Source organism: Thamnophis elegans, chromosome 2 (genome assembly GCF_009769535.1).
Source record: "Thamnophis elegans isolate rThaEle1 chromosome 2, rThaEle1.pri, whole genome shotgun sequence".
Lineage (NCBI taxonomy): Eukaryota > Metazoa > Chordata > Lepidosauria > Squamata > Colubridae > Thamnophis > Thamnophis elegans.
The window spans coordinates 1,860,751-1,932,839 of NC_045542.1; the positions used below are offsets into that span (position 1 = coordinate 1,860,751).

Here is a 72,089-nt window from a genome sequence, read left to right on the forward strand (position 1 = left end):
GGAGGCCACACCCACAGAGTAGGTTCCAAAGTTTTGAAACCCACCACTGCCCTAACCCATCTCACGGAGCTGTTGTTGGAAGAAGAAGGAGTATTAAGTATGTTTGCCACCTTTATTGAGTTACTTATCAAGTAATAAAGGTGGGAGAACCATCTTAATAATAAATAAAACACAAGACCCTCTTCATAGCCTCAGAGGTGCTATCCATGGCTGCAGATGGAGGCAGCTTATGTGGCAGAATATAGCGCCACAAAGGAAAACTGGGTTTAGGAGGCCTGGTGGCGGCCCGGACATGCTCGACTTTGCAGCCATGTGTGCTTATTGCTACAGAGTGTTACCTCACGTTAACACAGTGTTTCTCAACCTTGTCAACGTGAAGGTGTCTGGACTTCAACTCCCAGAATTCCCCAGCCAGCGAATGCTGGCTGGGGAATTCTGGGAGTTGAAATCCAGACACCTTCACGTTGACAAGATTGAGAAACACTGCATTAACATGTTAATCATGCCTGCTTGTCCATAAAGCCAGTGTTCACTTTTCTAAACTTTGCATCAACCACCTGGTTTATTTGCCTGCAAAATTTCCTGGAACTTATTTATTTATTGATTTTTGCAGCCATCCCCCCCCCCCATGTGCTGCTGTTTGTCATAGTGGGGTCTCCTTTCCCCCCCCATCCCTTCTGGATTAGCTGATTCAGGTTTGGGTTTTCGATGATCGCAAAGCCTCTGGCAAAGCCTTTGCTCCGGGAAAGTCAATTCCAGGACGGAGCAGGAAGCAATGAGCGCGAAACAACTCTATTGCTCTGTGTGAAGTGGCCTAATGGCTCTGAGTAATATTTTCCTGAGCAGTGGCTCCGGGAGAAGCAGGAAGTGAAGACATTTCCTGCCATTCAAAGCTGCCTCTCCCGCAGACCTAGCCCTCATCAGTCTTCCACATTAATGCGAATGTTCTTGGGTGCTCATTCCGCCCGCCTTCATCTGATTCCAGGTGTTTTCACAGACAGCCGTCCAGGCCTGGCTTCCTGTTCTGTACAACAGCTCCCCAGAATTCTGCCGTCAGAGTAAAACAGTGCTAAACGACTAATAGCAATAATAGCAATATCAGTTAGACTTCTATACCGCTTCATAGGGCTTTCAGCCCTCTCTAAGCGGTTTACAGAGTCAGCATATCGCCCCCAACAATCCAGGTCCTCATTTCACCCACCTCGGAAGGATGGAAGGCTGAGTCAACCCTGAGCCGGTGAGATTAGAACCGCTGAACTGCAGATAACAGTCAGCTGAAGTGGCTGCAGTACTGCACTCTAACCACTGCGCCACCTCGGCTCTAGATAGATAGATAGATAGATAGATAGATTAGGATAGATAGATAGATAGATAGATAGATAAGAGATATGGATGGATGGATGGATGGACAGACAGAGATATAGAGATAGATAGATAGATAGATAGATAGATAGATAGATAGATAGATAGATAGATAGCAATAGCAGTTAGACTTATATACCGCTTCATAGGGCTTTCAACCGTCTCTAAGCAGTTTACAGAGTCAGCATATCGCCCCCAACAACAATCCGGGTCCTCATTTCACCCACCTCGGAAGGATGGAAGGCTGAGTCAACCTTGAGCCGGTGAGATTTGAACCGCTGAACTGCAGATAGCAGTCAGCTGAAGTGGCCTGCAGTACTGCACTCTACCCACTGCGCCACCTCGGCTCTATATGGCGTATATGTGATGGTTTCATTTATTTGTTTCTAACAGCCAAGAGCTTATTTACAAAGAGTTTAGAAGCAATTTTCTTCTTGGTCATTGTTAAAATTCTTCTTATGATAACGTTTCACCTGCCCTGGGATAGGATTGATAAGGGTGGGGGGGTTGTTTCTAGGCTAGGGGTGGGCAACCTTTCACCCTAAATGGCACGCATCACTTAGCAAGCAGAAGAAGGGGTGAAGGACGGACACTCTTACCTGCCTGCTTCTCTGGGATCCTGAAACCCAGCGCAGCTTGTCCCATGTTGAGGTCCCTCAGAGGAGGAAAGAGACTGTGCTACCAGCAATACTTGGGAGAAGCAATAATCAAATGGCTGCTGAACTGCTAGGAACGCTGGCCTACGGTTATAAGGGACCCTAGCAAAGAGAATGGGCCCCACAGTGGCTTCACAAGGCCTGGCCCTCTTGTGGATGGACATTCTTGTCTTCATTGGTTAGAGTTCTAGGTGGTTCTAGCTGGTATTGTCATCATGTGGTCATAATACCAACATTCTCTCCCCCTTTTTTTTTCAATTGAAGAAGAATGACGTTATCAACTAGAAAGTTGTACAATTTCTTTCCCATATTAATTAGCAATAGCAATAACAGTTAGACTTATATACCGCTTCATAGGGCTTTCATAGGGCTTTGGTATTGGATCTGGGTACTTGAGAGACCGCCTCCTGCCAATTACCTCCCACAGACCCATTAGATCTCACAGGGTTGGCCTCCTCCGGGTTCCGTCTACCAGCCAATGCCATCTGGCTACTACCCGGGGGAGGGCCTTCTCTGTGGCAGCTCCAGCCCTCTGGAATGAACTCCCCGCAGGGATTCGGACCCTCACCTCTCTCCAGGCCTTCCGAAAAGCCGTCAAAACCTGGCTTTGCCGGCAGGCCTGGGGGTGATGAGTTCCCTCCCCTCTCGACATGTATGGTTGTGCGACTGTTGTCTACTTTTATTATTTGTATTTTGTTTTTTTATGTTCCCCTTTTCCCCCTTGAATTGTTCGCCGCCCTGAGTCCTCCCAGAGAAGGGCGGCATACAAATAATAAAATTCTATTCTATTCTATTCAGCCCTCTCTAAGCGGTTTACAGAGTCAGCATATTGCCCCCAACAATCCGGGTCCTCATTTCACCCACCTCGGAAGGATGGAAGGCTGAGTCAACCTTGAGCCGGTGAGATTTGAACAGCCGAACTGCAGAACTGCAGTCAGCTGAAGTAGCCTGCAGTGCTGCACCCTAACCACTGCGCCACCTCAGCTCTGTTTAAATTCCGATTGGCTTTATGTGGATATGATTTCAACTTCAGCAGCAATGTAATTGCCCTTCCTTATTCTGTTTAAAGCAGGTATACAAGTGTTTTGTTCTGTAGGAGCTGCACTTTTTTTAAAAAATAATTATTTAATACCAGAATTTAAGATTTCAAGATACATTCGGCTTTATCACCTTCAAATGAATCCAGTGTCAGATCCCTAAAAGTGATACTGCCATTCAATTGGGAGGAGGGGAGCCTCGGAGTTAAATCATTAGCTACATCTGAAACAACTGAGTTTTACAACTTTACAACTGGTCACTCCTGTCACCGGGAGACTGAAGGTCCCAACATCTCTGGAGGGATGTTTTATGGTAGCCATGTGGGGTATATTACTTTGATGTCGAACTAGAGATAGCCATGGGAATGTGTTCTTTATTGACTCCCAGGGCAGAAGAGTTAAGGAAGCATCTTCATACTTGTGTATTGGTCAGAATCTGCATTCGGACAAAGGGGAGGGGTCATTATCAGCTTAATCCCATTTGCGTGTCCTAAAGGTTTTCAGATGCTGCTTTGCTTCTAATGGTTTCCATCCTGCCTGATTAAAGGTTCCTTTTGAAATAATCCGTCTCAAGAGTCTTTACATTCTCAAGTTAGGAGGGAAGCCATTACATCCAGGTTCTGTGATCTCAACCTTTCTTCCCAGTGTATTAAGAACATTCTGTGTGGCTGTATAGAAGTAGTTGTTCTACTTACCTATTTTCTTCTTTAAAAATATATTTTCTTGAATGTTATATGTCAACCAATTCTGAGAGCGGGAAAGAGAAGTGGACAACAATTTTCATTTCTCCCTAGAGACAATTCATTTATATTACAAACATGGGAAAGTTTTCAATGAGGTGCTGAATAGTTGGGATTATTTTAAAATTCTGAAATAGAGCTCAGGTGTATGAAAATGTTGGCATGCGTACTATGACTGATGGGTTCAAAAGAACTTCTCTGGAGCACAGGGCAAAAGAGAGGTGAATCTGGACAGAAGAAAAACTTGATATACAGTATAGTTCATGCTCTAGGACTATGCACTGCTGAGATTTTAATGGGTTCCACAGTGGTTAGTGGTGCTTGCCATGTGAGTTGGCACAATATTCAACTACTAAAAACCACACATTTACAAGGGCCATGTTATGCTTCAGAAATGATTTGGAAAATGGTTAGGACTTAATCTGAGCACATCTCCTTGCCATCGTCTGATGCGCCGGCTTTCATGAGTTGATCAAAGCAGCTACATTTTTTCTTCAAGTTCCAACAGAAAAAAAAGATTTCAGCGTGTTTTACATTTCTAGTGACATGCTTAGTTACGGTGTGAAATGGCTTTCAAGTGGGCATGTGGCTTCCTTCATTTCAAAATACGCATACGTGGGAGGGCTGCCATGCTCCTTGCATGTATCTGCATTTGGAAATTGAGATACATTAAAAAAAAAATCAAATGAGCAATCCGCCAAAAATAAGAAGAGTGAGTGCAGATGATTAGATGACCCACCATTGCACATAGACTTTTATGGGGTGGATTTGTTGGTTAGTTTGTGTCTTCAATTCAATTCAATTCAATTCATTAGATTTATAGGCCGCCCAATCCCAAAGGACTCCGGGCAGCTTACAAAGAACAAGAAAAGAAGAACAAAAAACAAGATAAAAATAAAAAAAAACAATTTAAAAATTCTCCAACACGCATACGTTCTGATCGGGGCTGGACCCTACATAATAAGATCAACAGCCCAGGCCTGCCGGAACAGCCAGGTTTTAACAGCTTTTCTGAAGGCCATGAGGGTGGGTGAGGTCCGGACCTCTGGGGGTAGCTGATTCCACAGGGTCGGAGCAGCCACAGAGAAGGCTCTCCTCCGAGGCGGCACAGTGGTTAGGGTGCAGTACTGCAGGCCACTTTAGCTGACTGTTATTTGCAGTTCAGCAGTTCTAATCTCACCGGCTCAAGGTTGACTCAGCCTTCCATCCTTCCGAGGTGGGTGAGATGAGGACCCAGACTGCTATTTCCCCCTGAGATCCGGACCCCTCCCCACTCTCTCGGCCTTCCGAAAGTCTGTTAAGACCTGGCTGTTCCGGCAGGCCTGGGGATGCTGATCTTTGATTGAGCTTCAGCCCCACTAAGATCGAGTGCATGTTGTGTCTTTTTTAATTCACTTTGTTTTGTATTTTAAATTCTTTTAATATTTCTTAAACTGTTTTTATGTAAGCCACCTGGAGTCCTTCGGGATTGGGCGGCATACAAATCCACTAAAATTGAAATTGAAATTGAATTCATCTCTTTAGCAAATATTTCTGTTCTGTGAAGAAGAATCAAACTGGTCCGATCTAACAATGGGAAGTTAAAGAGGTTGGGGCAACCAGAGAGTTGAACATAACCTTCTGCTAAGATCAACGTTTCTGCTAAGTGTCAGCGTTCAGTGAGCACCAAATGCAACATGACCCAAGGTTTCAATTGCTTCTCCGCCACAGAGGCACAGTTCCCACTCAAGCGGGCTGTTCCAATGCCTCCCCTCAATAATAGCTTTGGGAGGGTGTTAAATCTGGCCTTCTGAATCGGAGGGCTGTTATAGAGCTAATAGCAATAGCAATAGCAGTTCGACTTCTATATCGCTTCATAGGGCTTTCAGCCCTCTCTAAGCGGTTTACAGAGTCAGCATATCGCCCCCCACAGTCTGGGTCCTCATTTCACCACCTCGGAAGGATGGAAGGCTGAGTCAACCTTGAGCCGGGTGAGATTAGAACCGCTGAACTGCAGATAACAGTCAGCTGAAGTGGCCTGCAGTGCTGCACCCTAACCACTGCGCCACCCTCGGCTAGCTAAGGCACCTAGCAGGGCAGAGTAGATGAGTAGAGCAACTCAACAACATTTCTAGGCAAAACTCTCAGATCCAAGTGTCTCTCTGTCTGTGGCATGGTGCTTTGGTTTGGCCAACACATAGCCCATCTCGATTATTGCGGTGCAATATTGTGGTTATTATTTTTGAGGTGCAGGAGGTGCTGAGCGTGGTCACCTGGTGGCTGCTGCTGTATTGCAATATTTTCAGGGAGGGCTTATTATCTGGGGAGGTCCTTATTTTTGGGAAACAGGGTAGGAAGAATTAAACTTGTCAAGCAAGATTGGAAGAGCCAGACCAGTCAGGAGAAAAAATAGTTTAAGCCATTAAGGAAAGAAGTAAACACGGACAGATGTTTCAATTTTAACACAGTTTTTGTTCAAGATTTGTTTCAAGATACCGTGTATGGGTTCTGGGAAGTCGGGGGAGGGAAGGCTGGGGGGGGGGTTGGGGGGAGGGTGGGAGGGAGGGATGTATATTAGGCTTGACGAGGGGTGTTAGATTTTAATGTAATATGATGCACATGTATACTGTCTCCTCTTATTTTTCTTTAAAACTAGATATGTTAAGTATGTTGATATGGAAGCATAAATACCATCAACATAGAATGGAGTTTGCTCAGAAGCTGAAATACACCAATGAGAGGAAGAGTGGGAAACAGAAGAGAGAAGAAAGATAGGAAGAGAGGTTAGGAGAGAGGGTAAGGGGGGAAGATGAGGAGGATAAGGAGGAGTGGAATGAAAGAGAGGAGAAGGAGAAAGGAAGGGGAAGTAGAGTAGGAAAGGATGATGGAGGGAAGAAAGGAGGTAGGAGAGAAGTAGAAGAAAGAGGTGTATGGAGAGCAGAAGAGCTAATAATGGGTTTTTATCTTTTTGGATTATTTTCTTTTAAAACTAGGATATGTTAAGTATATTGATATGGAAGCGGAAATACACCAATGAGAGGAGGAGTGGGAAACAGAGGAGAGAAGAAAGATGGGAAGAGAGGGATAGGAGAGCTGGTAAAGGGGGAAGATGAGGAGGATAAGGAGGAGTGGAATGAAGAGAGAGGAGAAGGAGAAAGGAAGGGGAAGTAGAGTAGAAAAGGAGGATGGAGGGAAGAAAGGAGGTAGGAGAGAGGTAGAAGAAAGAAGTGTATGGAGAGCAGAAGAGCTAATAATGGGTTTTTATCTTTTTGGATTATTTTCTTTAAAACTAGGATATGTTAAGTATATTGATATGGAAGCTGAAATACACCAATGAGAGGAAGAGTGGGAAATAGAGGAGAGAAGAAAGATGGGAAGGGAGGGATAGGAGAGAGGGTAAGGGGGGAAGATGAGGAGGATAAGGAGGAGTGGAATGAAAAGAGAGGAGAAGGAGAAAGGAAGGGGAAGTAGACTAGGAAAGGATGATGGAGGGAAGAAAGGAGGTAGGAGAGAGGTAGAAGAAAGAGGTGTATGGAGAGCAGAAGAGCTAATCATGGGTTTTTATCTTTCTGGGCGTGGATGGCAAGAGGAACTGATGTAATTACTACTTAACCAATAGGATATTGCTATGTAATCAGTATACATGTGATTGTATGTCATGAAAATGGAAAATAAAAAAGTATATTTTTCAAGGAAAAATTTTTTTTTAACACAGAATAATTTAGAATAACAGGAAGGGACCTTGGAGGTCTTCTAAGGCAAACTCCTGCTCAAGCAGGAGATCCTATACCCATGATGGCGAACCTATGGCACATGTGCCACAGGTGGCGCACGGAGATCTCCCTGCAGGCATGTGAGCCATCACATAACCACTCCATCGCACATGTGCACATGTGCCTCACGACTGCCAGGTGATTTTGGGGTCTCTCCCCCGTGGATGTGGGAAATACACACGCACGCGTAGGGGTGGCATGAGGGGGTGCAGTGTGTCCCCCTCCACAGCCCGTGTTTTGTCCCAGGAGGCTTCATGGAAGCCTGCTAGGCCCAAAATCATGTGGTGCGGGGGGTTTCTGCATGCATGCAGGGGGAAGCACAGGGGGGTGTCACACCAGAATGTGCAGGGGGGGCATGGTGCATGAGGGGTTGTCGCACATGCATTGCATTATGGGTGTGGGTGCACACATGTGCACTGTTGCGCGCGCACAAATGCTTTCGGCACACAAGGTTAGCAACTGAGGTGGCGCAGTGGTTAGAGTGCAGTACTGCAGGCCACTTCAGCTGACTGTTATCTGCAGTTCAGCGGTTCAAATCTCACCAGCTCAGGGTTGACTCAGCCTTCCATCCTTCCGAGGTGGGTTGAAATGAGGACCCAGACTGTGGGGGCGATATGCTGACTCTGTAAACCGCCTAGAGAGGCTGAAAGCCCTATGAAGCGGTATATAAGTCTAACTGCTATTGCTATTGCTAACCCTTACCCTATACCATTCCAGAGAAATGCTTGTCCAATTTTATTTTAAGTAAACTGGCTTCATAGCACACATCACATTAGTACAGTGAGTCTTAGAAACTGGGCTTGTACTTTTTCAAGGAAGAAGGGATGAGCTGGAAGGATTGATCTGGGCCCCAAAGACAACAGACCTTAGCTAAGAAGATTTTAAGCATTGTAGATACAAAGGAAGCTTCTGGTTTCCACCTAGTTAGGAAAGCATAATCAGCATGGGCTTTATGGTTATCAGTGAACTTGAAAAAACAATATCTGACTAGTTGAAATCCTTGATTCATTATATTGGGGTACACCTGTAAGTTGGGATGCTCAGCGCACAGCATAACCTTGACTTGGGGGTACTGATTTTCAGCATTTCTTCCAGTAGTATTTGGCAAATACTTAGGCCACTCTGCGTCTGCAAAGTTGAACAGTGTCATCTGCATAAAGCAGTGTTTCTCAACTTTGGAGACTTTAAGTCCTGTGGACTTCAACTCCCAGAATCCCCCAGCCAGCACAGCTGGCATAAAGGATGATGTAGACATGTTTATTTCCCAATTTTGGCTGATAAGAGAGCTGTATTGTTCAATTTGGCTACGAGACGATTGGGCAACGATTGAAAAGAATGGGGAACAAAATGCATTCTTGTCTGACATCTCTTTTGACAGGAATTCCATAGTTATAATCTCTGGGTGTATTATACCACACCTTCCTCTGGGAAATCTCATGGTGTTTTTTCGGATAAGCAATAACAACTTTCTTTCCACTGAAGAGTACTTCAAAGGCCTTTCGAAATTTCAGTCAAGAGACAATCTTGAAAGCATCTCAGATCAATAAAGGCTGCATTAACTGCTGAACGAACTCTAGGAACACTATTTCTCAACTGTATAGAATGGAAAGGCAATGCTTTATTTGGCCAAGTGTGATTAGACAAGGAATTTGTCTCCGGTGCATCACACTCTTGATGTGCATGCAAAGCAATAGAGCCGGGATGGAGAACCTATGGCACAAGGCGTTGCCCTGTCAGCTGGCCAGCGCACATTAGACCCCTTGCAATGTGCCTCCTGAGCAAAGAGATGGGCAGATGATGCCGTCAATATGGCACTGCGCTACATCTTCCAACACCTTGAATCTTCAGGGAAGATGCACAGGTCCCTTTTGTGGACTTCAGCTCAGCATTCAATACCATCATTCCAGAAATCCTTCTCTCTAAACCTATTCAGTTAGCAGTGCCTATCCATACTTGTAGGGTGGATTATTAGCTTTGACAGAGAGGAAGCGACAGACGACGCTGGGGAAAAATCACACTGAGCACCCGGACAATTAGCACAGGTGCCCCTCGGAGCTGGGTGCTCTTTGCATTGCTCTTCTCTGTATATACAATGACTGAATCTCTAGGCTCCCTCTGAGAAGTAGTGAAGTTTGCAGATAATACAAACAGTCTTATTGGTCTTATCTGGGACAGTGATGAGTCTGCATATAGATGGGAGGTTGGACAACTGGCCCTGTGGTGCAGCCGGAATAATCTCTAGCTGAACAGGCTTAAAACTGTAGTTTTGAGAGGATTTTAGGAAGAGCATTTCTATTCTACCACCTCTTACTATGCAGTATTTGACAGCACTGTATCAGCAGTAGAATCCTTCAGGTTTTGGGGTTTTATAATCTCCCAGGATTTGAAATTGACACCTAACATTAGAACCATCACTCAAAAGGCACAACAATGTTCTTGCTGCATCAATTCAAAAACGGTCACTCATGCCTCGTCACCTCAAGGCTCGATACTGCAACGCGCTCTACATGGGGCTGCCCTTGAAGAGTGTTCGGAGACTGCAGTTGGTCCAGAATGCAGCCGCGCGAGCGATATCAGGTGTACCTCGGTACACCCATTTACACCTATCCTCCGCGAGCTGCACTGGCTCCCTATTGGTCCTCCGGACGCGCTTCAAGGTGCTGGTTATTACTTTTAAGCCCTACATGGCCTTGGACCTGGATATCTGCGAGACCGCCTCCTGCTACATACCTCCCAACGGCTGATAAGAACTCACAGGCTGGCCTCCTCCAGGTGCCGTCGACTGGACAATGCTGGCTGGTGGCCCCTTGGGGGAGAGCCTTTTCTGTAGCTGCTCCGGCCCTGTGGAACCCGCAGAGATCCGGACCCTTCCCATTCTCGCGACCTTCTGAAAAGCCACCAAAACCTGGCTGTTCCGGCAGGCCTGGGGCTGTTGAACGCATGAATGAGTCCAGCCCCCAGCTAAGTCGAGTGTATGGGTGTTTCTTTTTAAATTGTCCTGTCTTTCCCCTATTTTTTTATTTTGTTTTATTTTTGTATTTGTAAGCCGCCGGAGTCTACGGGATTGGGCGGCATATAAATTACGAATTAATTATTAAGATAAGTAGATTTCCCCCCTTTTCCCCATTTTTTGGTGGTAGAATGATTTATTCTCTGTGCATCAACCTAAATGGATCCTCCCTATTGGGAGCAGAAATGGAAAATGGAAATTTCAAGGGGAAGGGCATCAAGTAAGAAGTTACCGAACATAATTGACTTCTTGGATTGAGAGGCAGGCATGTAGTTGAGTCCATATCTCTCGCAGGGCTGTTTCACTTACAATGCCTGGATAATGATTGGATAACTATTGATTATCCTGATTGAATAACACAACTCTTCCTTCCACAAATATGTAACTAACTTTTATTTTTTAATAACTTATAAAATTGAAAGCTATTTTGAGGACAGTATCTCTTTAAAAAGCCATATACTTCAGGTGTATGTCAAACTGTTTAATTAATACAATCTTCAGTTGTTTAAATGTCAAGTGCATATTAAAGCAAGTTTAATTTAAACAATGTTTCAAATGTTTTAAACCAACCACTAAATAAAATTGTTTAAACTATTAATCCCTTGTTTAAGCCAAGCATTCCAGAATATTCAGAATAACAGAGCTGGAAGGACCTTGGAGGTCTTCTAGTCCAATCTCCTGATCAAGCAGGACACCCTGTACCACTTCAGACACATAGCTATCCAGCCTCTTTTTAAAGCCCCCCAGTGATGGAGCACCACATTCCAATAAACATCTTCCCCCACTGATGCCAGATTTTAATTATTCCACAATGTCAACCTCTTGAGTGATTTGGGATCAGCTTTGCAACTGCTCACCCATTAATGCAAAGAAAGGCGGCCTTTCGATCAAAAGATGTCCTCCATATCGCCCCATTCTGTTGATAACACAACCACTAGATGGTGACAGTATGGGATGAGTGTAATAATAGTCCTCTCCCACAAATATGCCAATCTCTCTTTCCATGCAGTTTAGTTATTTTTGTTTTTTCTCTTATTTTTGTTTACAGGAACTCATTGTGGTTTAGGTTCTCCAGTGTCATCAGAGAGTATTGCTACTTTCTTTTCTTTTAGCTATCTTGCAAACATTTTTATTCTCTTTCCAAGCACCATAAATCATTCTAGTGTCTTAAGGAAATCAGGTCACCTTCAAAATAAAAGCACAAGAGTCTTAACTGAAAATGAGAAGATTATTGACCAGTTGCTGAGCCAGGCCTGGCCTCACATCTTCAGAGATGAAGATGGATTTGTGTCTATTGTCTGGTTATTTCTAGAAGGTGATCTAAGTACAGAGGTGGGGTTGCTGTTGGTTCAGCCCGGATTGACCGAATCGGTAGTAGCGGCAGCGGGGGGCTCTGCCCACCCACCCAGATGCTTCTGCGCATGTGAAGAAGCACTGTGTGCGGGGGCCCATCACGCTCGCAGGAGCACCCCCCCAAACGGTAGTAAAATAATTAGCAACCCACCTGTGTCTAAGTAACTAACCGGTGCTCATTAGGGTGCAGATAGACTAAAGAAGAGAAATGCAAGTAATGTTTCATCATTATGAAGAGCCGAGGTGGCGCAGTACTGCAGGCCACTTCAGCTGACTGTTATCTGCAGTTCAGCGGTTCTAATCTCACCGGCTCAAGGTTGACTCAGCCTTCCATCCTTCTGAGGGGGTGAAATGAGGACCAGACTGTGGGGCGATATGCTGACTCTGACTCTATAAACCGCTTAGAGAGGGCTGAAAGCCCTATGAAGCGGTATATAAGTCTAACTGCTATTGCTATTGCTAATCTCACCGGCTCAAGGTTGACTCAGCCTTCCATCCTTCGAGGTGGGTGAAATGAGGACCCAGACTGTGGGGGGTGATATGCTGACTCTGTAAACCGCTTAGAGAGGGCTGAAAACCCCATGAAGCGGTATATAAGTCTAACTGCTATGCTATTGCTAATCTCACCGGCTCAGGTTGACTCAGCCTCCATCCTTCCGAGGTGGGTAAAATGAGGACCCGGATTGTTGTTGGGGCAATATGCTGACTCTGTAAACGCTTAGAGAGGCCTGAAAGCCCTAGGAAGCGGTATACAAGTCTAACTGCTATTGCTATATTGCTATTGATATTAAGAGAAATGGAAAGTTATGTAATTCCATACCGGGATCCTGATCTGATTATCTTACTTTTATAGCTTCAAAAACTCCCACAAGCCTTTGGAGTCAGGGTAAAATCAAACACTCTTAACCTGGCGCAGTCGTGCTGTGTACAAACCGCAAATGTTGTGCCGTCAGTAACTCTTGATTCCTGAAGTATGGCTAGCATTGCATTGCATTGCACTCATCCCAGGTGAGTCTTAGTTAGAATAACATTCCATCAAGCTATTTGTGCTAAGGCTGGTTCTGTGACAGGACGCAGGGTTAATTGCTAAACAAACTCTCCCCTTGCTTCTACTTTTGTGTATTCCCTAAATTTAGTTGAATATATTTTCATATTTGAAATCCAGCAATTCAGCCCATGCAATTATATTTTGTCCATCGCATTATTTGGATCTTTAAATACGATTGTGTTTTCTCCACGTGTTAGTTGAAACTAGTTCTGTTAAAGAAGAAGAAAAATGAGAGGAATTGGGAGGTGGGGGAATAACTTATTTTTTTAAAGGAAAAAAATTCATAGTTGTATTCCATGTTGATTGCATACATGGTGGTATATTGTTTTACTTAGAACTGGAAAACAATTGGAAGAAATTGTTACAGCAGCATGGACGGCTGCTGAAGGCTACTCTGCCTGCAGTGGTGGGTTTCAATTTTTTTGAGAACCTCTTCTGTAGGTGTGGCCAGCTTGTGGGAGTGGCTTGTTGGCCATTGACCCGGGTGGGAGTGGCTTGCCAGCCATGTGACTGAGTGGGAGTGGCTTGGCAGTCATGTGACTGGGTGGGCGTGGCCAACTTGTAAAATGTGGTGAAACTCACTTAACAACGCTCTTGCTTAGCAACCAAAACGTTGGCTCAGAAACTCTGGCATTTGAAGCATGCAAGTCTTAAAGCTGTCAAGTTACAAGACCTTTCCCCCCCTAACCCTTTAGAAAAAAAAAAACCCCAGGGGTGTTCAAACTTGACAGCTTTAAGACTGTGGACTTCAACTCCCAGAATCCCTCCTCCAGTCATGTTGGCTCAGGAACTCTGGCATTGGAAGCACGCAAGTCTTAAAGCTGTCAAGTTACAAGACCCTCGCGCCCCTAACCCTTTAGAAAAAAAACCCCAGGGGTGTTCAAACTTGACAGCTTTAAGACTTGTGGACTTCAACTCCCAGAATCCCTCCTCCAGTCATGTTGGCTCAGGAACTCTGGCATTGGAAGCACGCAAGTCTTAAAGCTGTCAAGTTACAAGACCCTCGCGCCCCTAACCCTTTAGAAAAAAAACCCCAGGGGTGTTCAAACTTGACAGCTTTAAGACTTGTGGACTTCAACTCCCAGAATCCCTCTCCAGTCATGTTGGCTCAGGAACTCTGTCATTGAAGCATGCAAGTCTTAAAGCTGTCAAGTTACAAGATCCTTGCACCCCTAACCCTTTAGAAAAAAAAACCCAGGGGTGTCGAACTTGACAGCTGTAAGATTTGTAGACTTCAACTCCCAGAATTCCTCCTTCGCTCTTCATCTTGATGATGTGCGGACGGGCAGGGGGAGGGAGCTGGAACCGGTTCTAAACGGCACTGTAGATTTGTGGAACCTCTTCTAGATAAGAGCTTAGAACTGGCAGGAACCCAGCCCTGCCTGCCTGCAATGAGTAGTGGAACAGAAGGCAACTATAAAAGTCCATCTTATTGTCTTATTGATACATTATCCAAAAAGCGAACTTTTCAGAGGATAAATTTTACTTCTGTTAAAGATAATAAAAAAAAACCCAAAGTGGGTTACTCCTAATACCATGTTGCCTGCAGATAGTTTGAGCATGCACCCATTGCTAAAGGGTGAACCCTCTCCATGCACACAGACACACAAACAAATACATACAGTCCTCTTGACATTATTGGCATCCAGGAGTTCCAGGAAATGTTTTCAAATAATTTGTTACGGCAAAATCACTCCATGGAAGCTTGCAATAGCAATAGCAATAGCAGTTAGACTTATATACCGCTTCATAGGGCTTTCAGACCTCTCTAAGCGGTTTACAGAGTCAGCATATTGCCCCCACAGTCTGGGTCCTCATTTTATCCACCTCGGAAGGATGGAAGGCTGAGTCAACCTTGAGCCGGTGAGATTAGAACCGCCGAACTGCAGATAACAGTCAGCTGAAGTAGCCTGCAGTGCTGCATTTAACCACTGCGCCACCTCGGCTCTAAAGGATAGCTCGTCATAATAGGTTGTCATAAGCAGATCGGGCAGTGCAAATTTCATAGTTGCTTCTGAAAACTAGCCTTGACTATTAAGCCAAAAGGTGAATCCATCTATGTATGAGATCTGCTTTCCTTTTGGTGGATTTTTTTCTGTTTAAAACCTGGGGTCATCCCTAACCTACAACCTTGCTCACGGACTTTAGATTTTTATTAATAGTTTGATAATATTTTCATGGATTGTTGTTAGGGCACCTCTGTTCAGGAATTTCACATATTCCAGTGAAGACAGGGGATTTTTTTTTCCATTTATTTATCAAATTTCAGAAATGCCCATACCTTAAGCAATTTCGGATGGCTTATAATTAAAACCCCCATCCATATAAATAACACAGCTGAACAGAAGAACAAAATATAAAAAAATACCAGAACCACGATGAAACAAAACAATTTTAAAACAAGTGGAAGAGAGCTCTACAGTCACTCGGCTTGGGAGAACAATCAGGTTTTCAATGTTTCTTAAACAACATAGTAGAGCAGTGTTTCTCAACCTTGGCGACTTTAAGTCCTGTGGACTTCAACTCCCAGAATCCCCCAGCCAGCTCTCGCTGGCTGGTGGATTCTGGGAGTTGAAGTCCACAGGACTTAAAGTCGCCAAGGTTGAGAAACACTGTAGTAGAGGCTGTTTTCTTAATCTTCATTGAGATTGGCAACGTAGATTGGCTGAATCATGTTCACTTCCCCCCAATAGTGTTAAGATATACAAATAATGCTTCCATGGAATTGTGGCTCAGCCGAAAGACGATATTTCACCCCACCATTCACAGCGTGGCAGTCACGTTACGATGCTCCAATGCGAACAGGACTCTTGACCAGCTGCATTGTATTACGGTCTGTCTTGCCTTGTGTCACTCACAAGGGATCCATTCCAAACGGAAGAGCTTTCTACGAAGGTATTAATTTTCCTAAGAATGTGCAGTTCTGCCAGTTTCCTTCAGGCAGGCTATAAATGACATGGCTAAAAGAGAATGACATCAAAATGGCCTCAGGTTAGATGAGTGGCTATTAGGCTAATAAATTCACGTTGGCCCATGTAAACATACTTTCTTTACAGGAAGTTCTGAGGTCTTTAATTGGCCATTGATCTTGCTGCCAATGGCTCATGGGCTGATATCCACATTAAGTAAGGCTGAAGGAAGTGTTGGCTTTCAACCAAGTTCGTGGGATGCCCAGCTGGAGAACAGATAGGCACAGTGTCTGGAAGGAGCCCCAAGCCAGCAGGCTGGAGGGACAAAACCTGATTTCTTCTCTGCATTTTGGCTACCCTCACACCCAAGACATACTTCTGGTTGCCTGTGAAAGCTCTCTAAGGATTACTAAGCTACCTCCCCTCCTGTGTGTGCTGCGTAGAACTTCAGTGCTCACTGGCCCGTGTGATTGTAGCACGCAGACGCTGGGCTTCCTCCTGTTTGCCTTCCAAGTCTTCCTCTGGCTCAGGCTGGGTCCGACTTGGGAGTTTCCTTATCAGTCCCGTGCAGGCAGCTCCTGTGCTGCTTATCTACAAGCTGCAGAACATCCCCTGTCCAAAGAGGGCAGGAAATCTCTCTCATGCAGGGGCGGGGAGGGGAGCAGGAGGGGGTGGGGAGGGGGTGGGGGCTTGGTCCAGGCTCCGGCTTCAAAGCAGCTCCTTCCAGCGGCCAAAGGGAGCCTGTCAAAAAAAGAGAAGTGGCCACGGGGGGGGGGGGGGGATTCAGAGGGAACAAGGTGGCAGGAAAAGCTGGAGCCTAATTGATTTGACGTCCCCAACACCACCGCCAGTGACACTAATAATTTTTGCAAGCTCTGGCTGAGGGCCAGTGGCGAAGGGAGGAAACAGCCGCGAATCATGGCCCCCAAGCATGGCAGCCAGCAGCAGCCATGTGGCTGACGAGGAGGGTAAATTCTTGGATAATGCCAGTGGGTTGCATCCTTTCCAGACTCTAGAACCGGACCTCATCACCTTGTCTTTCATCATCAGGTGGACTCTCACAGCATCTTCTCTACATGTCCCTCCACTTGGCCATCCAGGCCTTCTTACAGCCAGCAGTCAGGTGACCCCTCCTTCCCTTTGAAGATCCCTGGCACTCACCTGGAATTCTTCGATCTTCCTCCTTGCAGCAGCAGAGACTTGGAGATGTCCATCTTTGACCTTTGGAAACTGGAAGATGATTTTGATCCTGCACAGTTGGACAGGTGAGGATCGGGGCATTTGGGGAGAAAGCACGTTTCTAGGCAAGGAAGAGCATTTCAAGGATTTGACTTTAGAAAAGATTGTGGACCGATGTCTTTCCATTCATTAGTTCCACATAGAGCTATTTCCCTTTCTCGCAATTTACTATGGACCTAGGACTAAATCTCTTTCACATACATTGCTGTGCATGTTTTCCTTGTATGTGGTGTCTTTATTTTTCTTTAGTAGTAAATAGTCTCTGTATTTTTATAACCGTTCTTTTATTATATCAAGCAATCTGTAAAAAGGAAGTTTAAAGCATCTTCTGAAATAATGACTTTTGTTAAAACTTTTTTTTACTTCTTTTGATTTCTGTTTTCCTAAATTAGTTTGCCTTTTTCTAACTCTCTCTCCGTTTCTTTAAATGCCAAGTTTAAGAAAAGCAGCAGCTTCTGTAAGCTTTAGAACATATAACTACAGGATTTCAGATTACTCTTCTATAATCACAAGCCAAATAGATTTTGCATTAAAACTAAAAATTCTAAAAGTTAAAATAACATCCTGCTGGCAATTATAGCTGTTACACGAGTCTTCATTTCTCTTTGTGTATTTACAATTAAATAATTTCCAGATATCAATAGATTTACACTTACCAGTTATACTTTTTATTGAATTTCAAACCTCCTGAGTTCTTTTAGTTTTTCTTAGAATGCATCATTGTTATCATTTAACCTACAGTGATATATCTAATTAGTCTGACAATTGCATTCCTTATCATGTCATATCAGCTTCATGGTTTCCTTCCAGAGTGCAGTCTGAAATAAAACTGAGTGATTTGCTTGGTTTAATGTATTTCGTAAGATTAAATCCAAAGCTTTTTGAAGTATTCTTTTATCTGTTATTATGACTTTCTCTACGCTAAGGTACCCTAGACTTCTGTTATTATAATATAGAAAATAAGGACCCATATGACTATTTATGTAAGGAGCATGTTTGAATTTCAGAATAATACACTAATTAATGTACTTTTAAGGATATCGTTGGCATATATACTCTAGATTATAGAGCTGACCTCAATATTTTGGGAAGCTAGAAATATTAAATAGGGAAAGTGATTTTTCCCGCTTGTTTTAAGGAGGGGCCTTTATAACCATTACACACTTCCTCTGTGACAAACTTCCGTGTAGGAAAAGGAATAAAGGCTGCCTGTATATTGTCACATGTGGCAATGCACACACATATTTGCTTTGGCACAAGCACATTTGCTGAAACCTGAGGATCTTTGTATACGTTCCTCGCATAGACAAATGAGAAATTTAAGTGCGTGAAATTGTCATAAGAGAGAAACAACGCATGTGAGGAATGTATTCACTGGGCCTTTCTTCCAGGAGAAATTGTAATGCCATTATGTCACAAAATATCATTGAGTCTTATGCTAATAAATATTATTATAGATAATAACAGCCATTTCGTTCCCCTTTTCACATTAGGGGATGTTTTAAGGGGCAAAATGGATGTGGCACTTTGTAAAATCTTAAGGTTTCTATGTACTCCTTGACATTCCTACATACAAACACACAAACCCAGCAATGGCCTTCACTTTCCTCATTTTTGGAGAATGCCACTGCCTCTGATATGCCAGGCAAAACTTGGGATGGGTTTGCATTATGCATAGTTTAATCCGTGCTTTGAAGAAAAAAAAAAAAAATAAAAATAAAAATAAGCAGCTGTACTCACAATAGCAAAAATTAATAATCCACTTAATTAAAAGTATTTTGATTTTAGTCAGTACCCCTGGAAGTAAGAGAACAAATTTAATTTAATTAGCTCAAATTATTTGTGGATTTTAGTGAAATGTCCATAGTTATTTAGCACTCATGTTTTATGCACCCCATTTTTTTCTCTTTGTGTAATAGGTGCCCTTAGTGAAGAGCCGCATACACAAAACTTGTGAATTTCTAATAAGCTTTTCACTTCAGAAATTTGATAACTTGGGTATTTCAGTGGCAGAACTGGCTTTTGAAAAAGCATTTCCTGCTTTTTAATCGTATGCATACCAAATATACACATTCAAAGGGAGCCCCTTTTCCATTTTAATTTAGGGTAAGAATGGCTTTGAGAGAGTCTTGGATTCTGCTAGTTGGGAGGCCAAACCCTCCTAATGAAATTTGCAAAACCATTTCCTTAATTTTTAAAATACTTTTTATTGCCTGATACAGGAACAAAAGATGAGGCAATGGCCTGGCGTGTGCTTCGTTATTATTTTATCTCATTTCATTTCAGTTACTTGCTTTGCAAAAGGTCATCCCATCTATCTCAGCGATGAATCAGAGGCGTGGGAAAGGGGAGGTCGCCTAAACACCATTTCATTTGTACCGAGTAGATGGTTTCTAGAAGAATTTGTCCTTCTATTTGTTGCTTCACAATCTATTCAAACAGTCCCACTGACAGTGAAATCCATCCTTCATGTATGTGTTTTCATATGCACTAGGCTTGACAGAATTTTGACTGAAATCTAAGTGGTCGCAAAAAAGGGTAAAACCTTTAAAGTAAAAATTCATCAGGTAAAAAACGTAAGCATTGTCTGAACAAACTATATTTTCCAGAACTAAGCATGTCTCACCACTGAAAGGTTCACAGCAGCCTTACCTAATCTGCTACAACTCAGATGTACTGGACTATATCTCCTGATTTCAGAAGCGAGTATGATGCATGATGGGCTTTGTGGTTCTGGAAAATTGGGAAAGGTGAGGCTAGTATGAGGATGGCGCTGTGTTTATAGCCAAGGCAAGTGCAGATATGAACTCCTAGCAAGCGTCCCCATTCTCTCCATCATTAGACACTCATACATTAGAGCCGAGGTGGTGCAGTGGTTAGGTGCAGTACTCAGGCCACTTCAGCTGACTGTATCTGCAGTTCAGGTTCTAATCTCACCGGCTCAGGTTGACTCAGCCTTCCATCCTTCCAGGTGGGTGAAATGAGGACCCGATGGGGGGGCATATGCTGACTCTGTAAACCGCTTAGAGAGGGCTGAAAGCCCTATGAAGCGGTATATAAGTCTAACTGCTATTGCTATAACTGCTATACTTACCACAGGACATAATTATATAATAGTGCTGACCCATTTTGTTCTTCCCTGCTCAACTGGCACTGTGTGATGACAGGATGACTGTCTTGGTCATTTTTAAGTCTCCAAACTGTCCAAAATAAGACTGGGATGTCGCCACATTCTATTCCTCCACTCACATCACCTCCTCTGCTACCACTACCCTGTTCCCTGAAAATAAGACCTCCCCAAAATATTGCAACATAGCAGCAGCCATGAAATGACCACACTTGCTGCCTTCTGCACCTCAAAATAATAAGACCTCTGCAAAAACAAGGCCAAGTGCTTATTTTGGGGTCAAAAGAAACTAATAACACAGTAAAAAAGCTCTAGAGTCCTGATAAGAACAGGTGCCCCAAATTCTCTGCTTGTCACTTTTCAGTTATGTGTGGCAATAAAGGGGAATGAGTGAAAATTAAAGCAACAATATACTCAAAAAGGACTTCTTTGTCTAGGATAAGGAAATGACAAGGTAACTTACTGGTCAGCTGTTGGACAACATTATGGCTATTCCTTCCCCATGAACCTCACAAATGAACATGTAAACCATTACTGGCTGTGCATTTTTTTCAATCCTGCTTTTCATCTCTGGGGACTGCTGGGAGGGAGAATGGCTGATGGGGAAGGTGTTTTCTGTAGCACTTCTGGAATGAGTGTAACTACTTCGCTTGCCTTGAAGATCAAATTCCAAATATTCTTCATGCAGTAACCAATAGAGCAGAAATATAAAGCTTAAGTTTGTTCATTGCAAATAGGTGTTGGTTTGCTTCAAGTTATAATGGTGTTGGTCATATCATCTCAAAAATCATCTCATAGAGTAGAAAAAAAAAACCTAGGGCAGAAAGCCATCTTAATAAAACAAGGCTAAAACATTTGGAGCTTTTGGTTCAAGAAAAAAAAATCACACAAAGAAGGGAGGGAGGGAGGGAGGGAAGGGAAGGGAGGAGTTGGGTTAAGTCATGTCTGTGTAAGCTTGTCATCACGTTTTCCTTCAATGTTTTTCAAGTGTTGTCCATGCAAAGCTTTGGTCTTCCATCCATTTAATCTGTCATCCAGCTGTTTTTCCTTATATTCTGCCTTTGTTTTGTTTTTTATAATGCTCTCTGTTTTCACAGCCTACAGAATTTTTTTCTGTACTTTGGTTCACATAATCATTCAAACGTCGTTTTTCTTCTTCTACAGTTTGATGCATTTGCAATAGCCCCCTGCCCCCTATTTTTCTTGGCAGGTACAACTTGTCGATGTCACTTTGTGGATGTAAAGTGTGGTACATATTCAAAAGTTTGTGTTTTCCAGTCCAGGTTTTCCAGTTCAGCCAGAGTCCAGTTGATGATTCCAGCTGAGTAGCGTATCACTGGAACTGCCGATGTATTAATGGCTTTAATTATGTTTCCAGCATTCAGCTTTGATTTTAATATTTTGCGGACCCTCCTGATGTATTCCTTTTGCGTTGACTCTTTGACTTTTCCATTCAAGATGTTATCTGCTTCCAATATGCCTAAGTACTTGTTTTTTTTAAATAATTTTTATGGAATGTTCTAATCTTTAAAAACAGTAAAAGAAAACACAACAAGAAAGAACAAACACAAAACATACATAACAATACAGTAATTTTACAGTCTTCTGTATCGGCTTTCCTGCTTAATTTTATAATTCTCCATTCTGAATTGTCTTCCTATTGCTTTAACCTTGTCCTATAATATAACCACATTAGTATTAACACTTATAATAATATTAATTATTTGTGCAACCATATATTTATATTCTCTATTTTCTGTTTTGGCTTCTGATTTCTAGCCACTTATACATTTTATTCCATACTTTATAGAAGTCCAATTCTTCTCTTTCTTTTAGTTCTATTGTCATTTTGTCCATTTCTGAGCATTCGAGTATTTTTCTGATTATAGTTTCATCTACGTGTGTATTGATTTTTCCCCAGTTTTGTGCGAAAGCAATCCTGGCTGCAGTGAGTGTGTGTATGATTATGTATTGAGATTGTTTATCCATTTTTTGATCTAGTAGTCCTAATAAGAATGCTTTTGCTTTGAGTTCTAGTTTTCGCTCAGTAATTTCTTCCAACCATTTCCGAATTTTGCACCAATACTTCCTTGTGATGGGGCACGTCCACCACATATGGTAGAATGTTCGAGGCTTGTGCCTGCATCTCCAACATTTGGGGGATAAATTTGGGTACATTTTGGCCATTCTCGCTGGGGGAAAATACCATCTATAAACATTTTATTAAAGTTTCTTTTGTAAGCTACTGCCATCGTAAATTTATAATTTCTTTCCCATAGTTTATCTAACTCTATATTATGGCCAAAACTTCTTCCCCAGCTAATCATTGTCTCCTTTACCGTCTCTTCCTCCATTTTATATCTTAAGAGAAAATTATATAATCTAGTAATCATTTTTCCTCCCGTTCCTAATAATATTTTATCTAATTCCATTTGTTTCTCGCGTATTCTGTATTGTTCCCGATTTTTTTAATCTTGTTTTAATTTGTAAATAGGGCCACCATTCCATATTTATTCCTTGTGTTTTCAGATCTTGTACTGATTTTAGTCTCTTTTTCATCTAAGAGTTCTGCATAGCTTACCATTTTGCTGAGATCCATAGTATTTGGCTATGTCATTGCCTCCATCGTTGATAACCAGATTGGGATTTTCACGTAATGTTTTTTTTTTTCACAGACCTTAAACAGGGCTCCTTACTATGTGTCTCTGGAAGTAGGAATGATTTATTCTTTCCCTCCCAGAGGAAGCCATGCCAGCCTAGTTGGAGATCGTGGCCTTCTAGCATAAGTATTCTTTTATTTTTTAGTTGAATCCAGTCCTTCAGCCATGTTAGGGCTGCCGCCTGATAGTAATGCTCCCAATCTGGGAGGCCAAAGCCCCTTTGTTTCTACTATCTTGTAGAAATTTGTATTTAATACACAGTTTTTTCCCTGACCAGATAAATTTGGATACCATTTATTTAGTTGTGCGGAAAAAAAATTCTCTAATTTAATCGGTATTGTTTGGAAAAGATAAAGTAGTTTGGGTAGTACATTCATTTTAATTGTTGAGATTCTGCCAATCGTGATATCGGTAGTTTAGTCCAATTATCCAAATCTTTTTGTATCTGTTGTAGCAATTTATTGTAGTTATCTTCTTTATTGTAATACATTTTGCCGATAGCCATATTCCCAAATATTTAATTTTCTTGGCACTCGAAATTCCCAGTTTCACCTCCAGTTCTTCATTTGTCTTTTGGTTAAATTCTTAGTTAATATTTTAGTTTTCTCTTTATTTATTTTAAGCCCTGCCACTTTATGCCTAGGTACTTGTAACCATCATCCTTTGCTAATGTTTTCACTATGTTTCCATTTCCAATTATTGTTTTTGTTGTTATTTTTACTTGATTCATTAAACATGAAACTTTGTCAACTGAACATTCAAAAGCGCATCACAGTCAACCATTGACTGGTGCTAATGGTTGATACGGGTTGCTGCCAGCGTCCTAGGTATCAACCAAGTGCCTTCTTAAGATGTACGATGTTCCAAGTAGCGCAGTTTTTTGCAGTTCCACTGGTGTTGTTGCAGGAAGCTGCAATTTATTGATGTGTTTTGTAAAATTCTTGGACATGGTACCAAGTGCCCCGATGACAATGGGTATCACTGTTACATGTTTCATCCATAGCCATGTTGTTGTTGTTGTCGTTGTCATTGTCATCATTGTTGTTGTTAATAATAATAATTGCACAGTCAGCCATTTTTGTCCACCTATCAAGTCCTTACCAAGGACCTGGAATAGGCAAATCTGAATGTTTGATGGCGCTACAGATATCGTTGCAGGATGGGAGCAGTTCCAAGTAAAGCCGCCTTCTGCAATTGACTGATGGCAAATTTGTCAATGCCTATGGTGTTCAAGTGGTGCTCCAGTTGTTTTGGGACTGCAACCAAGGTGCCTATTACTGTTGGTACCACCCTTGCTTGCCTTTACCATAGTCGTCTATTTCTATTTGTAGGTCTTTGTATTTTGTTATCTTCTCCAGTTCTTCTCTTCTATTCTGCTGTCTCCGGAACTGTCACATCCACTATCCAGACTTTTTTGTCTTGTCGACAACGGGGTGCTTTGTGGCAGGTGCCTGTCTGTCTGGATTCTGAAGTCCCAGAGCAATTTAACTTCTTCATTTTCTATGACTTTCTCTATTTTATGCTCTCACCGTTCTTGCGTACAGACAAATGATATTTCTTGCAGATCTTCCAATGCACCGTTGTTGCTACTTTGTCCATGCTGCTGCTTGCAGTCAGTCTGTGCATCTTCTTGCAGAGCTTACCAGATGGTCCACTGTTTCTTCAGCTTCTTTGCATAGGCAGCACTTACTGTCTGTTGCTGTCTTCTCAATTCTGGCTTAGTATACATTTGTCCTTAAGGTTTGGTCTTGCAGCCAAATTAATTCCTCAGTCTCTTTCTTTAACTTTCCTGCTCTTAGCCGTTGCCAGGTCTTGTTATTATCTACTTTCCCTTCTACTTTTTTTCATGTGTAAATGTGTATTTATTTTCCATTTCATTTTCGTACAGTCACATATATACTGTGCATAACTGGGGCCATACAACATTAAACATAACACAGCCATTCCTCTTATCAGCGTACCCCCCAAATAGAAACCCAATGGTACCTCTTCGACCCTCCATACACCCTTTCTTTCGCCCCCCTTTAATTTTCCATCTTCCCTCCATCATTCCCCTCTACCCTACCCTTCCCCCTCTACCATCCTCTCTCCCGATACACCCCTCCCTTCCTCTCACCCTCCCTCCAGCCCTCTCTCCTGCCCTCGCTACCCCTCTTTCTTCTGTCCCTCTACTCCTCCCTTCGGTGTATTTCTACAATCTATTAATATATTCAGCTTGTCCTATTTTTACAGTGGAATTAAAGAGCAACAGTATACAAGTGCAGTCACATTATACCTCCCTGCTACTTTTTTTAATGTACTGGCCATGTAGTGCTTTGTTCTCCCGTGCCTCCATTCTGTTCTTCATTTGGTCTTTCTTGAAGGCCAGTTTGGTCTCTACAGTAGTCAACAAGCCTTCCTTGCATACTAACTTCAGTGCATTTTCTTCATTGTCTTTTAGATATTCTTCCAAAGCTCTTTCTTCTTCTTCAACTATCTGATGTACTTGCAACATTCCACACCGACCTATTTGCCTTGGTAGGTAGAATCTGTCAATGTCTCTGCGAGGATGAAGGGCATGATTCATCGTCATTATTTTCTGGTCCTATCCATTGCTTTTAATTCTGTTTGAGTCCAGTTCACCATTCCAGCTGTGTATCTAATGACTGGTATTGCCCAGATGTTGATTGCCTTGATGGTATTTCCCCCATTGAGTTTGACTATTATATACTTATTCATTAAACATGAAACTCAGTCAACTGAACTTTTAAAAATGTATCACAAATATCATTGACTGGCACTGTTAGTTGATAGGGGCTGTCGGCAGTATCTATCGTCCAAGTATCTACTTAAAATGTATGTTGTTCTGAGTAGCACAGTTTTTTGCAGTTCTGCTGGTGTCATTGCAGGAAGCTGTAATTTCTTGATGTATTTTGTAAAATTCTTGGACATGGTGCCAAGTGCCCCGATAACAATGTGTATCACTCTTACATGTTTTATCCATAATCACTAGTTTCAATGGCCAGGTCGCAATATTTCATGATTTTTTCAGCGACATCAATAATTGTATGCTTCAGTTTTCGACAATTGTGATATCTGGCATGTTGTGTTCCAAATGATGGCTGTCTGTATTCGAAAGTCCCACAAGATCTTCACCATCTTATTTTCAACAGGTTTTTCCACTTTATGTTCCCATGACTTTTTCAGATACATGTTAGTCATATTTTTTACGTAATGACCAGTGGATTAATTTAGCAACTCGGTCATGTCTAGCTTTGTAATAAGTTTATGCGATTTTGCTGCATTCACATAATAAATGTTAAACAGTTTCAATTTTGTTGTTGCAAAGTCGGCAGTTTGGGTTGTCAGTGGATTTTTGTAGCTTCACTTTCATGGCATTAGTCTGTAGTGCTTGTTCTTGAAGCAGCCAGTATTAAACCTTCCATTTCTTTCTTGATGCCATGTCCATCTTAAGCCATGCCCATGTCAAGTTGTCATCACATTTTCCTTCAATGTTTTTCAAGTGCTGTCCATGCAAAGCTTTGGTTTTCCATCTATTTAATCTATCATCCAGCTGTTTTTCCTTATATTCTGCCTTTGTTTCTGTTGTATACTGTTACAACAGTATACTGTTCTCCGTTTTCACAGCCTGTAGCAATTTTTCTGTACTTTGGTTAACGTAATCATTCAAACTTCATTTTCTTCTTCTACAATTTGGGTTTGCAATAGCCTCTTGCTCCCTATTTTTCATGGCAGGTACAACCTATCGATGTCACTTCATGGATGTAAAGCGTGATACATATTCAAAAGTTTGGACATTTTCCAGTCCAGGTTTTCCAGTTCAGCCAAAGTCTAGTTGATGATTCCAGCTGAGTAGAGTATCACTGGAACTGCCCATGTATTAATGGCTTTAATTATGTTTCCAGCATTCAGCTTTGATTTTAATATTTTGCAGACCCCCCTGATGTATTTCTTTTGGGTTGATCTTTGACTTTTCCATTCAAGATGTTATCAGCCTCCAATATGCCTAGGTCTTTGTAACCATCATCCTTTGCAAATGCTTTCACTATGCTTCCATTTCCAGTTCTATTCTATTTTTTCCCATTTTTCCTCGCTGCATGGACGTTTTTCAAGTCCAAAGTTCATTTTGATGTCACTGCTGAACAGTTGAACTATGTTGAGTATTGATTTAAGTTCAGTGGGGCTTTTTGCATATATTTTTAAGTCATCCATGTATAGTAGATGGTTTATCTTGCCATGTTGGCTTGAGATTTGGTATCCCAGTTTTGTATTTCATAGGATTATTGTCAGTGGAATTAATGCGATGTTGAACAGTAGTGGTGAAAGTGAATCCCCTTGGAAGATTCCTCGTCTGATGTTGACTTCACCAACGTCCTCCCCATTTGCTGTTAGAACTGTTTTCCATTTTTGCATATTTGCTTTCAGAAATGTACAGATATTTTTGCTGATTCCAAAGTTTTCCAGACAGGTGTTAATCCAGCTGTGGGGTGATAAGTCAAATGCCTTCTTGTAATCAATCCCCCCATATTTAAATTTGTTTTAAATAGCCTCGGAGAAGAGCTGGGTCTTCAGACTCCTTTGAAACAGTAAAATTGGAAACCCAGCATAGGCATTCTGACTGGGAAACAAGAAAACAGAATGCTACATTTGACAGATTTATCTAGTGACAGATCTCTAAATCTCTTCGTTCTGTTTTCTCTTTTCAGTGGCAAAGGAACTCAGGTAGAAACAAAACATCTGTCAACTTTCCTTGATCAGTTGACTCTAGGATAACAAATTTAGGTGCTTAATCTGAACTACCTGAACATCCCAGCCTGAAATGTCCGTTGTACGCAATATATCATTTCTCCAGTGGCTATTTTTTCTTGGCATTCTTCTTAAGACGAGCAATTGCTGGAGAAGCATTATTTTGATTGTGATCTTGCGATGTCACAGCTTGCCAGTCCTGAGGAGGCAGAGAAATGCCTCCTTCTCCCCTCCCACAAACACAGAGCAGAAGTTGTGAAGAAACCCACAATATGAGTGTGGCTGATTCTCTCTGCCTCTGGGTACAACCGCACAACCGCTGGTTTTTGCTGCTGCTGCTATCTGCCTCGCCATCTCTTCTCCTTGCAGGCAGGGAAGTCACCACAGATCGAGCTTCCATAATCACCTTCAGTAAAAGCCATTCTTCACACGGTTGAAAAATCACAGCCAGGCTGAACGAAATCCCAGCCTTGCCAAAGTCTGGATCACAGTGCTTGCCCCAGTCACATAGTCATGTGGGGATAAGCTTTTTTGGGGGATTAGAATCTACTTTGGCATGCGCTGTGATGAAGAAACAGCTATGCATCTTCGAGCAGATAGAGGAGAAAAAGTTCAGAGGGGATCTATTTCTTGTTTTCTTGCCTGTCCGTGGTATTCTCAAAATCCTTCTCCAGTAATGAACTTGAGTTTGTTTGAGTAGTTTATATATGCCGCCCTTTTCCCGGGGGGACTCAGGGCGGCTTACAATTCGGAAGGAAGGGAGAACAAACAGATTAACACATAAGACAGTACATCATTAAAAGCACAACATTCATACAATTCGGGTGGGTTGCGGTCTTTAACCCCAGGCCTGAGGGACAGCCAGGTTTTAAGAGCTATGCGGAAGGTCTGGAGGGTGGTGAGGGTACGAATCTCCACGGGGAGATCGTTCCATAGGGTCGGAGCTACCACCGAGAAGGCCCTCCTCCGCGTAGTTGCCAGTCGGCATTGACCGGCAGATGGAACTCGGAGGAGACCTAATCTATGGATCTAATTGGTCACGTGGAGATAATTGGCAGTAGGCGGTCTCTCAAGTACCCAGATCCACTACCATGAAGGGCTTTGTAGGTGACAAGTAGCACCTTGAAGCGTACCCGGAGATCGACAGGTAGCCAGTGCAGCTCGCGGAGGATAGGTGTTATGTGTGGTGAAACGAGGTGCACCCACGATCGCTCGCGCGGCCGCATTCTGGACTAGCTGAAGTCGCTGAATACTCTTCAAGGGCAGCCCCATGTAGAGCACATTGCAGTACTCCAGCCTAGAGGTCACAACTTCAGAAACATTGACACTCTTTCTATCTTGTTTCTTCAGAGTCACAGAGCAGATCTGGAATTCGTGCAATTTGAGAAACTTGTATATGGAGACCACAAGAAATTACCTTCACTTCCTAAGCTTAGTGGGCCTTAACCTTTTGGGCACCAGGGACCGGTTCTATGGAGAAAGGTTTTTCTGCAGACCAGAAGGGGCCTGGTTTCACATGCTGCCTAATTTCCAATTTCCAATTTTAATAGATTTGTATGCCACCCAATCCCGAAGGACTCTGGGCAGCTTACATAAAAACAATTTAAAAGTATTTTTTAAATTAAAATACAAGGCAGAAACGAGTTAAAAGAAGGACAGAACATGCACTCAATCTTAATTGGGCTGAAGATCAGTCTAGATCAACAGCCCCAGGCCTGCCGGAACAGCCAGGTCTTAACAGACTTACGGAAGGCCGAGAGAGTGGGGGGGGGTCCGGATCTCAGGGGGTAGATCGTTCCAGAGGGCCGGGGCAGCTACGAGAAGGCTATCCCCAAGGAGCCGCCAGACGACACTGTGTAGTCGACGGTACTCGGAGAAGGCCCGCCATGTGCGATCTTATTGGGCGCTGGGAGGTATGTTGCAGGAGGCGGTCATGGAGATATCCAGGTCCTAAGCCATGTAGGGCTCTAAAAGTGATAACCAGCACCTTGAAGCGCGTTCGGAGACCAATAGGGAGCCAGTGCAGCTCGCGGAGGATAGGTATAACATGGGTGTACCTAGGTACACCCAATATCGCTCGCGCGGTTGCATTCTGGACCAATTGTAGTCTCCGAACACTCTTCAGGGGCAACCCCATGTAGAGCGTGTTACAGTAGTCGAGTCTTGAGGTGCCTACGTCCCTCTGATGGGGCTTCGCCTGTTTGTGCAGCCCAGTTGCTGGCCTGCTGCAGACCGGTGCCAGTCCACAGACCGGGGATTGGGGACCCCTGCCCTAAGCCATGCATGCCTACTTGGAATTAAGGTCGTCATATCATGGGTGATTTGATACCCTAATTGTAGTTCCTCCATGATAAAAATTAATTGTATGCATTTCAAACCGAACACAGAATATCCTCTCACAATAACATCCCATCCCCTGGACCATTTGCAAAAATCTGTTGCAAAGGGTTGGAGATGTTGTCATGATGAAGAAAGACGCAGGCAGGCAGGAAGAAGCTTAATGGGAAGGCACTCTCTACAGCTTGTGAGAGCTCCCTTTTTATTGTCATAGAACAGTTTACGTGGCAGAAAGTAATTCATTGATCAAAGTACCCTTGCACTGATTGGATTAGCTAGACAAAATCCAAACTATGGTTAAGGTTATCCATGTGAGAAGGTTAATAGACAGCCCATGATTCCTGTTGCAAGCTGATGTGATGCGTGATAGAGCCAAGGTGGCGCAGTGGTTAGAGTGCAGCACTGCAGGCTACTTCAGCTGACTGCAGTTCTGCAGTTCGGCTGTTCAAATCTCACCGGCTCAGGGTTGACTCAGCCTTCCATCCTTCCGAGGTGGGTAAAATGAGGACCCGGATTGTTGTTGGGGGCGATATGCTGACTCTGTAAACCGCTGAGAGAGGGCTGAAAGCCCTAGGAAGCGGTATATAAGTCTAACTGCTATTGCTATTGCTATTGCTATTGCTATTGCTATTGCTACTGCTACTGCTACTGCTACTGCTACTGCTATTGCTATTGCTATATAAGTCTAACTGCTATTGCTATTGCTATTGCTACGTGCCAAATCTCATTAAGGAAGGCTCAGGTTAATGATCATTGTGATGAGTTGCATTCCTCAGGCTTCATACTTATTAAGGAAGGATCTTTGTGCTGACAGTTGTATTTCTCAACGTGGTTTGCCAGCTATTGAGAAAAGCAATTATCCTTCACATGGACCGAGGAAGGCATGATACATGTCAGACCAATGCAGAAAAGGTGGTTGTGAATACATAGGGCAGTGGTTCCCAAAGTTGGCAACTTTAAGACTGTGGACTTCAACTCTCAGAATTCTCCAGCCAGCTCTGCTGGCTGGAGAATTCTGGGAGTTGAAGTCCACAAGTCTTAAAGTTGCCATGTTTGGGAACCACTGACATAGGGTAAAGCAATCCGCTTCTTCTCTCCTAATACTCATGGAAGTCAAAATTATCCACTAAAGCTGAACAACAGAGTATTAGGGACACACAAAAGGCACTAGTCTGTTTCTCAGCACACAGTTAAACCATGGATTTTGTAACCACAAGACACAGTGATAGCTGTCAACTGGCTTTAAAAAGAGACTAGGCAGCTCCTTTGAAGTCCAGGAACATGCCCCCCTTTTCCCCATTTGCTGCAAAAAAATGTCAATCAACATATTTTGTTGTCTTTTCACCATCTTTACTCATCACGAGAAAGAGAATCCAAACAAGGAAGGTGCTAGGTCTCATCCAATTCGATTGTCGTCTTCTTACCTTTTTTTCCAGCTTAACATAAAAGATGGAATATTGCAGTGATGTTTTACAGGTAGTCCTTGACTTATGACCACAATTGAGCACAAAGTTTATGTTGTTAAGCAATAGTTGTTAAGTGAGTTTTGTCCCAATTTAACACCTTTCTTGCCACGGTTGTTATGTGAATCACAGTTGTTAAATTATAGTATGGTTGTTAAGTGAATCTGGATTCCCCATTGACTTTGCTTGTCAGAAGATCACAAAAAGTCATCCCATGACCCTGGGACACTGCAACCGTCATAAATATGAACCAGAATCCATGGCCAAGAATCCAAATTTTGACTACGCGACCATGGGGCTGTTGCAACAGTCGTGTGAAAAATGGCCATAAGTCACTTTTTCGGTGCTCTTGTAACTTCAAACAGTCACTAAATGGATGATTATAAATCAAGAACTACCTGCATTTTTTTTTAACTTCTGGAATGCCAAATTCAGCACAGCTGGTACAATCTCACTTTGCTTCTATTCTTCCTACAGAGAGAAGCCAAGCAGATATGATGGAGAAGCTGAAGAATTCCCAGTCGCCTGTTAAACCTCAGCAGCCAAGCGTTCCACCTGCTGTTACCCCAACGTCTCTTCCTTCCCCAGATGGCGGGGGAATGACGTAGAGGCCACTGAACCCCCCACCAGCCCCACGTCTTTCTCACCTCACACAAAGGGAGCTCTCCTGCTGAGGCTCCCCATGCAGCACTGCCCCCCAATGTCCCTGTCATCAGCCTGGGCTACAGCAAGTCCCCCACTCCTGTTGAGGTCCCCACAACCCAACTCACGGCCCTACACCCCATTCCTAATTTCTTGCAGTTCTCAGGTCTGCCTGGACCCCCACATCATCCCTGCCTTTGACTGGAGTAAGGAGTCCACTTTTAGCCCCACAATACCAGCTCATCCCTTTCTCAAAAGTAAGTCCAGGAACCAGATTGGGGAGACGGGGAGACGGGGAGGGAAATGAGGAAAGGAAGAAATCCTGGTTATGTAAGCAAATTGCCAGTGCCAACTCTGGGAACAATGGCATCTAGATCAGTGTTTCTCAACCTTGGTGACTTTACGTCCTGTGGACTTCAACTCCCAGATCCCCCTGTAACTGTAGGCAGTTACAAATCCATCTAATGGTGATGCTATCTATCCCATGTTTTCTAGTTTACCAAGAAGTAGCTTGTACTGAGCCAAGGTGGCGCAGTGGTTAGGGTGCAGTACTGCAGGCCACTTTAGCTGACTGTTATCTGCAGTTCAGCGGTTCTAATCTCACTGGCTCAAGGTTGACTCAGCCTTCCATCCTTCCGAGGTGGGTAAAATGAGGACCCGGATTGTTGTTGGGGGCAATATGCTGACTCTGTAAACTGCTTAGAGAGGGCTGAAAGCCCTATGAAGCGGTATATAAGTCTAACTGCTATTGCTATTGCTATTGCTACTTGTTGAATGCCTTGCTGAAGTCTAAATATATTGTCCTCACTATTTCACTGGGAATAAATGTACATAAATGACTTAGATGAGGTAATAGAAGGGGGACTCACCAAATTTGCAGATGATACTAAGCTGGCATAAATAGCCAACATCCTAGAAAACAAGCTCAGGATCCAAAAAGATTTTGATAGACTTCAAACAACATGATTTCTAATGACTAAAAAAGCAAGATTTTAATTTAGACAGGGAAAAACCAAAGATACAGGTACAGATTAGGTGAAACCAGGCTCAAAAACAGTGAGAGCAACCTTGGAGTCCTAGTTGACGATCACTTAAATATGAGCCAGCACTCATATTTTTTTTTTTAAAAAGCTAATACAATCCTTGGTTGTATAAACAGAGGCATAGAATCAAAATCTCGTGAAGTATTAGTACTGATTTATAAAGCCACCTCTAGTAAAACCACACCTGGAATACCGCTTCCGGTTTTGCTCATCGCATTACCAAAAAACGTGTTGAGGAGGGGATGAAGGAAGGAGAGAGGGAAGGAGAGGAGGAAGGAAGGAAGAGAGAAGAAAGAGAAGAAAGGGGGTAGGAAGGAGGGAGGGAAGGAGGGAAGGAAGCAAGGAGGGAAGGAAGGAGGGAAGGAAGGAGAGAGGAGAGAAGAAAGGAGGGAAGGAAGGGGAGGAAGGAGAGAAGGAGAGAAGGAGAGAAGAAAGGAGGGAAGGAAGGAGGGAATGTAGGAGAGAAGGAAGGGGGGAAGGAAGGAGGAAAGGAAGGGGGGAAGGAAGGAGAGAGGAGAAAAGAAAGGAGGGAAGGAAGGAAGGAAGGAGGGAAGGAAGGAGAGAAGGAGGGAAGGGGAAGGAGGGAGGGAAGGAAGGGGAGTAGGAGAGAAGAAACGAGGGAAGGAAAGAGGGAGGGAGGGAAGAAGAAGTAGGACCGTTGTAAGATAAGATGGATCTATGGGATGTTAAAAAAGCAATCTTCAAGTATATTGTCAACTGTAGGGAAAAATTGTTATAAATACATATATTAATAATAAATAAAAAAGAGACTTGGAAAAAGTGCAAAGAAGAGCAACTGAGATGATTAAAGACTAAAACATATGAAGAATGGTTGCAGGATTTTGGTTTGGCTGGTCTAGAGCAGTGTTTCTCAACCTTGGCGACTTTAAGTCCTGGGGACTTCAACTCCCAGAATTCCCCAGCCAGCACAGCTGGCTGGGGGATTCTGGGAGTTGAAGTCCACAGGACTTAAAGTCGCCAAGGTTGAGAAACACTGCTCTAGGGGATAGAAGGACTAGGTGGGACATGATAGCAGTATTTGAGGGGCTGCCACAAAGACAAAGGAGTCACCTTATTGTCAAAGCAATAAGGACAAGAAACAATGGATGTAATTACTTCTAATTACTTGATCCTGGCAGTCCTTAGTTTGTTTGTTTATAGCTTGGGACTTGCCAAAACATGGACTCTCTTTACTACTCTCTGTGATGAATGAGTAACCTAGCAATTTAGGGAACCACAGGGAAGATGGAACTCTGATTGTTTCATTGAGTTTTGTGGCCAGGACTTTGGGGGGGAAGCTGAGCTTATGAACTGCGCCAAGCTACACAAAATTATACGTCTGTAGAAACGGCCTACAAAGGTTCAGCTTTATTGATTATATGCTGAGAGAACCAGTGTGAATGTGAGCAACCTGGAGGCCACTAATAACATTTCTACGTGATAGTGTGGTTCCAACCAGTTCCATCCTGTTTGAAAGCTCTTGAATAGGGATTGTTGGATTGATGGGCTGGTCTTTGCCAGTGGTCCTTGGGAACATGATAGGTCCTTGACCCTTCTGAATGGCAGAAGAGCCAAGTTGTTAGTGTGTCTCAGGTTCAGCTTAATCCAGTAATTTCTTTTAATGTTGAGATTTCATTTTCTTCCTGTGGTTTATCAACAGCCCAACAATGGGTGTATTCTCTTGCTTGGTCAGCTTAAGTTGTCTTTCTTGAACATGCTTTGCCTTGCCCCAATCTCTGATATAAGCTCAGTTGTTATGGATGTTTTCTACCCTATAATGCAGAGGTGGGTTCCTACCAGTTCGCACCTATTCGGTAGAACCAGTTCGTCAAATCTACCGAACCGGTTAGAAGAGGTTCCACCAGTGGACCCGGAAAGCAGGCCACACCTACAGAAGAGGTTCCAAAAAAATTTGAAACCCACCACTGGCAAGGATCTTGTAACTCGACAGCTTTAAGACTTGCGTGCTTCAAATGCCAGAGTTCCTGAGCCAACGTGACTTGAGGAGGAATTCTGGGAGTTGAAGTCCACAAGTCTTAAAGCTATCAGGTTTGAAGACCCCTAGTTTTTTTTCCTAAAGGGTTAGGGGTGCAAGGATCTTGTAACTTGACAGCTTTAAGACTTGCATGCTTCAATGCCAGAGTTTCTGAATAGCTCCTTGGACCGACCTAAGTACTAATTCATAACTTCATATCCGGTCACATGGGCGGCAAGCCACTCCCATCTGGTCAGAGAGTAGGTTCCAACAATTTTTGAAACCCACCACTGCTATAAGGTGGCGCAGTGGTTAGTGTGCAGCACTGCAGACCACTTCAGGACTGTTATCTGCAGTTCGGCTGTTCAAATCTCACCAGCTCAAGGTTGACTCAGCCTTCCATCCTTCCGAGGGGGTGAAATGAGGACCCGACTGTGGGGGCGATATGCTGACTCTGTAAACCGCTTAGAGAGGGCTGAAAGCCTATGAAGCGGTATATAAGTCTAACTGCTATTGCTATTGCTATTGCTAATGGGATGACAATCTTTTTCAGAATTAAAATTGGAGGCACACTTTGCCAAATACCTCCAAATATTATTTATTTAGGGGGATTATGATGACATTGGGATTACTATGACGCATCCAAAAACAAATGTGACTGAGCCACTCACAATATGTGAAGGAATGGAGCTGAAATAATTGTTAACTGGGCAGGTTAATCCCAGGTCTGGGTTTTTGTTTCTCATATACTACAAATGCTATAAAGCTGGACTTGCAGAGAGGGATGCAACAGACCCTACACAGAACAATGTTGATCCTGGACCTGCTGCCAAGAAAATGATAATATTTGTAGTCTATTTTTGTAGGGAAGATTTGTAAGTAAAGTTATAGAAACCTGTCTTCATGCTTTGAGATGGGGGTTCTGATCACTGTTCTTTATTCTCTCTAGCCTCTACCTAGGCAGCTCTGGGACATTTGGTGTCTTTCCCAATAACCGCCTCAAGCGGAGACCAAGTCATTATGAGCAAGACATTACTGAAGGTGAGTAGCCATGGGGAAAAATCAAGCGTATTCCTCTCCCAGGACAGAGCAGAGGGAACTAGCAGAGTAACATGTGACAGATACGGAAACAACTTGCACAAAGTGACCGCCAATATGGGGGGAAGGAGTTCCACCACAGAGCCAAGGTGGCGCAGTGGTTAGAGTGCAGCACTGCAGGCTACTTCAGCTCACTGCAGTTCAGCAGTTCAGCTGTTCAAATCTCACCGGTTCAAGGTTGACTCAGCCTTCCATCCTTCCGAGGTGGGTAAAATGAGGACCCGGATTGTTGGGGGCAATATGCTGACTCTGTAAACCGCTTAGAGAGGGCTGAAAGCCCTATGAAGCGGTATATAAGTCTAACTGCTATTGCTATTGCTATTGCTATTCCCAATTCATGTTCAGCATGATCCCTTTTGCAAAGGCCTGTTACGTTTGAGACTTTTCCATGTATTTTCCCAGGTCTTCAACCCCAGAAAGTGGCACGTCGGGTCTTCACTAATAGCCGGGAACGGTGTGGCGTCAACAGAATGTCAATGGCGCCTTCGCTGAGCTTCGGAAACTCATTCCCACCCATCCACCTGACAAGAAATTGAGTAAGAATGAGATTCTTCGCTTGGCCATGAAATATATCAATTTCCTGGTCAAGCTACTGAGCGACCAGGCCAGACTGACTGGAGGGGAGACTGCTGAAACAGACAGCCCCTGCAATGGCACCCCAGGACTCCATCACCATCAGCATCCATAAAACTGGAACAGTTGACCGTCGAGTCAATGACTGTATTGGAAGCCGGAGAACCACGGTGATGTCTAGCAGTCACAGACCACCATCACTACCCCATTCTGTGCATCTACAATGCTGCACCCGTGGATCAAGCCAGCATCAGTGGAAACTCCTTGGCCTGCACATCCCTTCCTTGAGTCCATCACCCATGGAATGAGCTGCCATAATAGGGTTATATTGACTTTGGAAGACTTCAGGAGTCCAAAAACAGAGGGAGAAGGTACTGGACTCCCTTTGACTGAGACATCCATGAATGCCCAATGGAAGCCTCAGAACATGGGGCCGGGAGAGACGAGGAATGAGATTTATGTACAATTCCCTGGTTTAGGGCAGCAGGGAACCGCTGTATGATATCTGGTTTGAATAAGGGCCGAGGTGGCGCAGTGGTTAAATGCAGCACTGCAGGCTACTTCAGCTGACTGCAGTTCTGCAGTTCGGCTGTTCAAATCTCACCGGCTCAGGGTTGACTCAGCCTTCCATCCTTCCGAGGTGGGTAAAATGAGGACCCGGATTGTTGGGGGCATGCTGACTCTGTAAACCGCTTAGAGAGGCTGAAAGCCCTATGAAGTGGTATATAAGTCTAACTGCTATTGCTATTGCTAATAAGATGCCCTCTAGCTCTTGTTGGTTGTAAGAGGAATACCTTGATGTCAGGCAGCGCCATGGCTGGGAAGGGTGCTCTGGAGTTTCATTTTCACTGTTGCTGATTGATGCTTCTGACTTTTAGCCTTAACGCTGCTCCTGCTGACAAATCTAAGCCTTATTGTTGTCAGGGCCCCGCATAAATATCTGAGCCTGTACAAAAGAACAAAAGGATATAAAAAGAAGTTGGCGAGGTTAAGAAGCTGAGCTCCCAGGTCCAGCCTATTTTCCCATCAAAATGGGACGCTGGCTCGGCTATATTGGTGGCTTCTTTCTAGATGGGGAAAGAGCTGCTGAAGGACTTTTGAGCATTCTTGTCAATGGCTCGGAAAGCAAAGCTACGTTACCGTACAGACTGCCCAGTGCATCTGCCGTGCTCTGCCTAATTGGGTGTTCGGTAGTATCTCGGTCAGGCAATGGTTTTGTGTGAGGAGCTTTTCTTGACATGCTGATTTTCCTGCAGGCACAATGTTTTTCTTGGGAGTTTTTTGTGCAGAAAACCTTCACCGTCAGTCCCGAAAATCAGGAGCCACCACCTCTGGGCCTTAAACAACGGGTATCTTGTGACCCAGGTGTGCTGTTGGGGAGTTACCCCAGATGCGAGAAGTTAAGAGGGAGTGGGTGGTGGTGGTGGCGGCGCAGTGGCTGCTGTGTCATTCCCAAGGAGCCGGTTGGGGGGGTGGGGTTTGCTGGGAGCCCACAGTCTCAGAAACCTTCTCCCTTCCTGGAAACCCTTCCTGCAAAGAGAAGGGCGGTTAATGCTGAGTCAAGATCTCGAACTTCTCCACAAACCCTGGGCCCCTTGCCAAAACCACAGCAATGATTCTGGAGGGAGGGAGGGAGGCCTGGGCTGCCTGTTATTGGAAGAAGTAGTTTGCTGAAAGGTCTTTGGGATCAAGGAAAAAGAAAGATGGAAGCATCTACACACACACACACACACACACACACACACAAACACACTCACTCACTCACTCACTCACACTCAGTTTCCAGATTTGCTTGCAAAGGAAATTGTTTTCTGCTATATTGCTTTTATTGGGAGGAGGATTTGCAAGATGGGATTCTTACACTCACCAGTGCTGTTGTCCAGATCAGTAGGTCCTTGGAACCAAATTCTTCCAAACTGTATGATGTTTTAAAACTGAAGTCAATGCCATAAACAAAAAGGAAAAAGTAATATATTGGTAATAATTGTTGCCACCGTAAAAGGTTGTGTGTGGGCTGCATGCTGTGTTCTGAATTTGAATTTTTCACCGCAAGGGAACGATGGGGAGAATACATGTGTGCCTGTGCACGTGTGTATGTAGCGTGTTTGCGAAGGACGGGGCAGAAAGAGAAGTGAAAAGCCATTGAAGATACAGAAATACTGTACCCTGAAGTGTTTCCTCCTCAGTCCTCTCTGACATGCTGTAAGCTGTAGCAGTAGCACCGCAATGGTAGTCTCCAGAGGGGAAACGGCCCAAGTATGTCCAGAGGGCCTGGTGTATTATTCTGCCAATACCCAATAACTTACCTGACATCCAGTGGTGGGTTTCAAAAATTTTTGGAAGCTTCTGTAGGTGTGTCCTGCTTTCCGGGTCCACTGGTGAAACCTCTTCTAACCGGTTCGGTAGATTTGACGAACCGGTTCTACCGAATAGGTGCGAACTGGTAGGAACCCACCTCTGCTGACATCATACAAATTCCTTGGGTAACTCTTCCTTGGCTACAATATAGCAATATAGCAATAGCAGTAGACTTATATACCGCTTCATAGGGCTTTCAGCCCTCTCTAAGCGGTTTACAGAGAGTCAGCATATCGCCCCCAACAATCTGGGTCCTCATTTTACCCACCTCGGAAGGATGGAAGGCTGAGTCAACCCTGAGCCGGTGGGATTTGAACCGCTGAACTGCTGATCTAGCAGTAGCCTGCAGTGCTGCATTTAACCACTGCGCCACCTTGGCTCATACAACCTAGTTACATGCTAGAAATTACCCCTCCAAATACCCACAGCTGAATGGCAATTTGTGAGGCCTTCCTGTTGCCTCTTGCCAGTTTTGATCTCGTTCACTTTGCTGTGAATGGTTTCTTTTCTATTCTACCTTCTGGTTTGCAATGTAAGCAATCACAATTTCATTTCATTCATTTATTAAATTTATAGGCCGCCCAATCCCAGGGGACTCCGGGCGGCCTACAACGAAAGAAGAAAAAAAGAAAAGCAAAATAAGTTTTAAAAAAAAGGTCTTTCTTCCTCTTGTCCACTTTCTAAGCAGTCCTTCAATCACGTGGTGTTTATTTTGTTTTTCATATTCACTTACTGTATCCTGCTATACTGGTCCATGCTCTAACCAGCTCAGTGAAAGGATCCAGGATATCTCTTTGGGTTTGCACACTACTGAATCTCAACCAAGTCTTAGCCAACTATCTTTTATAGCAATAGCAGTAGCAGTTAGACTTGTATACCGCTTCATAGGGCTTTCAGCCCTCTCAAGCGGTTTACAGAGTCAGCATATCGCCCCCAACAACAATCCGGGTCCTCATTTTAGCCACCTTGGAAGGATGGAAGGCTGAGTCAACCCTGAGCTGGTGAGATTTGAACAGCCGAACTGCAGATAACAGTCAGCTGAAGTAGCCTGCAGTGCTGCATTTAACCACTGTGCCACCTCGGCTCTTTAGCCCAGGGTCTAGCCAGAATGGGAAATCTGTTTCCACTGTGCCATGCAAATCCAAGGAAGATAGTAAACTATAATGGAATGCAGTCTAAACCTGTGGATACCCATTAATGTTTGTTATCCAATCATTCTTTAAGTTAGGGACATGGTTTTATTTAACGGTTATTGTTTATGTGAATCTTTGAGGTGCCAAAATCAAATTAAACTCAGAATTTAGTAAAAATAACATGGGTCCAAGGAAAACAACTATAGCAGGCCCTGTCGGTGAACTATTCTGCTCAGGCTCCACCATAATGAATTGGACAGCTTCAAGAAAGACTCAGGGCAGCAGACAAGAGCAACTCCTGACAGACTGTTAGAACTGATAGATGGACAGAGGAGGTTGTGTGTTTGGATGTATTGCTGAAGGACCCTATAATCCAGAGGTGGGTTCCTACCAGTTCGCACCTATTCGGTAGAACCGGTTCGTCAAATCTACCGAACCGGTTAGAAGAGGTTCCACCAGTGGACCCGGAAAGCAGGCCACACCTACAGAAGAGGTTCCAAAATTGTTTGAAACCCACCACTGGTCCTTGGATAGGATTATTCTGCACTATCATGCTCATATTTATAAAACTCAGTGCCTCTGTGAAAGGTAAGGATGACTACTGCGTTTGTGGTGCAATCAGAACGTTGCGTGTGTTGAAGTTGTTTTAACGCAAACCAAAGATGCCCTTTAAAAAACAAGTTGACATCATTCTTATGCATGCCAGTGCTGTGTGGAGGAAATTTAAGGTGGTTCTGACAAGTGTCATCAGCATCTTCAGATCCGGTCACATGGGCGGCAAGCCACTCCCATCCGGACACATGGAGCGGCAAGCCACTCCCACAAAGGAGGCCACACCCACAGAGTCGGTTCGAACAATTTTTGAAACCCACCACTGCTATAATCTGAAGTAGGGTAGCCGTATTTTAAAAAGCAGTGGGCGCCGTTACAATTCAATTTAGAGCACATAATGAAAAATGGATACATTTCCCACTATGCTGGCATATGAAAGGCGCTGGTTTAAATCCCACCATACAGAGACAAATGCGCTCACCCATTTTAAACAGTTGAAGTCAAGTTGTATCTCTGTATTTTGGTCATTGATTAGCAACAACTAACACATTTTCCATTGTGTCTTGAGACCAAGCTGGCAAGCAGAAAGACTGGCTTTTTAGGGTTCGCCGACAAATGCGCGCTGGACAAAAGCGCGCCGACGAAACCGCGGGGAAAAACCCGCGAGTTCGAAATCATGCTGACGAATGAGCGCAGAAACACGCCGACAACAGCGCGCCGACAGAAGCACGCTCTACATGTAACCCTAAAGGTAACCCTAAACCTAACTCTAAACCTAACCCTAACCCTTACCTTAACCGTAATCGTGCTTCTGTCGCTGCTGCTTTTGTCGGCGTGCCTTTGTGGGCGTGCTGTCAACATCGCGGTTTTATCACCGCGTTTTTTTCGGCACATGTTGTCAGGCGCGCATTTGTCGTGTCACGTCTTTTTAGACCTGAGCATCTATTTTGCTACTATTTCATACAACCGAGTGGTGCAAGGATCACTACCCTTCTTGATTTACTCACACTTATCAACTTCGTGATCCTCAAATGGTATTAATAGAAGAGGTACACATGCCTCCCCAGGCTGAAAATTTCAATGGCTTCCTGTGAGTGTCAAGAAAATAAGAATGTCTTCAAGCCCATCTCTGTATTGCCCTGTCGATGGCTTGTCCATAGGGGATGATTAAGAAAGTCTATAGCTATAGCAATAGCAGTTCAACTTATATACCACTTCATAGGGCTTTCAGCACTCTCTAAGCGGTTTACAGAGTCAGCATATCGCCCCCACAGACTGGGTCATTTCACCCACCTCGGAAGGATGGAAGGCTGAGTCAACCCTGAGCCGGTGAGATTTGAACCGCTGAACTAGCAATAGCAGTTAGACTTATATACCGCTTCATAGGGCTTTCAGACCTCTCTAAGCGGTTTACAGAGTCAGCATATCGCCCCCACAGTCTGGGTCCTCATTTTACCCACTCGGAAGGATGGAAGGCTGAGTCAACCTTGAGCCGGTGAGATTAGAACCGCTGAACTGCAGATAACAGTCAGCTGAAGTGGCCTGCAGTACTGCACCCTAACCACTGTGCCACCTCGGCTCAGTGGTGCAGTTAAAGTGCTGCCTGTTTTTATTTGCATCACATCAGAGGTGGGATTCAGCAAGTTCTGACCAGTTCTGGAGAACCGGCAGCGGAAATTTTGAGTAGTTCAGAGAGCCGGTAAATACCACCTCTGACTGGCCCCACCCCTATCTATCCTCTGCCTCCCGAGTCCCAGTGATCAGGAGGGAATGGGGATTTTGCAGTAACCTTCCCCTGGAGTGGGGAGGGAATGGGGATTTTGCAGAATCCTTCCCTGCCATGCCCACCAAGCCACCCCTACAGAACTAGTAGTAAACAATTTTGAATCCCACCACTGCATCACATGCAGAGTTTTTGTGGATACTTGTGCTATGACACTTTAAATTCCACAGCAGGAGAGGAAGAAGTGTTAGAGGACTGCCACTTCTTTGCTCAAAATCACCCTTCCCCTGAAGCCAAGGCAAAGCAAAGCTCAAGGATCCCCCCGAGGGAAAGTGGGGTGAAGAAACGGGGGATATATTGGAAATTGAATCCCACTTCCTGTAGCGCTCGCTTTGCTTGCGTTGCCCTTCATAAGCTGCATTCCCTCTAAAGAAGATGAAAGGTGTACTATTGTACCACGCAATGGGACCACCCCACTGAATTCCAGGCAAAGGGCAACCAGAAAGAACCCCTTCCCTGGTTGAGTTGTGAGCCGCCCTGAGTCCCCTTCGGGGAAAAGGGCGGCATATAAATAAAATCAACATTCAACATTCAACATTCAACCAGAAACCCTGCTAAGAAGATACATCTTGGAATTGGAATTGTACTGAGAAACACCAGTGGTGGGATTCAGCCGGTTCGCACCTATTCGGGAGAACCAGCTGGTAACTGTCTAAGTAGTTCAGAGAACCGGTTGTTGGAAGAAATCTCCTTTTGTTTTTTCCACTTTACAGGGCTAATCCTGTAAGGAAGGCTGGAAGGGAACATTCTGGTGTTGTTTCTAGCCTAATCTTTATTGCTCTGCTTACAGAAACTGCCTCTACGATTAACCCTTATTACATTGTCACAGCTAAGGCGAAGCGCCCATCGACCTGAGTGGCCTTGAGTTGGCCACGCCCACCCAGTCACATGACCACCGAGCACCGCCTACCCAGATGGTCATTAAGGCAGAGAACCAGTTGTTAAATTATTTGAATCCCACCACTGAGAAACACCTAGGGAGATCCCAAGAAATGATTAAGTCTCCCCTTCTACTCCAATTAATTGGAGTTAGTTGCCAAAAATGGCCCTCACCATCTACCTTTACGTACTGCTGTTTTCACAGTAGCCTGTTTTCACAGGAGCCAAGGTGGCGCAGTGGGTAGAGTGCAGCACTGCAGGCTACTTCAGCTGACTGAAGTTATCTGCAGTTCGGCGGTTCAAATCTCACCGGCTCAAAGGTGACTCAGCCTTCCATCCTTCCGAGGTGGGTAAAATGAGGACCTGGATTGTTGGGGGCAATATGCTGATTCTGTAAACTGCTTAGAGAGGGCTGAAAGCCCTATGAAGCGGTATAAGTCTAACTGCTATTGCTATTGCTACTTCCCAATTTCCCAGATGATCACGATCATTTTGTCACATTCCCAGTTTCAGGCCACGGTGCCGGGGTTTTCATGAGCAAAAACAGATTTACATTTGTATCAGAAATTGGTTTATATCTAATGATGTTGGGTTGAGGCCTGAAAGCCTTTGTGCTTTGCAGAAAAAAGGGATGAAGGTGAGATAGTTGGTGCCAGTGCAAAGGAATGCCAGTGGTGGGCTTCTGGAACAAACTAATACCCCAATGTGTACATATCCTGGATGATACATACTTAATAGGCTTAAAGCAGTGTTTCTCAACCTTGGCCACTTGAAGATGTCCGGACTTCAACTCCCAGAATTCCCCAGCCAGCGAATGCTGGCTGGGGAATTCTGGGAGTTGGAGTCCAGACATCTTCAAGTGGCCAAGGTTGAGAAACACTGGCTTAAAGGGATCTTAATTAGGACTATTGTTGACTTGCAAAAGACACCTGTTTGTGTGCACCGATCCTGGCTGTCCGTGGCTATTAATCTCTCTCTCGAGTGTGTGCACGCTCTCTCTCTCTCTCTCTCTCTCTCTCTCTCTCTCTCTCTCTCTCTCTTTCAAGGAAGACAAATAGAAACATTACAGTCAATAACATTCTTTAATTCAATCAGTTAAAGAAGGTGCTGCGTCTATAAACTTTTATTATGGAAAAAATTGTAATTAATACATGCGTATTACACCCCGCTCGGAGAGTGGCACTTGGGGAGGGGGGGGGTAGTGCCGAGGGCTGATTGGGACAGGGGCTGGGGCTGGAGGAGCTGACCCACCACATCACAGCTGCTGATTCCCTTCTTTGGGGGTGAGGGCGACGGGGGGGGGGGAGGGGGGGAAGCTACGTGCAATGCAGGCGGGTTAGCAGAGGAGGCTGTTCTGCAGACTTGAACTATCTCTTCCCCTGTAAAAACCTGCAGGTGGGGAAAGGTAGAAATGATGGCTAGCAACTGAGTGGGCTCTCCATGAGCCCCCCTCCACCTGGAGGCGACTCGCTTGTAAACATATTTTGTTCACATTTCTGAAGCTGGATGCGTTAAAAGTTTGATCGCTTTCTCTTCCTCTCTCAACTTGTTCGCTGGTGGCAGCAAAGGCATCAGTTTAAGGCACTTCCCTTAATTCGGCTGCAGGGTTATGAGTTCCCTTTTTGCTTTCAGAACCAAACCATTAGCAAACCAACAGCTTCATAAGGAGTTGGAAGGGCACTGAAAGGGTCAAGGGAAAGAGCTGGAGATGGCTGCTCCGAAGCATCAGGCGGATGTGGGTAGAAACAGACGTGTGGATTTCGAGTTGAGACTAAGCAGGTGGGTCGCCTTAGCTTGGCACACTGGGGAAACTTACAAAAGGGCCCCCCTGTCCTTGTACCGAAATGGGGAGAGTCCCTACCTTAATATCCACACAGAACTAAGTCAAAATGGGGGGTTCTGGCTGCAGGGGTAAAAGAGCCCTTCCTGTAAACATCCTGAGTGGGTTAGAGAAGGAAATGTTTTAGGGCAGTGTTTCTCAACCTTGTCAACTTGAAGATGTCTGGACTTCAACTCCCAGAATTCCCCAGCCAGCGATTGCTGGCTGGGGAATTCTGGGAGTTGAAGTCCAGACATCTTCAAGTTGACAAGGTTGAGAAACACTGCTTTAGGGCTGCCATCTCTGGGTTGCAAAAATCCGAATGGCCATTAGATGGCACCCAAAGGCCAGTGTTTTCTGTCCTATATGTCTATGCTGCCTTCTAGTGGTCTCGCACTGGGTCTTGTAACGTTAGGGAGCGTGGTCATATTCCCCGGTCAAGGAAAAGCAGAATGGCATCAGGGGGCATCATTTACCTCTGCGAAGAATGGAAGACACAACAAAACACCTTACAAGACGTAGGGAAGAAGATTTGGGGGACAAGGCAGGACTGCTGGCCTTACTTGCCACCTCTGTTAGCTCCATGCCATATTGGAAGGGATGCTCCCCAAGCCTTCATGGGAAACAGGAGCAAGGTTTCTTTCCTCCTAGCACTGAGCCCCTTAGATCCTCCCCCGGAACGGCTGCTGAACTCCCAGGATTTCAGACCACAAAATCCTCAGGCCCTTGATCAGATCCCAGCAGTTCTCTGGCAAACTACGGTAGGTTTTTGGCGTGGCACGACAAAACCGCGGTCCACTAAAGCGCGCCCGATTAAAGCGCGTCGCTGACGTCATCAGCAGCGCGACAACAACGACGCGGAGAAAAAAGGGCGCTTTAAAAAGCGCTTTTAAAGCAAGCCGATTCACGTAAAGGTAAGGGTTAGGTTAAGGGTTAGGTTTAGGGTTAGGGTTAGGTTTAGGGTTAGGTTTGGGGGGTTAGGTTTAGGTTTACGCGCTAATTTTAGCTTTACCGCTCACAGCGTGCTGTTTTCGTCGCGCTGTGATGACGTCAGGTACGCGGTTTCGTCGAGCGCGCTTTAGTCGACCGCGGTTTTGTGGTGGAACCGGGTTTTGGAAACCCATCGGGGGCTAAACAACCTTTGAAATAAGTCTATTCAAAGGCAAAAGTGCAATTTGTCACTAGTATTTTCTGCCACACTAGATATGACAGCAGTACGCCCATATTTTTTTTTATCGTTAGGCTGCCCTAGCCAAATATCAGTAAAGAGGGGAGGAGAGTTTGATTTCAGAGCGGAGGAGGATAAAGGCAAATAGTGTTAAGTCCTCTCCCTGACATACCTTCCTGCTGAGCCAGGAGTGAGCCTTGCAAAGATAAGAAAGTTCCTCAGAGAAGAGGTTGCAAGAAGCCACGCCAAGGATTAACAGGAGCAGCAGCAGGAGGAGCAGACCCCTCTCAACATCAGCAGACGTGACCCAGGTGCTCAGTCCCAAATAAACAGGAACTACTCTCTCTCTCTCTCTCTCTGTATGTATGTATGTGTCTATGTATATATGTGTGTGTGTGTCTACACATACACACGCACATATACATAGACACAAACAGACAGACACACAGACAGACACACAGACAGCACACACCCTCTTAGGCACTTTAAAATTTGACCAAAATGCTGACGGGATGTGAATATGAAAGAAATGAGCCTAAATCTTGATGTTTCTGAGCAGCTCCTCCAGAAAGCAGGGGAACGAGGGAAGAAGGGAAACTGAACCCCCCCCCCCATTCACCCACCAAATACAGACACAGATACATGATCCTGGAGCCCTCGGCACTCCCCTCCACTGGGCTTCCCATCTCTGCTCTGAGGAAGGAACTGGTGGGAATGGAAAGAGGGAAGCCGATGTTTTTTTTCCTTTTTTTTAAAGTATATGGGTTTTTTTTTGTTTTTTAATTTTTTTAAACATTTTTATTTCATTTTTTTTTTTTTTTGAAATTCACATAACACAATAAGCCATTCCAATGGAGAAAAGCCGAAGAAAGCTCAGGCAAAAAAAATGATAAAAACAGTTTCGGATTTTTCTTTTTTTTTTTCTTTTTTTCCTATATATATATTTTTTTTGTTTGTGAAGCAATATTGACAGTTATAACATATGGCTACCTGCATTCTGCTAGACACGGAAGAAACTTAGAAAGAACAAAAAACAGACAAAGATCTACCCTTTATTTCGAGTGCAGAGGGGAGGGGCCAGCAGCAGGAGTGGGGAGGGGAGGGGGGGGCATGGAGAAACAGACTGAAAGACACAAAGGGAGGGATTGGGGGGGTTCCAGGGAAATTGGGGGGCGAGGGGATTCAGGGACAAGGAGAAAAAAGCACACCAAATTCCATTAGTACTATATATATATACTGTACTGTACTCATATATACTGCGTTTCTTAAACAAGGAAGAAACTTGTTCGAAGGGGCAAGGATAGGTCGCAGTCTGGGAAGCTGCAGTTTCATGGATCTCAAGGTTTTACTGCCGAGCGAGAGATGTGGGTCTGAGATTAAGGGGGGGGGAGGGAGGGGCATATGGAGGGGCATGAAAGGGGGGAGCCAAAGGTACCTTGTGAAAGGAAGGACAGAAGGACTCAGCTGTTCTTCTAAAGCAAAGGACAGAGGAAGAAGGAGCTCCATAGCAAGTAGGGTCCCACTGGCAGCCATAGAGGAGACAGCTGACGTCTCCAAACCAAGAGGTCAAGGGGCAGAAAAGTGGGTGCCGATACATTTATAGGGCAAAGATGACTGCCCACCACATGGAACCGTCTTGGGCCCCAAGGAACCTTAGCGTCCTCCTGGGCTAGCAAGGGAACCCACAGCTGAGCATCACTGGGGAGAAAGCCACTGAGCAGCCACCCTTTCCTGCAAACAGAGGACTCGGGGATCCAGAAAAGGGGATCGGAGAAGCCCAGACATGCAGAAATGTTTTTGGGGTGTGTGGGAAGGGACTCGTATCCAGGATTATTTTGGAGTTACGCTTCCTTCACCCTCTCTTTTGGGGGGGGGGGGGCAGCAGCAGCCAGGCCAAAGAGGACTAGGTACCACTATGTTTATCCCTTTTGCTGGTCAAGCCTAGGCTTTTATTGCTTCCCCCCTATATTAAGCGTATGGATTACAGTGGGAGGGGGGTGGCTTTTCCCGCTCCCCAGGCAGAGCACGTGGTCCATCTGTTTCAACAAAAGATGGGTTTACAAAGGCACTAATGTCAGCTGGCCAGTTAAACGTGTCGAGAGTAAGGCAAAGTCATCCATCTTGGTCCTTCCCTGAAGTGAGAAATCTCTCCAGTCAAGTCCTCCCGTGCTCTGCGAGGGGCAGGGTCTGATTTGGGTCTGCCTCCTGCTTTACACGCGGATCCTTCGGCCTTGCAATTTTCACAAAGAGCCGAGAGGGAAGATTCCTATCGACAGACAAGAAGGCTGTGGAAAAGGGGGCAAAGCGGGAGTTACAACTGGGGGGTAGGGATGTGAGGAGTTCAGAGGAAGGGATGCTGGTGAATTCATAGATCAGTTCCTCGTTCCAAAGAGAAGCCATTGAGCAATAGGTACATAGGTGAGACAGAGTTAAAAAGAAGGGAAAACTCCCCCAAACGTTGCAACTAGGCTGGTTTATAAGAAAGTGGGGTGGGGAATAGAAATAAAGACCAAACATCTGGTCAACTTTCGCTTAGCTCTTTTAGGGGGGGAAAAGAAGAGAAAAAAACACGGAAGAGAAGAAGGATGGTGCGCGGTGGCGGTGATGGAAGGCGCCGAAAGGATGAAAGGAGGTCTAACCAAGATGGCCTCTGTTCCAGTAGGAGCCTTCCCCCACTTTGCCATGGCAACCTCACCACCATCCATCTCGCTCGGCTACCCGGGAAGATCCATGAGAAGCTGCCATGTGCTGCTGGTGCGCTCGACCGCAAAGCCCACTGCCCCTTTCAGCTAAACATAAAGAAGGGATAATGCGTCTTTCCTAAAATGTGCTTTATGATAACAATTAATTGATTCAAAACTATGTATAATAGAGATTTTAATGTATTTTTTATACTGTAAGAAGCACCAGGTTTTGTATTTTTTAAATTTTTTTTTCAGCTTAGGGTTGGTTTTTTTTTTAAAGTTTTTTTTCCTTTACTTTCAATTTTGCAATCGTCTTCAATTTTTTTTAAACCTGATACAGTGTTTTTTTTTACAAGCTTATTTTTGTGCATGACAAAACTTTTGCCTTCAGCCCTCCCATAAAATGACAAAACTAATGAGGAAAAAGAGGAAACAACAACCAATCCTCAATTATTATCGACCTTTTCAAAAGAATTTAAAAAAATAAACAAGGAAAAAGGAAAAAAATAGACAAATGAAAAAATAAACAGAAAAAGTTTTTCCCCATACTTACAAAGGTGGGTTTTTCTCTTTTGTCCCAATTTATTTAGAGTCCCTGAGAACAGAGGACTTTGCAACAAAAATAGATTTTTTCTCTCTTCTTCTTAACAATCTTTAACATACAAAGATATTAAAACTATGCACTCCATTGCACTTGGCTCAATGCAAACAAAATTGGTTCTTTTAAAACCCCTAATATATATTTCGTTTTTTTAAAATCCCCTCCCCCTTTTAAACAAAAGTGTTTGTGTGTTTTGCTGCCGATACCTGTAAGCCACCAAAACTGAAACTTCTCCATGTCACCCCTTATGGATTCATCCCCAGGGTTGACATTTACCCCTTTTTTAGGACTCCAGCAAGGCAACATGTAAATAGATGGCACAGATATTCCATCTACCCACCTACATGCTACTGTTATTCATCTGTTAACCTCTTAAAAATCCCAAGTATTAAATAAGTGCTTAAGCACTGTTAGGATTTAAAGCTTCTTCTTTTTTTTTCAGAATTAAATAACAGTAAACTTCTACTCCCCTACCAACCACCCTCTAACCATTTTAAGTGCTGTTTCATTGGTGGTCACCCACCTCTGGATTCCTGCAATTCCTACCTTTTTTTCCCCAGATCTATTTCCTGTTTTTAGGGAACTCATTCTGAGCAATGCTGGGCATTAAGGCCAGAAGCTTCAAACAATTGAGTAAAATTATTGGGCTACTTGAAAGGAAAGCAATCAGTGTTTTAAGTGAATGAGCTTACTAAATATATTTAAGAACTGAAGGAATGGAGCAGGATCACTTCTTGTAGGGCTAACATATCTATTTGGGCTAGAAAAGCCAGATGGCTACTGGACTTGGAGGCAATCTAGTGAAGGTCTGGGTTTCTGCATATTAAATAGAGCCACCTGGACTATTGTGATCTTCACAATACAAATATTTGGAAGATTTTTCACGCTTTGTATGTTTGTATGCTGAGAAATTGTCGAGCCTAATGGAAACAGAATTGGGGTATGTTTGGGGTAGGGAAGGCACAATCTTCTTCAATCTGGGAATGTTTCAAATGCTCTTATAACCAAATCAAACGAAAATCATGGATCCTTTCAAATGCTACAGCTTGAGTCATATTTAATATTAGCACATTCCCCAAGCCTTGTTACACGTTGGAATCCGCTCCAGTGCAATCAGTCTAGAAAAGGTGCTTTATGTCGATTATTTGCTTTAAAAGGTCTTGAACGGTAGGCTGGATAGTCCAAGGGGATCTCTTTTTTTAAGGCCACCAAATTAGGAACTGTATCAATGCTCTCAGATGCAAAATATATCCAGGCTCAGTGTTCTTAAGGAAACACACGCTTTTTTTAATCTGAGCAGTTTCATAACAGGAATGGGGTTTATGTCCTAATTGTAGCTGCTGCATCCAAATTCTGCCCATCACTGATTTGGCTCCATCTTTTACTCTATGGATATTCAGCTACATTCAATATTTTTTTTCTCAGAGTGCTGAAAGGGGATCAACAATCATAGTACGAATTTTTATTCTACTACATTATGCTTAAATTTTTGAATAACATTAAGAGAACTTAATGTGAGAGGACCTGTGGTGTGACAGAAGCAGCAGGTAGAATGCTAATCCTAGAATTCGTTAAATTCCTCTCCACTGTTACTTTAAAGGAATAGATCTGGTTCACACCACTGACTAAAGCATCAGTTGAGTGTCTCCGCTTTGTGGCAGCCCCAAAATATCTACATGCAGGCTGCTCACTCCATGACAATTTCCCTCGCAAAGAAGACCTCCATCTTTGTGGAACAGCTGTCCTGCAGCTGTGCGAGGTCAGGCTCAAGAGCAGGCCTTGATTGTGAGGTCTGCTGGTGTATGTTTATTTGCATGTACAATATAGGACAGGGGAATTCAGAACATTCCTCTGACATGTGGATTGTAGGATAAGCGTGAGAGCAACTGCTGGCGGAGGAGAGAGTCAAATCTGCAACCCTCAGATTCCCTTCCTCGACCCTGTTTGTCCATTTGGGACTAGAAAACCATTGCACTTGGACAAGGGTGCAGATTCGTGGCCTCACCAGCAGGTCTGTTATGGACTAACTCTGCTCCAGAAATCCTTGGGACGCTCTGTGAATCAACTGAGCATTACAATAGCAGATAGTAGAACAGCTTCAGGAGATTCTCTAGATCAAATTAATTATTTGGAACACAACTTCAGGTACTGCAGATCATGGGCCTAAATTCAATTGTTCTGGACTAATTGCACAGAAACCTGTCCCCTGCATTACTTTCTGGCCCTTTCCAAACTAGACAATACCCCATCCCTATCCTTACCCCTTATTCCGAGATAGAACTTCACTGCTGCCCAGTAAGAACCAATGATACCTCATGCAGAGTGAGCATAGCTAATAGGAACAACGGAGCGGGAGATAAACTCCAAAGAATTTGGCAAAGCTCCTGCCCCCAAAAACTCAGCATCTGCTAAGGAAAGGTTTCTATCAAAAATGCTGGAAAAAGAACAAGAGAGATCATCTCATGAGTGCACAACAGAAAGGGACGTTTTTTCTCTCTCACAGGTTTTGCTGTAGTGTGAGACAAGGAAAGAGGAAAGTGCATGGAACTGTGTGGCTGATCTGGTGCACATGTGTGCATTTCCACACCGTGTACAGATGGTAGTGTCAAACCCTCATAACTATCCATTAGACCAGTGTTTCTCAACCTTGGCAACTTGAAGATGTCCGGACTTCAACTCCCAGAATTCCCCAGCCAGCATTCGCTGGCTGGGATGGGATCTGGGAGTTGAAGTCCGGACATCTTCAAGTTCAAGGTTGAGAAACACTGCATTAGACAGCCTCCATTACATCTAATTATATACAATTCATTTTGTTGCAGCTGTGACTGTTAAGATCTTTGTTGACGCTTGTTTTAACAGTAACAACACAAAAACCAATTGTACTTCACTGCTGGTAGTCACCTGTACGTAGAGGAAGCCAAAGGAAATGCAACAACTCAAAAGAGTAAGAAAAATGAAGTGGAGAAAAGGGGATCAGCAAAAGTGTCAAACCATAGTAACAACAGACACCCACAATCTCACAGGGCCAACTAGGCTGGGTACTCTGACGAAACGTACCTGTCTTGAGCTAGCTACTCTAGCCCTAATGGTTTGGGGTACAATTGATGTATGCCCCTTTGCTGCCTTGCTAATCTTTTTTTTAATTATTATTTATAAAAGAATGAATACTGTCCTATCCTAAATATTTGTCCATTTGCAATAGCAGCAAGGTGTTTCTTTTCAAAGAGAAACACTTTCCAGTCAAATCAAACTTGTCACCATGAACCGAAGAGGGCCCATATTTTCTTGTTACTATGGGGGAAAAGGAATTCCAGTTCACGCAGAATAAGACTGGAAATATTTTCCATGTAATCCAGACATTATTGTTTTTTTTTTCCTGAGATGCAGGAAAAGTTCATTCAGAGCAAGGAATACACAAGGAAGCACTAGATATCAAGATCAGCAGGAGAATAGATTTGTGCATGCATGTTTGCGGAGGGAGGGAAGGAAGAGGAAATTTATTCCTTGCTCTGGAATGGAATTCAGTTGGAACATCTGGTATTCAGGAGTGTTTCTGCTTTTGCTTTCTTTTCACTTGTAGAAATGCAATGTTAATTTGGTTAACAAGGGAACATATGTTTGGTGGGAGAAGTAATGCTTAATCTAAACCATTTCCAGATCTGAACCACAATGGTGCACTGAATCGGCCTACTCACTGAGTGGAACTGAGACCAAATTTGATTTGCCTGGCCTCCACCTCTCCCCGCAGGTGTTTCTTCAAAGCAACGGGGGCTCGAGCCCCGATTAAGCAAGTGCTTTTAGTTTCTTTAACATATTCAGATTCACCTTGGATTTAGGCTAATAAGTAGACAAATCTCTAGGGAGCGATCTCCTTTTCCATACCCCAGCAAACATAATCCCTCATAAATCTTGAGACAGTTTTGGGATTTGAGACTGGTCGATGTGAGTGTTATTTTTTTTTGCCCATGATGAATGAAGAAAAAATCCCTTTTTAAACCAAAAAAAAACAAACCACACCATTGTTTGGGGTGGCCTGTCCAGAACTATTTTATACATTGTTTTAACAGAGAGTTACTTCAGGATGAGTTGATGAGATTCTTTGAGAAGACAAGATTCTCGTAGGCAAAGGCCAAAATCTGCTTTGGATCAGGGAGGTCCAACATGAATTTTTTTTTTTTAAGCTTCTCATCTGTGTTACCCAATGTCTCTTACTTTTCTTTGAAGAGGAGCAGCTCAGTGAAGAGATAGGTTAAGGACTAAAGATTCTGATTCGCAGGGCTTGAGTGAAAAAAATATCATTGTCGTCATCATCATCATCACCATCAGTTTTCTTCACTTGAAGATCCTGTCAGAGGAACCAAGACTGGACCAGAAGACAAAAGAGAGAAAGAGAGAGAGAGAGAGAGAGAGAGAGAGAGAGAGAGAGAGAGAGAGAGAGAATATTAAAATTGAGACTCTGATAAACTTCTTTCTTTTTCTTACGCCTGATATTGAAATACTCGTTAAAATTCACCCCAAGGGTTTTCTAGGCTTTGTGACTTCATTATCTTCAGTCTCAGGCAACCTGATAGCCCACATTATTTGTTCCTCTGTAACACTTAATTCCTGATTTCCTCTCATATTGCACCACAGTACAATGCCATCACCTTCTTATAACAGTCACCTAATGCAGTGTTTCTCAACCTTGGCAACTTGAAGATGTCTGGACTTCAAGTCCCAGAATTCCCCAGCCAGCATTCACTGGCTGGGGAATTCTGGGACTTGAAGTCCAGACATCTTCAAGTTGCCAAGGTTGAGAAACACTGACCTAATGAAGCCTCCTGAGATTTTGATTCAGATTTGTCATCAAGCACAAATTTAATAGGTTGCTAAAAGCAGTAGCTGGCACTGATTCTCAGATGAGTGTATCCACAGGGATTACACATATAATTCCACGCGCCTATTTTTTTTTATTGCATGCACACTACACATTTGTAGGATATATTTCAAACTGGGCAAAACTAAACACCACGATAAGCATACTACCACCAGCACTGAAAACCGTAGCTCCATATTCAGTTGTTTCTTTCATATCATCTTTATTAAAATATATTAGGATCTTGATCTTCCAAGCTTCCATCCCTGATCGTTAAGTGTTGCTGGCGCAGTAAAGAATAACAAACTAATGATGCCAAGAGGGATAAATTGAGCTGGGTGTGAAAGAGGATCATAGACCATATATATTAGCAGCTTAATACTGATTTTATCCTTCATATCCTTTCATTTAAGAAACTGAAGACAGGTTTTCTGCTGACCAATTGTATTGACCTTATGACTCTGCAAAGGAGGCCAAGCTCTGAGGGGGTTCTCTCTTATTTCTTACCCTTTCAATCCATGAATGGACAGGGAAGCCTTACTGACTGTCATCTGTGTGGATGGGCCTCCCAGAGGCTCCCTTTTCCTTTTAGGGATTGTTTCATCTTTCTTTTTCTTTTTTTCTTTTCCTTTGTTTTCCCACCTTCTCTGTCTTTCTGCTCTTCCCTTCTTCCCCTTCTCCCTCCCTCCTTTCCTTTCTAGTTCCATCTTTCCTTCTTTCCTCCCTCCCTCCCTTTTCTTCTTCCTTCCTTCCTCTTGCCTATCAACTTCACTCTTTGTCTTCCTGCTCTTTCCCTCTCTTCCCCTTCTCTTCCTACCTCCTTCCCTCTTTTCTCCCCCCCTTCCACTTTTTCTCCCTTCCTTTCTTCCATCTTCCTAAAAGGCCCTTTATACCACCTCTCCACTGATATTGATACAGGTTCTCCCGCTGTAATCAAACCATCTAAACGGATGGCTCAGATTCACAGAAGCAAAAGAGAAGCATGGCAGTTTCCTTCCAACAGGCCTACCTTGTAAATTAAAGATTGTTTAATTTAAAAAGGGAAAAAAAGGGAACTACTGCAATACAGTGGGTACAGTATAGGAAAGAGTTTGAGTTTGAGTTTCATTTTATTATATGCTGCCTATTCCCTGCGGGACTCAGGGCGGCGCACAAACCCAAGGAGGGAAAGGGAAACACAAAAACTACAAATACAAGGCATTTAAAAATAACCAACAGCCACACGAATCGAGAGGGGAAGGGAACTCGTCAACCCAGGCCTGCCGACACAGCCAGGTTTTAACGGCTTTTCGGAAGGCCTGGAGAGAGGTGAGGCTCCGAATCTCTGTGGGGAGTTCGTTCCAAAGTGCCGGAGTTGCCACAGAGAAGGCCCTCCCCCGGGTCCTAGCCAGATGACATTGGCTAGTAGACGGAACCCAGAGGAGGCCAACCCTGTGCGATCTAATGGGTCTTTGGGAGGTAATTGGCAGCAGGCAGTCTCTCAAGTACCCAGGTCCAATACCATGAAGGGCTTTATAAGTGACGACTAGCACCTTGAAGCGTATCCGGAGACCAATAGGCAGCCAGTGCAGCTCGCGGAGGATAGGTGTGACGTGGGTGAACCGAGGTGCACCCACAATCGCTCGCGCGGCTGCATTCTGGACGAGCTGAAGTCTCCGAATGCTCTTCAAGGGCTGCCCCATGTAGAGCACATTGCAAGAAAGGAGAGTATTCTTCTGCCACCCTGGGAAGAAACTGAAAGGGAGGCCACTGTGAGATATAAGGGTGGAATTAAGATGTACTGGTGGAAGAGATGGGGAAAACAATGGTAGCCAGGAGGATTTACTGGACTCCATTCTTTACGGGCCATAGTTAGATCAGCTTTTTTTAAAAAAGGAAGCCGTTGATCAGCTGAAAACAGAGTAATCCAGAGTGAAATGGCTATACAAGGTAAAACCAGTTGCTGGGGGAGAGGAAGCCAGCCACTGTACCCAATTATAAAGCTGGAGATTCCCCTAATCTGGAATAAACATTGTGGACTAACCGCGTGGAAGGGTTTAAGGCACCTCGGAATGGAAAACTTGAAGCAGGATACAAAATTTAAGTTGGAGGTGCATTTTATGAAGAGGTAAATGATTGATAATAATCTGTTTCCTTCACTTCAAGAAAAGGGAGGCAGCTCTTAGAGGTGCTGGGAAAAGAAGAAAGTGTAAATTGGACTGAGTGGGAATTGAACTGGATGACTAAATGAAATCTATTGGTACCGCACCAAACTTGAACTTGGGGCTTTTGCCACTGCTAGCCCTTCTGCTGAAATTAGATAAGGATGTCTTCTGGTACCTCGATATCACATGATGTAGGTTTTCTCGCTCAATTATCTTGCCCTTCGTGCCATCTCTCGTGAGACTGCTATATAGGGCTGAATGCATCCCTGTCTGGGGCTGCTCTTTCACCAGTAAGAAAATGTTCAATGAGAATTTCGTAAATTCAATAGAAACTAAAAGTTTCTCATAGGCAAAAAAGATAAGAAGCTTATTTGGTTAAATGCAGCACTGCAGGCTACTTCAGCTGACTGCAGTTCTGCAGTTCGGCTGTTCAAATCTCACCGGCTCAAAAGTTGACTCAGCCTTCCATCCTTCGGAGGTGGGTAAAATGAGGACCCGGATTGTTGTTGGGGGCAATATGCTGACTCTGTAAACCGCTTAGAGAGGGCTGAAAGCCCTATGAAGCGGTATATAAGTGCTATTGCTATTGCTATTGCTATGCTAGCTATCTATCTATCTATCTATCTATCTATCTATATCTATCTATCTATCTATCATCATCTATCTATCTATCATCTATCTATATCTATCATCTATCATCTATCTATCTATCTATCTATCTATCTATCTATCTATCTATATATCTATCATCTCTCATCTATCTATCTATCTATCATCTATCTATCTATCTATCTATCTATCTATCTCTATCTATCTATCTATCTATCTATCTATCTATCTGTCTTCTGGAGCCGAGGTGGCGCAGTGGGTAGAGTGCAGTACTGTAGGCCACTTCAGCTGACTGCTATCTGCAGTTCGGCTGTTCAAATCTCACCTGCTCAGGGTTGACTCAGCCTTCCATCCTTCCGAGGTGGGGAAATGAGGACCCGGATTGTTGTTGGGGGCGATATGCTGACTCTGTAAACCGCTTAGAGAGGGCTGAAAGCCCTATGAAGCGGTATATAGTCTAACTGCAATTGCTATTTTGAACGACCAATGTCAGATCATTTTATCTCGATTGAAAACACCGCCTGCCACCTCAGCTATTGCTTTTGCAGCTTATAGGTCATTGCTAGCAGTTACATGTCACATAAGAACGTCAAATTTTATTTAGACACGAGGAATTCCAATCACTGCTGCTGTACTCACGACATGTAATCCCACCTTCCCACAATATTGTGGAGCAATATTGGCCCTGTCTTGCAAAGTTTCTGTAATCCAGGTTCCTCAAAAATGGCTATGCCCTCAAGCCCAAGGGAGGGCCAGCTGATGTCATTAAGTGGGGCTCATTATTAGAAACCATCTTCTATGGCAGTGTTTCTCAACCTTGGCAACTTGAAGATGTCTGGACTTCAAGTCCCAGAATTCCCCAGCCAGCGAATGCATCAGTTGAGTCTCCTCTTTGTGACCTCCATCTTTGTGGAACAGCTGTCCTGCAGCTGTGTGAGGTCAGGCTCAAGAGCAGGCCTTGATTGTGAGTGTCTGCTGGTATATGTTTATTTGCATGTACATATATGACAGGGGAATTCAGAACATTCCTCTGACATGTGGATTGTAGGATAAGCGTGAGAGCCAACTGCTGGCAGAGGAGAGAGTCAAATCTGCAACCCTCAGATTCCCTTCCTCGACCCTGTTTGTCCATTTGGGACTAGAAAACCATTGCACTTGGACAAGGGTGCAGATTCGTGGCCTCACCAGCAGGTCTGTTATGGACTAACTCTGCTCCAGAAATCCTTGGGACGCTCTGTGAATCAACTGAGCATTACTATAGCAGATAGTAGAACAGCTTCAGGAGATTCTCTAGATCAAATTAATTATTTGGAACACAACTTCAGGTACTGCAGATCATGTGCCTAAATTCAATTGTTCTGGACTAATTGCACAGAAACCTGTTCCCTGCAACCATCTTCTATGCCAGTGTTTCTCAACCTTGGCAACTTGAAGATCTCTGGACTTCAAGTCCCAGAATTCCCCAGCCAGCGAATGCTGGCTGGGGAATTCTGGGACTTGAAGTCCAGACATCTTCAAGTTGCCAAGGTTGAGAAACACTGTTCTATGCTGTTTCCTTTCCTTCCCATCCTAGATCAGCAGCTATCTTCTCTCTCTGCTGGAATTGTCCCAAAGCAGCTAGGAGATTTAAAAAAATGGTTCCTTCTTCCAGCCTAGCCAGGATTGGGAGAAAAGCTGACAAATTATCGCATGAAATTTCTTCAGGCATGACATAAATTTCTCTGGTCTCTGGAAATTCAAAATCACTTCTGATTTGAAAAGCCAAGGGAGAGACAGAGGTACAGCACAATTTGCCCTCTAATGGTGAAGAGGGATGGAGCAGAAGCCACACTGTGGACACACGTGCCATCTGAATATGGAGACAACAGTGATGGGGCAGCAAATGAAGGAGGAAGGAAGAAGTGGCTGGATTTAAATAATTCAAATTTTCCAGAGGAGGAGGGGGGGGGGAAACAGCATTGAAAATGGCCACCAGGAGGGGCTGTATGTCCACTGTTGGGAAGATTGGACTTCTTCCATTCTCCAGCTTCCAGTCTCTCTGTTCCACACACAAACACCCTTCCGTCTCGGTTTTGCTTCTCTTAGGCACTGAACCACAGGCTGGCATCACAGACTGAAGCTTTCTCTTCGGGATGCAATATCCTGCGGTAACCGTGCTTGTTCGAAATCCCCACAGGCCTCAACAGATTTAGTATAGCAGGTACAGGAAGGGCCAACCTCATACGCTACATTTTTCAAAACCTGATGGACAGCAGATGCTCTTTAGTTATCAATCTCTCAATGGAGACTTTACTTTCTTCTCAGAGCAAATATTTGCTTCTAGCCCCCCCTTCACACGTGTCTCTCTCTCCCCCTTCTCTAGGATCAACTTTCTAAGTCCAGAATCCCCTCTCGAGATACATATTACTAGACATGGCTCTACTAAGATTGCTCCGGAAAAGAGAGGAGAAAGTAGGCATTTTACAAAGTTTGGCCCGGTTGATGAAAATCATACAGCTAAGACAAGCAGTGAAATATATTTGCCAGGTCCAGGTCCATTCTGTCCGCAATGAAAATACCATCCCTGCTTTGCTCAGGTTGGATATTGCACCCAAATTCCTGCTTTCCAAAGTTTATTTATTCGAGTAGGCACTGCTCCTTTTCACAATGCCTGTTTTCTCCAGCTCTTTTCGTTCCATATTTTCTCTCCCGTTCAGTCAATTGATATTCTTTGAATAAAATGAAGATGTCAATTCCTACACCCAAGTAAATCCATGCCAGCCAGTCAGATTCTTGACCACTGCTTATCATCATTAATTGCAGCCAATCAAATGAATTTCCCCCTAATATAAAGCTACCAACGGAAAGAGGTGTGGCAGTGATGTGAATTATATGGCAATGGTCAAATTACAGAATTAGAAATAGTCACCATTACCATCACCAGCCCCCAATATCTTCTAGTAGTGGAGTCAGTCATACAAATGAGAGATTTGGAAACAGTCAAAAGAAAAATAGCTCATTGACTGTTTCTGCTCCCTGATTGGTTGGAATCAGAGACTATATGCCTGGGAAACCAATCAGAATGTCGTTCTTCAGTAGCAAGCCACTCAGGAGTTGTCACTCCACTATGACAACATACTTGGCACTGAGGAATGAATCCAGATGTCCCTTCACATCAGAGCATCATTCAAATGCCTTGAGTTAATTTCTAGAGCTGCCTATTCTATCAGCCTACAACATACCTAATCTACTCTTGCCTCAAGTAAGACAGCATCAAAACAAGCTATACAGCATCCATTCGAATCTGTGAACCTTAAATGAATGTTGTTGGGTTATTCATGGACATCTGCCTTATCCCCCGAGCAACACTGAGTTATATCCTCTTGCTCCATACTGCTCTTAATCAAAAGGTTCCATTTCTTCCACATACGATGCACGGATTTTGTCTTTTAGATTAAATATTCCAGATATTGCTAGCAGAAACACAAGCTGAAGAGATAATTTTTATTGATGAATGTATTATATCCCCAAATTTCAGTTCATGGTCACCAGGGAAAGGGATAATAAAACTCTCACTCTCTTGCTCATTTGTGTCCTGGGGGAATAACAGAATAACAGTTGGAAGGGATCTTGGAGGTCTTCTAGTTCCCTCCCCCCCAAAGCAGGAAGACCCTATTCCATTCTGGACAAATGGTTGTCTTATTAAAAACCTCCAGTTAGGAGCACCCATTAATTCTGAAAGTAAGCAATTCCACTGGTTAATTGTTCTGTTAGGAAATTTCTCCTTAGTTCTAGATTGCTTCTCTCCTTGATTAGCTTCCGATCCATTGCTTCTTGTTCTGCCTTCTGTGCTTTGGAAAATGGGTGATCTCTTCTTTGTGGCAGCCCCTCAAACATTGGAACACCACTATCATATTGCCCCAAGTTTTTTTACTAGACTGCACATACCCATTCCTGCAACCGTTCTTCATATGTTTCAGCCTCCAGCCCCCTAATAATCTTTGTTACTCTTCTCTGCACTATTTCCAGGGTCTCAACGTTTTTATATTTTCTGGTGACCAAAACTGGATACAATATTCCAAGTATTGTGTTACCAAGACATTATAAAGTAGTACTAACACTTCACGTGATCTTGATTCTATCCCTCTATTAAGGCAGAGGATTGCATTGGCTTTTTTAGCAGCTGCAGCACACTGCTGGCCCATTTTTAAATGGGTCTATCAGAACAGCTAGATTCCTCTTGCAGATACAGCTATTGAGCCAGGTTCCACCTATACCTGTACATTGGAATTTTCTTGCCTAAGTGTAAAACCTTACTTTTCTCACCGTTGAATTTTGTTATATGGACCCAGTGTTCAAGTCCGTTGAGATCCTTCTGAAACTTAAGCTATCTTCTGGGATAGCAATAGCAATAGCAGTTAGACTTATATACCGCTTCATAGGGCTTTCAGCCCTTGCTAAGCGGTTTACAGAGTCAGCATATCGCCCCCAGAGTCTGAGTCCTCATTTCACCCACTCAGAAGGATGGAAGGCTGAGTCAACCTTGAGCCGGTGAGATTTGAACCGCCGAACTGCAGATAGCAGTCAGCTGAAGTGGCCTGCAGTGCTGCATTTAACCACTGCGCCACCTCGGCTCTTGGCTATTCTTTCAGTTTCGTGTCATGTGCAGATTTGATGAGTTCCCTTTCTATTCCCTCATCTAAATCATTTATAAAGATTACCACATCTTCAGTGAGTACTGGGTCCAAAACAGAACCTTGGAGTACTTACATGTAGATGCAGTTTCATTAAATACTTACTACTGAGTACAGTTTGTCAACCAGTTATGCTGTCTATCACACATTTTTCTAACTTACTAAGAAGTAGGTTGTGTTCTACTTTGTCAAATGCCTTATTGAAATGGAATATACTATGTCCATAGCATTTCACTGGAGCAGTGAATTTAGAAATTAGGGCCCTAATTTAGAATTAGTATCAATTCTAATGTATAAATTTAATATATTCTAATTTAGAAATTAGAATTTAGAAATCAGTGGACAAGTTAATTTAGAAACTTCTTTTATTTGTATATCATCATTAGAAACCAATGTTCAGGGACAGTCAATTAACTTACCGATGAAACTGAAATAAGTTCCTCGTGATTTGTTGCTGTTATTAAAATTTATATGGTGCTCAACCCCTAGTGATTTAGAAAAGGACTCCACCCCCTACTTTCTTTACTGCAGATTCTGGATGTTGAGACTCTAGAAAGTGTGTAGAGAAGAGCAATCAAGGTGATTAGGGGACTGGAGGCTAAAACATACGATGAACAGTTGCAGGAACTGGGCATGGCTAATCTAGTGAAGAGAAGGACCAGGGGAGACATGATAGCAGTTTTCCAATATTTGAGGAACTGCCACTGAGAGGAAGGGGTCAAGCTATTTTCCAAAGCAGCTGAAGGCCACACAAGAAATAATGGATGGAAACTGAACAAGGAGAGATTCAACCTGGAAATAAAGTTTCTGACAGTGAGAACAATTAACCAATGGAGCAGCCTGCCTTTGGAAGTTGTGGGAGCTTCATCACTGGAAGCTTTCAAGAAGAGACTGGACTGCCATCTATCAGAAATGGTGTAAGGTCTGCTGGGGGGGGTTGGGATAAACTAGATAACCTACAAGGTCCCCTCCAACTGTGTAAATCTGTATGTTTCTGTATGTATGTATTCTGTATCTGTATCCTCTAGGTCTATCTTGTGACCGGCATAATTTGAACTGTCAGCCCAGTTTAACGTTGCTGGTAAGAAAAACTCCATTGTTTGGATTTTGCATTGTTTCAAAATGATTTTTTTTTCTCAATTGAAAGGAAAATTGCAGAAAAAAATGTTTGAATAGCGCTCAGAGAAAATCCATGCCATGATGACACCACTACAGTGAGCTGTTCAGAGAAAATAAATCTGGAAAGGATTTTTCAAAGGCTGCTTGAAGCAAGAGGTAGAAATGGAGCTGGAGAAAAATGAAGTTTAAGGAGAGTTACTATGGCAGGACGGCAGATTTTCTTCTCTTTCTCCCACTTTGGTAGAATAATCTTTCTTTTGAAAAATATTTCCCTTTTGAAAATCATTTTCATTGGGCTGAAATATCCAGAGTAAAGAGTGGAAAATTGACTACTGTTTTCAGGAGGTTTCTTTTATGGTGGAGTCCTGTCTCTGATGCCACTTTATATATACTAAGCCCATTAAATATTTCAGGGAAGGTTTATCACTGTGGCACGACAAAACCGCGGTCCACTAAAGCGCGCCCGATTAAAGCGCGTCGCTGACGTCATCAGCAGCGCGACAACAGCGACCGCGGAGAAAAAAGGGCGCTTTAAAAAGCGCTTTGAAAGCAAGCCGATTCACGTTAAGGTAAGGTAGGTTTAGGTTTAGGGTTAGGGTTAGGGTTAGGTTAGGGTTAGGTTTAGGTTTAGGTTTAGGGTTAGGTTTAGGGTTAGGTTAAGGTTAGGGTTAGGGTTAGGGTTAGGGTTAGGTTAGGGTTAGGTTAAGGGTTAGGTTTAGGTTTAGGGTTAGGTTAAGGGTTAGGGTTAGGTTTAGTGTTAGGTTAAGGGTTAGGGGGTTAGGTTAGGGTTAGGTTTAGGTTAGGTTTAGGGTTAGGTTAGGGTTAGGTTAAGGGTTAGGGTTAGGGTTAGGTTAAGGGTTAGGTTAGGTTTAGGGTTGGTTAAGGGTTAGGGTTAGGGTTTAGTGTTAGGTTAGGGTTAGGTTTAGGGTTAGGTTAGGGTTAGGTTGGGGTTAGGTTTAGGTTTAGGGTTATTTTAACTTTAGCGCTCACAGTGTGCTTTTTTTGTCACGCTGTGATGACGTCAGGTACGCGGTTTCGTTGAGCGCTTTAGTCGACCGTGATTTTGTGGTGGAACCGTTTATCACAGCTCCTATTTCATAATCTTTTAGAAATGTCTTGGAGGAGGAGGAGGTGACAAGGTTAGTTCAACACCTCCTTGGATTTGCCACAAGTTTTGAATTCATGTCAAACTCAAAGCATTTTGAGTTTTCTTCTCAAAGCATTTGGAAGCACAGAATAAGTCAAGGGGTTCAGTAAGAAGAATGAAATTTCACACTGGGCTTTCACACATCCCTATCAACTGCCAGAGAACAATATAAGCATTTGATATTTGAGCTTTGCCTTGCTTATAATTGTCCAGTACAAATAATATCCTGGTAGATGTGATGTGGGCAGTACACCTGCCTCATTTGTACCTAAAGTCATAGGCCAGACCTCTATGAAAACATGGGTCAAGAGACACAAGGGTCATGGGTCAAGCTTTACTGATTCACCTGGCCTGCTCCCCCTTCTCTTCCCCTTCCCCTTCCCCTTCCCCCCTCCTCCTCCTCCTCCTCCTCCTCCTCCTCCTCCTCCTCCTCCTCCTCTTGATACCGCTAGGCTTGGTGCAAGAGCCGAGGTGGCACAGTGGTTAAATGCAGCACTGCAGGCTACTTCAGCTGACTGCAGTTCTGCAGTTCGGCTGTTCAAATCTCACCGGCTCAGGGTTGACTCAGCCTTCCATCCTTCCGAGGTGGGTAAAATAAGGACCCGGATTGTGTTGGGGGCGATATGCTGGCTCTGTAAACCGCTTAGAGAGGGCTGAAGCCCTATGAAGCGGTATAAAGTCTAATGCTATTGCTATGCTAACTGGTAGGCATTAGTAAGAATAACAGGATCGAGAGAGTCAGTTGAGTTATTTCTTTCATATGATGGTTCTTTCACTCAATAATTTCTGCCCATCCTACCCATTTATCAATTAATGGTCTATGGAGTCAAATACATATCAGCCCATTCTTATCCTCTTCTTGCACTATATACGTCTGCCATTTGCTGACTTGATGCAAATATCTCATTACAAAGATAGTGTGATTTGTGGACTACTTGCCATTTGGGGGGTTTAAGTTTTCGGATGTAGTGCACTATAATGTGTATAATAGTTATGCGTCATTCCCTGGGCAATGCCACACCATTGATTTGAGCTAATTTATAGCACTGGAAGAAGCTGACCATCTAATGATCTCCATCCACACTGGAGCTAGCACCGCCTTACCCTCTAAGCCAAATCAGGGTAGTGCTGGCTTCTGCATCACTGTTGGCATTAAATGAATATTTAACGACAATAATAAGAACAGGGTGTCTAGAAGCAAAGGTCCGTTGCACCTCATGGGACCTGCAGCTGTTCCTATGGGCAACAGCCAGAAGCCACAGCTGAGAGAGAGGGGGGGGGGAACTGGCAGCCACTGTGCTTCTCTCCTTCATCTCTCGCTCTTGCTCAATTCTGTCTGTCTTTTTCTTCCTCTCTTTTCTTCCTCCATCTGCCTGGATCCAGAGTTCAGAAAAGTCATTGGTTACTGTGGTAACATCTGCCCTCCCCTTGCCTTCCCCTAATAATACTACAGCCCAGCCAATGGAGCAGGGAATATTTCCCCCCCCCCACCCTCTGTACACACACAAAACATACATGCACACATTAAAGGGCTCTTGGCAAAGCTTGGAGCCCACCTGGCAGAGCTTTGGCTGGAGGAATATCTCAATGCGCCCCAATCATCTTAGTATGATAGGTCAGAGCAACTTCTTCCCACCAGCCGAATGACATTCTGAGATGGAAAGAAGCACATAGAGAAAGTAACGGGAGAACATTTGCAGACACGAGGGGAGAGGAAGAGGGGGGGGGCGGGGAAGGAGAGCAGAAGAAGAAATGAACAGTGAAGCAGAAAAAAGAGAAAGCAAGAAGTAGGGAAACTGCTAGCGGAAGTGCTCCTGCTAGTTCTGCGGCTGTGCTGGGCCCTGATCCAGCCTCACTCCGGACCATTGTTCCCCTGGCTGGCCCCCCCAAGTCCAAGTTCATCTGGGTGTGCATCATGTCTGGTTGCTCAGGGAAACCAGACGGGCCCGACGTGACACTGGTTATGGGCTGAGCAAGGGAGCAAAATCCCGTTCCTGTTCTGCTCTGCTCCTTCATTCACCACCAGGGAGCAATGGAGGCTAGGAAGGAAAGACGGATCACGCTGAGAGCTGCCTTATGTGGGACGGGAGGGATGGGGGGAAAATCATGTTGGACTTGGAATGTTCCCTCCCCGTGGCATTCAACTTTGCTGCTTTAACCTTCATACCATCAAGATTTTCCCTTCTAGCTGTGGCACTGGCACGATTAAAATTGCCCTAACTAATATAACAACCCAGACTTTTTATTCATGTGCAATCAAATGCAATTATTATTTAATCATTATAAGGTATTCTCTGCTGCACAGAAACTACAGATATGCAGGTCCATCCTTCCTTCCTTTCCTTCCTTCCTTCCTTCCTTCCTTCCTTCCTTCCTTCCTTCCTTCCTTCCTCCTCCCTCGCCCTGCCTTTTTCTACTCTGCTGAGAGGATGGTATGCTCTGCAAACTGGCGTGCCAATGACACACTTCATGGCAATCAACCTTAATATCACTGGTGCTGAGCCACACGCTCCTTCTCCCACCCATGTAAGTTTGAAAAGAGGGTCACCTTTCCCACCCCTACATTGTGCATTCTCTAAGCAACTTTATCTCATCGCAGAGCTAGCGCAGCCTATTAAAAACCAGGAGAACCAACAGCCCAGTTCTTCATTTCTTGGAAGCAATTTTATGAACTATTCCCCCCTCCTCCTCTAGATGTTTATTCCTCTCCCGTGTGTCTGTCAGGTTATATTGTTTCCCTTGTACAAGTAAATGCCATGTAGAGAAAGTTGGGATTTCTAGTTGCAGTGATTACGCATGACAAAAACTGTGCCCCATAATCTCAGTTTGCATTTTAAACCGCAAAAAATCAAAACCCTCCTTTTGTTCGCTAACGGATCGTACGAGTAACAGTGGAGCAAAGCTTCCCGGGCAGTCAGAAGTTGGTTTCAGGAATGGATTTCTGATCAAACGCTAACCTAGGAAGTCTGAAAGCTGGTAAGTTTCATCTTCCAGTGCTCAGCACAGTTGTCACACTGAGTGCAATAGTTTATTAGAGAATCTAAATGGCTACACAATTCTAGACTTGGAATTGGCCACTTTTCACCCTCATTTTTGCCGCAGAGAAAGGTCCAAATTTATATCTCACCACTCGATTCCTTTCTAGGAACTTCTCTTGGACACAATAAGGATGTGACTTGAAGCTTCTGTGGCTGCTGATATCAACAAAGAGGCATGGCAACCAGATTCCTTCTTTCTTTGTTTTCAAATGATATTTTTTTTGGAATAACCTTTTACTACAGACTACTATCTCCATCTCCATCTCTCTATCACTTCCATGGAGGTTCTCCTGTAAGTATGCAACTACTTTGCACAGTAATTTAGAGGATCAGTTAGTTGCTAGCCCACTGCCTCCAGCTTCTCATTCTATGGCTTTATAATTCCAGTGGGAGGTACCAAGAAACCCGCCAGATTATTCCCTTTTTATTCCCAGAAGGACACAGATTGGTGAACTGAGAGAAAACATAATAAACCAAAGTGTGTGGTAGGGCTTTACAATTGGAAAGTTGGAGGCTTATTTATTTATTATTAGACTTATATACCGCTTCATAGGCTTTCAGCCCTCTCTAAGCGTTTACAATTTTTTTTAGCAAATTGAGGTCAGCAACTTGCCCCCACAGTCTGGGTCCTCACTTCACCAACCTCGGAAGGATGGAAGGCTGAGTCGACCTTGAGCCGGTGAGATTAGAACCGCCGAACTGCAGATCACAGTCAGCTGAAGTGGCCTCTTCAGTACTGCTCCCTAACCACTGCGCCACCTCGGCTCTTAACTCAATTTTAAAAATGTCCAAGCTTTTTTCAAAAGGGAGGGTGGGGGATAAACACAATATGGATTGGGACAATGTGGGACAAAGTCCACACTCTTCAGTCATATGTGCATACTTAAGGAGAGTGGATTCTGGTAAGGTGAGTGGTTTGTGGGTAGGGGGGTCCCTCTCTATCCAGGAATTGTCATCTTTGGTCTTAAGATTAGGTGGCACTGCCTCAGAGAGACTCAGCGGATAACCTGAGGGTCCTCACGTCTCCTGCTAGAAGAGCCACGTGGCAGCCATGGCTACAAGGGGCCTTTGGTCAATATTGTGTTGTGCACTAGTTATGCCCATACATGGATAGGGAGGCTCTCTGCTCATGCCCTGGTCATCCCCCCATCTGAACTACTGCAATCTGCTCTACATGGGGCTATTCTTGAAAAGTATCTAGAACAGTGTTTCTCAACCTTGGCAACTTGAAGATGTCTGACTTCAAGTCCCAGAATTCCCCAGCCAGCATTCGCAGATCACAGTCAGCTAAAGTGGCCTGCAGTACTGCACCCTAACCACTGCACCACCTCGGCTCTTATATGCTGCAGACCTTGTCAGTTAAAGAAACTGGTGGATTTCGGAAGAGAGCCTTCTCTGCCATTGTTCCTACCCTATGGGGTATTCTGCCCCACTCTCCTGGCCTTGCAAAAATCAGTTAAAACAAGGTTCTGTGGACTTGCATGGGAAGCCCAAAGGAACACACAGCTGTGGAGTTAGTTGGTGCCATCGTGACCCGACAAATGGGCGCACGACAAAAGTGTGCCGACAAACCATTGCGCTAAAACCGCAACGTCATCAACGGCGACGTCATCAAACGTGACGTCTTCAACGCGTGTGACAACAGCGCGCCGACAGAAGTGGCGATTTAAGTTAAGGTTAGGGTTAGGGTTAGGTTTACAGCGCGCTTCTGTCCGCCGCGCTGTTTGTCGCCGCGCTTCAGCGCTCATTCGTCGCCGCGCTTTAGAACTCGCGGTTTTGTCACCGCGGTTAGTCGGGCGCGCTTTTGGTCGTTTGCCCTTTTGTCGGTGAACCGGTGCCATAAGTTGCCTTTGTCAGTAATTTTTGACAAAGTTTAATTACTCTTGCCTCCTTAAAACTAATTGAAAATTTTAATTCTACTGGTAACATTTTAATTTTTGTATTCTGTTTGATGTTTTGTTATACATGGAAATAAACAAAACCCTAATGCATAGATTTGGAAATAGCATCTTCAGGCATACCGATATATTGCTTGAATGCTTAGGAAACAATGGGATGTCAATTATTAAACAAAGTTAGCCTAATGGAAATAAGTTGGATGTCTGTTTCATTCTTTCCTTGAGATAAAGTACATTTTTATTTCTACTTAGGGGTAAACATAACTTGTTAATTATTTGAACTTGAATGTCTGTAGTTAACCTTATTACTACTACCAAATTATATCACATCATGAGTATTCTTTAAACAAATACTAGTTAATATTAACTGTCATTAATGTTGATGAAATTTATTCAAACACCATGAGAAAAAGTGAGGAACTGGAGAGATCCGTGACCCGTCAAAACCCGCGGCTCGACTAAACCGTGCCGAATTAAACCGCGTCGCTGACGTCATCACAGGGCTTAGGTTTAGGGGTAGGTTAAGGGTTAGGGTTAGGTTTAGGGTTAGGTTAAGGTTAGGATTAGGTTTAGGGTTAGGTTAAGGGTTAGGTTTAGGGTTAGGTTTAGGTTTAGGTTAGGTTAAGGGTTAGGTTTAGAGTTAGGTTAATGGTTAGGTTTAGGGTTAGTTTAGGGGGGGTTAGGTTTAGGTTAGGTGTGTAATTTTAGGGTTTAGGGTTACAGCGTGCTTCTGTCTCCGCGCTGTTGTCGCCCCTGTTGATGACGTCAGCGACGCGGTTTAGTCGGGCGCGGTTTAGTCGAGCGCGGTTCTGTGGTGAACCGGAGAGATCACATTCTTCTCTTGCCAATGCACAACGAGCTAAACTACGGTTTTGTATTATATGCGTTGGGCATGCCAAGTGATGATATATTCTTCCCAAAACTATCGAGAGTGGAAAAATTATGGGTACGTATGGGTGATAGTTATGATTAGTGCGCCTATACAACCTTTCTATACTCAGTTTGCATATAGGGAGTAAAATACATATCATGATCAACATGTTTTTTGCCATGTCAATGTAGACTAAACATTCTGCATCAGTTTCAAATCTGAAGCAGCAGCTTCAAATCTCTGCATCCCTACAAATGGCCACGGGAAAATTGAAATTACGGTGTTTGTTTCTTGATTCTGCAAGGGAAAAAGAGCCAAGGTGGCTCAGTGGTTAGGAGTGCAGTACTGCAGGCCACTTCAGCTGACTGTTATCTGCAGTTCAGCGGTTCTAATCTCACCGGCTCAGGGTTGACTCAGCCTTCCATCCTTCCGAGGTGGGTGAAATGAGGACCCGGATTGTTGTTGGGGGCGATATGCTGACTCTGTAAACCGCTTAGAGAGGGCTGAAAGCCCTATGAAGCGGCATATAAGTCTAACTGCTATTGCTAAAAATTAACTTCAGGGCTCTGCAGCTTTCCCTAAGTAGCAGAGAAGTGAAATTGACTGGCGTTTTGTCAATTTCTCCCTTCTATTTGGTAGGAAAGGAACGGCTGTAAAGTCACTGGGCCCTTGGCGGCCTTTTTTTTTTGGTGAAGTGCCAAGTGGATATGAGGAGATTATTGCTGCCACAGAATCTGAAGTGCTTATTCTTGTCAGCATATCAAATTGGCGTAAAGAAAGACAGTTGGTTTCTAAACTGCTTCTCAGGGTTGGAGCATGAAAACAATAGCAGTGTGGGTGTCCCTGCGGAGCCGCCTTGAGCCATGCTCCGTTCCATTCCATGGTGAGAACAAACGAACAGTAATACATCGCATCTTCAGAGACAGTGACCTGCCCAAAAGCACCCAAGGAACATCGTTGGGCAGAGTGGTGGATCTTCCCCGTCCCCACCCTGCTGTCACTGAAATATATTCCTTTGGGAATCTTTTCAAATTCCATCTTAGGCTGAGAAGCATGAGCCAAAGACCCTCTCCGAAACTCAGTTTCTTGTGTGAAAAATGAAGGCCATAATTTCTGAAACATGACTGTCTTTCGACAATCCCCCACCCCACCCCCAAGAGTTCTGCTGTAAATTCTGGATTTTATGGCACACCCCATGAGTAAATACTTAGATCCCTAATATTTAGTCCTGGTTTTTATTCTGCAACTGAACTCTCTCTTATTCATAGAGGTGATTCCACATGCATCCCTCCAACAAAGCCATTCCCCTCCTCCCCTTCCCACACAAGGCAAGCTACATTTGGGCTACTGTAGCACATAAGACCCCCTGCGAAGCTGTTTCCCCCTACCTGAGATTGCTGGGGGATGTTTAGAAAGTTGCCGTCCCGGGGTCCGATGCCGACAAACCGTTGGCAGAGGAGGAGGAGCCTGCCGCTGAGAATGCTAGAGGGGAAAGAGATGTCAGGCCGTTAGGGCCACTGGGTGAGGCTGATGGCATTGATGGAAACGGGTGGGGGGGGGGCATGCAGGCCCCCGTCAGGTGAGACTCAAGGTAGCAAAATCCAAAGGGGAAAAAAAATATGGCCACCACCTTTTCCTCCCCAGAACGCCCTCTTGTCAATGAACACAGAAGAATGGAACAGCCAGGTCCTTAGTTGTCAGTGGGACGTCTTTGAACGACGGTCAATACTTTCGTTTTTCTTTGAGATACAGGAATTTAAAGGATATTGACAGAAAAAGCCAGCTTTGCTACAGGAGCAATCCCAACAACTCGATGGAGACTTCCATAAAAATCATACATAGCATCTCCTGGGCCTTTATTTGGGGGAAATTGCATTCTTTATTATACAGGAGTGAGATGAATACTGGGGAGAACCTGGCTTTTGTTCCATAAACCTCATTTCTCTTGGGCATGTTATTTCTTTCTGGGTATAGATCCAAAGCCTTCA

The 72,089-nt window shown here is 43.9% G+C and overlaps 2 protein-coding genes across 8 annotated transcripts in view; one reads left to right on the forward strand and one right to left on the reverse strand.

Annotated features, from left to right (window-relative positions):
• Positions 1-16,606: 16,606 nt before the first annotated feature.
• Positions 16,607-37,362, forward strand: LYL1 (LYL1 basic helix-loop-helix family member). Its single transcript, XM_032210067.1, is given in 11 exon segments — positions 16,607-16,835; positions 16,918-17,132; positions 31,917-32,033; positions 32,036-32,101; positions 32,104-32,262; positions 32,265-32,338; positions 32,586-32,587; positions 36,049-36,140; positions 36,600-36,652; positions 36,655-36,850; positions 36,853-37,362. Coding segments are annotated over 10 exon segments (879 nt in total). The 5' UTR covers positions 16,607-16,835; positions 16,918-17,104; the 3' UTR covers positions 36,945-37,362.
• A 15,123-nt stretch (positions 37,363-52,485) lies between these two features.
• The window catches only part of NFIX (nuclear factor I X), a 225,102-nt gene continuing 205,498 nt past the window's right edge, over positions 52,486-72,089 (reverse strand). For 5 of the 7 annotated variants that reach the window (XM_032210630.1, XM_032210626.1, XM_032210628.1 and 2 more), the window contains 2 exons: positions 71,490-71,583; positions 52,486-54,110 (listed from right to left, as the gene is read on the reverse strand). In XM_032210630.1, coding sequence (XP_032066521.1) covers positions 71,510-71,583 — 74 coding nt within the window. In that variant the 3' untranslated portion in view covers positions 52,486-54,110; positions 71,490-71,509. The remainder of the gene's footprint in view (positions 54,111-71,489; positions 71,584-72,089) is intronic. The other 2 variants (XM_032210629.1, XM_032210627.1) reach the window with 1 other exon arrangement.